Here is a 72,089-nt window from a genome sequence, read left to right on the forward strand (position 1 = left end):
CCTGTCATTTTAATTAAATCACGGGTTTATGACGGATATACCCAAAATCAATCAATCGCATATTTTACGTGTACTAGTAGGGTAACTTTGAACCTCTATATCTAGGAAAGGGATAAAGCTATCAAGAAAATTTTGGTGGTTGACATTAGAATCTTAGGAATACATGGTAAAAATTTCAGTCATTTGTTGTGCACAGCCATCATGGAATGCTCGGCTGGGTTTTGGTCCGCTTCTGACAGCGAAAATAGAGTAAAAAACACTTGTTTTGGGAATCGACCATGAAACGATGGTGCCTCCATACATCCCATCAAGATCACCGCATACTCCATTAAATCCAAAACAACAGATTTTCTACATGTTCCTAAGCAGGAGGAAGTGTGTCACGTTCGTATTTTGACCGTATACTGTAGGATAGCAACACCAAGATATCCTTCTGCCGGGTGTGCAAATGGTCTCTAGCCCAACGGCTATCCAAAACACTTGATCCTACGTTTTTACCACCAATAGAACCATATGTATGAGCACCGCAAAGTCCCGTTTTTATGCGCAGCGTTTTGTCACATGCACACGATTAATTATAGGAAATTCATTCCGGCAGCAGCCACAATAGGCGAACCGCTCCACAAATCGCTCAGAAAGGGTGAAAAATTGAACTATATGATGGCTTGACAAATGGCGTTTCATACGCTGAAAGCTTCATTGTTGAATTAAAAGTGCTTAGACACATACTGTCCTACGAGACATCTAGTTTTTGCAGCAGGTGTTTCAGATGTAGGAACTGGTACAGTGTTATTACATGGCGTGAGCATGCTGATGGAGACACTGCTTCCGTCTCCAAGACTTTGAATTCAGCGCAGTGGGGCTACTCTCAGAGAGAGAGAGAGAGAGAGAGAGAGAGAGAAGCTCTCGCCATCATGTTCGCTATTAATAAATTCCAGGGTCATCTGTAGAGGCGCAAGATTTTGCAATGGACTGACCCTTAGTGACAATATTCTGCAGAATAGATTCTGCTCAAAAGTGTACATTGTTAGTGATGGCACACGGTCAACAAAGAGAATATTGCGCTTACTCAAAACACTGTAATGCTCATATAATCTATAGTTCGACAGCTCGCAGTGATGAGACCTCTGATGCTTCGCCAGAAATAAGTTTTCTGGTCGAGCGCCTATCAAAGAAGGTAGTGTCAGGGCTTCCGACAGACCGAAAAGTCACAGAGGCAGCGGTCGAGAAAGATGCAGTTCTCTGGAAAGTGAAGAATTTTAGGGAAATACAATGGTCTTTGTCTAAGTAGCAAGTAACGCACATTGAATAGGTGTACTTCTGTAGTCTTCAACGTGCATCATCATTCTTTAGAGGTGTCATCGTCCTACACTAAATGGAAAAGAAAGCGCGTGTTATAATTCTGGAAGCGTTACGTCCAGAAGTGTTAAAATTCTTTCACAGATTCCATTGGCGAATTTTTACTACCAAGGAAATGGTAGGACGACCTTACAATGTTTCCACTTCATACAGAAGATCTAGCGTAGGGACACATCCCCACCCGACATCCTTCATGGAAAGAAGATGAGAACTCTGCCTTTCCTCTCAGCACCTCGCAGACAGGCAGTAACTATCTCCAGAGAATTTTGAAGTAAGAAAAGAGATTTTGACGTTGGCAGTAACATAATATATTCAGAGGGGCACAGTGGGAAGAAAGTATGGTACCCAGGGAGTGTCCTATGTAAACTGAGAAATGAGAGCTGCGTCACAATACCTGAAGACGGTGATACGCACCGTAAACATATGGAGCCACTCCGGCCATTACATGATAAATCTGTCCATACCAGTAGCTACGAACATTTTTCAGGTTCAAATGTGGACAATAAGTCAACCCTTGAGAAGAAGGAGGAGTCATGGAATCACAGCCGTCAACCAGTGCTGACGCCCTGCTGCAACCAGAACCTGTGGAGTTGGATACCAGCAGTGGCAGCATAGAGATCAGCGTGGAGGTCCATCTCCTCTGCCCATAGCAGTAGCAGTAGTATCAGGAGATACTTTACATCTCTCCCTTAAGGGGAACCTATGTTGTGACACCGAGTCGCAACCCTAGCACCATAGACCACCCTCAAGGAACGAAGCCTACCCGCACAGACGAAACACGTCCGCCGCAAATTCTAATGGTCAGAAGCAAAGGTCGTTATCAGCGCTGAAGTATGTTCCAGATCACGTATCACGGAGCTTAGACTCACTTCGCTTAGCCACCAGTGCGTTCCTGAGTGACTTCTGCAGGGTGTATTCGAGAGAGAGCCCAAGAGTTACAGTCGCAGCGCCGCTACAGATTCAGTCATCGCAGCTGATCTGTCTGAAAGGGATCCGCCTCATTTTGACAGTACGAGCGTGTGGCATTGATGGCTGAGAGGCCCCAGCCAGGGAAATTCGGCCGCCGAGTTGCAAGTCATATTTCAGGAGACGCCCCATTGGGCGAGTTGCGTGACGGTGATGAGGACAACACAACAACCAGTCCACGAGCGGAGAAATCTCCAACCCGGCTGGGAATCGAAACCAGAGCCGCTGCATGATAGGCAGACACGTTAACACTCAGCTAAGCAGGCGGACGCCCCTTCACAGTGCCTACGACGGATAGAGCAGTGTACTGTGCACCATTTGGCCTTAGTCTAAGAACGGACTGTCACAGGCGAGGATGGATCTGTTGAAACCGAGTATTTGTGTGACTGAATAACTGTGTGTTTTGGAAATCGAATTGCAGTCATTTCACTAGTCGTGCTTGTAAGTATGCGTGCCTAATCTCCGGTTGGGAGTAGCGCCTGTGTTTATACTGACGTCAGAGGCACTTCAGTGTTTGTTGACATCCTACGTTGGCGATGAAGGGTAGCTACAACATCAGCCACTTTCTCTAGCCCTGTTAAAAAAAAAAGAAAAAGAAAAAAACTTTTAACGCTGTGGGCTATTGAAAGTCCGGTAATTTTCGTTGTGGCGGAAAGCACAGCGTGTGAAAAGAAACAAATAGTGGATCACGAATGCTGCCGACTCTGCCCTAGTCTGACACAAATTGCTCGTCGGAAATAAAACAGGGCAGGTGGACAAATATAATATATTCGATACTCCCTGTCACTAATGACTTGTCAACCGGGAATAGGAAACCGAGAATACGAAAACTACCGAGTTGACACAAATGTGCGGGAAAGAAGACAGGCACGTGACGAAATGTATCCGTTACCCCGAATTCACTGACATTACGAAAATTACCTATTCTACCCGTGCGGGGAAGAAAATATGTAAATAAAGAGACGTTTTAGCCAGTAACGACACAATATCTTGCTCGTTACTCACTCACTAATACATACGATTTGTATCACAGGATAAATGAAAATTTGCTAATGCACCGATAGTATTCCATCGCTCGAACGGTTTCTGAAATCCAATATTCGTATTATATAATTCTAGAAACTCAAAAAACATCTTGAGATTCAATCATGAAACCAATCACATTAATCGTATTTGCATGGATAAGGTTTGTTCTGAATTTCATCCCAGCTGATACATGAAGCATGGGCCTTCTGCTTGAATATAACAAGAATTGGAACTATAATTCAGTTTAATACTGTTTATCAGAAAGAATGCAGTTTTTTCTGTCTTCAAAGAATTCCAGGTTATAAGGTTACAAATGACAGCTGATTCTCTAAGCTCGGCTTCCTGCTGATGCGAGACTTCAAAGAACAGGACTTGTCTAGAGAGCCTAAGGCGAGATGAGAGCCTGAGACAGGAAACGGGCGGCGCTTAGTATGCACAATTCAAGGAGGCAGAGTTTTCAGAAGTGGATCCGGAGGAGAGCAAGGGATACGTATCAAACTTCACTGTTCACACCACAAGCTAGAAAAACCCAGTGGAGCGTCTAATCCTAAAAAGCGTCAGAGAGGGACGCTTGAGTAGGCTTGGAAGTAAGCACCTTATGTTTAAACTAATGTTAATTACCGTATTACGTGGTAGAGCTACAGAAAAATCCCAGTTTGTCATTTAATTCGCCGAATCTTTGAGTCAGTCTTCTCGACAATGATTAACAAAAATACAGCGCTACTTAAGATAAAAAATATTTCACAGTCTATAAAATTCTCAGGTTCTCACAAATACAGATAGTGGGAGATATGCAGTTTCTCAAATGGAACGTAGTGGTGACAGCTATAACTGACTACATTTCCATCATTAAAGCTTGTATTGCTAACACTAAAGCAATAATTAAATTATCAAATATGCAACGTGACAAGAATACTTGTTAATCGCTTTTCACACTACATGTAACGTCAGCATCCAATAAACCCAAAGATTCCTTTGTCTGCAGCACGTAGAATAGTTGATGTATATGTAATGATTAAAAGTTATTGACTAAAATGTGAATAATAAAAATAAACAACCAATCAATATTGATGAGTCATACATTGCTGAAGCAGTTCAGACTTGTACGTTTGGACAGTACGGTAATAATATTGAATTTATAATTGTTTTAAATATGTGATCGAGTTGATAGAATAACTACAAGTCTGTTGAGGCTCATTTTTCTAGAGTGAACGTTGTAATGCCGTAATTAACGCACTGTTCCACTGCACTTTCATATACTGAAGGATTAGTTAAATAATTACATTATTTGGGCAAGTTAAGAGCGTTGCGAGACGGAAAGTCCGATCTCGTTGATATAATAGTACAGCCCTCACGAATCTTAAATGTTCTTCATCTTAAGACATCGGCGCGATGTCAGTTCATAGGTGCAGATGTGAAGCACTTTCTAATGACAGTTAGCACGATATGTTGTAATTTCATTATTACGGAGGTGAATTTTATCTCAGTTTGTGCATTATGGCTACATTTTGAACATACCTCCACAACATCACGTAACCAGTACGTGTAAAAATTCTTCTAAGTCAGTGAGTTGTTGTCACATTTATTTTATACCTAACCAAGCTGAGAAACACGGCGTTGCTTGGGTATTTATTTGCCCCTGTCTTCTGTTTGTCCATCTTCTCCTCCCTCTTCTATAAAATCTCCTCTTCCCACTCTATCGATCTCCTCATCCCCCATCTCTCTACTCATCCTCTCTCTCTCTCTTTATCCACCTCTCCTCCCATCTCTATCCATCTCCTCTGCCCCTGTCCATCCCCTCCACTCCTTACTCTCTCCGACCATCTCCTCCTTCCCCATCTCTCTGTCATTCTCCTCCTTCCCCATGTGCTCCCTCCCCCTCTGCCCATCTCTCCGTCCCTCTCTAATTCCATCTCCCCTCCTCCATCTGTATCAATCTTCTCTTCCAACACACTTTCTCTATATCTTCGGGAGGACGACGGTTCAATCCCGCGTCCGGCCATCCTGATTTAGGTTTTCCGTGATTTCCCTAAATCACTCCAGGCAAATGCCGGGATGGTTCCTCTGAAAGGGCACGGCCGACTTCCTTCGCCATCCTTCCCTAATCCGATGAGACCGATGACCACGCTGTCTGGTCTCCTTCCCCAAAACAACCAACCAACCAACCATCTATATCTTCCTCACCCTTTCTCTGTCCCTCCATTCTCCCCTTCTCCCCGTTCACCTGCTTCCCTTTCCTTTCTGTGTCAGCCGACCGCGGTGGTCTCGCGGTTCTAGGCGCGCAGTCCGGAACCGTGCGACTGCTACGGTCGCGGTTCGAATCCTGCCTCGGGCATGGATGTGTGTGATGTCCTTAGGTTAGTTAGGTTTAAGTAGTTCTAAGTTCTAGGGGTCTGATGACCACAGCTGTTAAGTCCCATAGTGCTCAGAGCCAGAGCCTTTCTGTGTCAGTCTTCTCCGCTCCCCTCTCTCTGCCCATCTCTTCCTCTTCACTTCCTCTGTCCATTTCCTCCTCTATCCGTTTATCTCCTCCTACCCATCTCTCTGCCTCTCTCTTCCTCCCCTGTTTCTACTCATCTCTTCCTCTTTCCTTTCTCTGCCTATCTCCTCCTTGTACCTCTATCTGCCCACTTCCTCCTCCCCTCTGCTTGTCCATGTCCTCCTCCGCCATCCCTCTATCACTTCCTCCCCCTGCCTCTGTCCACCTCCTCCTCCTCCTATTTGTGCCTATGTCCTCCTTTCCCCTCATTGTCTGTCCAACTCCTCGTCCTTCCTACTCTCTCCATGTTATCACACTCACACCAGTAGGAGTTTGGTGATTCTTACCCCTACAGTATTTTTTTTCAGATTGTAATATATATATACTGAACAGCAGATAATTCAGGAGATACGATGTCATTAACATGAAGCTGCGAGGAAATGAAACTGGAGAGCGGAATATGTTTCACACGTACTTAACATGTTTCAAACGTATTTGTACACACATTTCACCCATATGTCTAGCAAATTCCGCTCTCCAGTTTCATTTCCTCGCAACTTCATGTTAATGACATCGTATCTCCTGAATTATCTGCTGTTCAGTGTTATAATTTTGCAGATACATGCAGTGGTATGTGTGGCTACTGTTTCCGAAACGTGTTGGGAATAGTTTTTAGTAAAGTAATAACCAACGCGTGCAGTGTTCAGGACGTCGTATCTCCTGAACTAAGTGTTGTACAGTTATATAATTTTTCTGGTGCATTAATTGGTATATGTGAATACTGTGCAAAATGTGTCACGAATACAGTTAGTAGTAAAGAAGTAATAAAGTAAAAAGTAATACTTCATATGGAAGTTTTACTGTATGAACAGTGAAAATGTAGCTAGCGACAAACTTTATTCTTTCGTATTTTGTGGGTGTCGCCAGTGAGAAACAGTTTCGTAAGAACTTGAAATTTTGTTTAAAGTTCGTTGCAAGTCTCTAAATGCTAAAATTCTTAAATACTGGATTTCTAAAGTATGGGTACACTACTTTATCAATCCCAATCCCCTCCGCCTTTGATAGATGGGTGGTTCTTACTCCACAGTGATTCTTTCCAGGCAATAAATAATGTGTGTACCAAGTTAGGTTGAAATCAATCCAGTGGTTTACGAGGCGATGTGGAAGATAAATACAACATTCATTCATATATGCTTACATACATGTATATAATGTTAACCATTTTAGATGTCAATCATTGATCCTTTGGAAGAAGATGTTTTTAAAGATGTGAAAACCTAGATCAAGCGGTTTTAATAAACCCTTTTACTACTGCAACTGATTTGGCTGTTTTTCACCTTTTCCTGGAGGGGATCATACAACAGCGTAAACACAAATCTTGTAAGAATGCAAGCTGGTACTTGAAATGTTAAACGCTAGAATGAATACACCCGAGATGGACAGGTTTGCGTCGTCTATTCCAAGGAACATTACTTTTATATTCGAATGCGTCGATGACGTTGGTCAGGATTTCACTTCATCTGCGCAGGGCTGTGAAATACGCGTGTACTATCCCCACATTGAAGTGCGTGTGCAGATATTATTATTGATTCGTATTTTTGCAGAGGCACCTGAAGATGGGATACTTTTCCTGAAAGCGTATTGTACTTTCCTTTTTACACATAAATAATGTTTACGCTTGTAGCGGATTTTATCTTTGTTGATGAACAACAGTTGCGGGTCCTGTTAAGAGAAAACTGGCCAGATTGTGTTAGCTAATAAAAATGACGTATATGACGTCAAGGACGGTAGAAAATTTTTACCTTGGGTATTAATAACCGCTTCAGCTGTATTTAGTGCTTTATTGCTAGATCACTACCGATTTCGTGGCGCTAAAGGCCACACCTTCATGTGTTTTTAGTATCACGAAACCGGTAGTCATCCAGTAATAAAGGACTAAATACAGCCGAAGCGGTTATTAATACCCAAGATGCAAACTTACAGCTGTGGTTGCCGCACCTACAAGGTTGCATGCGGTAGAAAATTTACTTACAGGGGCAGGACCCCTTGTTCAGAGGAGATCATGAAGGGATCCGACCCACAGTGGATCGTATCTCCGGTGTCAGTCCGATGTGAATGTCGTAGTAAGCTGTGATGAATAGCTGATTGTTCCTTGAAGAGTGAAATCGCGTACGAAATTACTTTTGATGTTGTGAACCAATATTTGGCGTTTTTAATGGTGACATTATTTCCGATATTAGACAACGGTCGATACAGCTTACGCCACACCCCCGCTTATTTTCTCGCTACTGTAGTGGTAAGTTGAGCTATGCTCGCTAGATTGCTCCGCTGTTTCACCAGCGCTATATAGCGCTGGTCACGAATGCCTGTATCGACCGTCTCTCCCAAGTATCGTCAGGCGCATTTTCTCTAGTTTTTCGTACGAGATTTGAAATCTCGTTTTTGCATTATGTAACTGGAGTGAGCCCGAACAGTTACTGCTCGTCACGTCGTTCATGCGATGCTCAGTGTCAACAGAGAGCGTCGGTTTGTTTCCATTACAAACAAAATTATTTTTTAATTGAGATTTTACGTGCCGTTTCGATAGAGCGGTCCAAAATTAATCTAGCGTGATATTCGTTTTATCGATATGTCTTAACAGAGATGGTAAAACACGAAGAATAACTAACAATCCAGCAGCGACTGACTAGCGCTGTGTGCTTGGCGGTAGCAGTGCTGTCGCTGCTGCAGTACTGGTTCTTCGAGTTCTACTGTCACTGTCAATACATATCGATAAAACAAATATTGCCTAGTCTAATCGGGGCCCCCTCTATCGGATAAACACGTAAAATTCCGTCTTAAAAATCATCTTGTTTGTAATGGGAAACAAACCGACGCTTTCTGTCGACCGTGAGCGTCGCGTGAAAGACATGACGAGCAGTATGTGTTTGGGGTGACTTCAGTTACACAACGCAAAAATGAAATTGCAAAGCCTGCCGTTGTGGTCGAGCGGTTCTAGGCGCTTCAGTCCGGAACCGCGCTGCTGCTATGGTCGCAGGTTCGAATCCTGCCTCGGGCATGGGTGTGTGTGGTGTCCTTAGGTTAGTTACGTTTAAGTAGTTCTAAGTCTAGGGGACTGATGACCTCAGATGTTAAGTCCCATAGTGCTCAGAGCCATTTGAACCATTTTGAAATTGCAAATATACGCCGAAACACCAGAGAAACTAACCCGCTCTTTGGAGAGACACAGTGTATAATTCTTGACAAATGTGGATAGTTCTTCGTTAATGGGGTACCGAAACATCCTTAAACTTTTATGAGTAATGTCCGTTGTGATAGAAAATTTTAACAGGCGTCTATAGAAGCGAGTATTTAGCTTTCGCCTGTTTGTGAATTTTCCCCGGCTTCCGTGAGTTCTTAGAGCACACGTTGGGAACATGATTACATTGAATTAGTGTTTCCCATGAGGGTTCTTTGAATTTTGGTGAGGAGCACATGTTTCTTCGATCAAGATGTAAAGCTCGTGAATACTAATTTAACTGGAGGACACAGATCCTCAACAGTATAGCGTAATTTTGCAGGAGTTGTTGGGTACTTATTTAGAGGTAACCAATCTTCGCCTGGCCTATTATCTTAAATAGACGTGCCACCAGATGGAGTGCACCGCCAGTAAAAGGTAAGCAGGTGAGTTTTGTAGGTGTCTGTGTAAATGAGCTTGTAGCCACCACCAGCAACCCAGCTGAGTGGCCAGCCAAAGTGTTCTTTAGCTGTGCCGGTTGCGAGATGTCGGACGAACAGTTTAGCATACCCCGAAGATGCTACAGATCCGGAAGCACCATAAGATCATACAAATATAAGAGAAACAATGTATCGCAGTGGATAACGTCTTATTAAATAAAAATTACTAGGGGTAGCTCAGTGAAGCAGGAAAGTATAGGATATTGGTTGGTTGGTTTATATCGGGGAGGGAACCAAACAGCGAGGTCATCAGTCCCAAAGTATGGGATACATTCACACGGATATATTAATGAACAATTCATCTAACTACAGAAGGGAAATAAGTGATCACAATAACAATTTGGTTTATTGCCATAATACATCAAACAAAATGATTTCCCCACTGAAGCAAGCACATAAACATTTAATAAGTGGACAAGAGATTGGAATACGAAGTATGTCCGTGGTACAGGTGGATGTATGCATGAAAGCATAATACTGAGAGATTATATTTATAGTTTCAGACTTAAAACGCTGTAAAAAAAAAAAGAACCACTATTCAGCATGACGTCAAATTTAAATGGAATATTATCGAGGAAGGGGGAAACATTACGGAAAATAAAAGCAGCTTAACGAAAATTTTACCACTAGATGGCCCTGTAAGCGGTAGAATGCGCAAAATAAAAGGTGCAGGGTACTGGCTGTTCCTCAGTTTGTCTCTGAGACGAGCAGTGGTACGCAAACATGCAGTGCACATGTAATTGTTCGAAAGCTGGACGTACCTGTGAGCACGGTGCATAAAATTCTACGAAACATCTTACATTGCTATCCAAACGTTATTACCCACGTTCAGGAATTGCTTCATGCTAACCTGCCAGTAAGACAAATGTTTGCTGTCGAATTTCTTGCACTTATGGAAGTGGACAATGAATTTCAACTTCATTCCAACCCTTCATCGGTGTGAATGGGGGAGAAAGATAATTTTAATGCAGGATGGAGCTCCTTCGCACACTGCAGTCAGTGAAGCAGTTGCTGCAGAGGCGTTTTGGAAATTCTAGAATTATCAAATGTCATTTCTCTACAGTCTGGCCACCCAGACCATCTGTTCGTAATATTTATGACCTCTAGTTGTGAGGCTATCTGAAAGATGCTGTCCAATGCTTAAATTGCAAATGTAGCTGATCTAAGGCACGCATTACACAACACATTCTGAACGTGACACCTGAACTCCAATCCGTTGTGGAACATGCTCTCTCTCGATTTGAACTTGTGGGAAAAAACAGTGGACACCATACTGAACACGTCTTGCGCCAGTCTCATATCAGTTAAAAACCGATTCATTATTAGTTTTATGCGTTTCTTACAGCGTTTTGAAACTGGAACTGTAATTATAATCACCCTGTATATCACATGCAGCCAATGACTACAAATATGGTAATGTGGTGAGTGATTTAAATAAATATACCTGGAAAAGGAAGAACGAGTATCAATGCATTCACCAAAGTGCATAATGGGTGCAACTAGCTGGCTATGAAAAATCTGTCCAGTGAAACCCTGATGAAAATTAACTAGCTTTGTGTCCCAGTGGCCTCGGTGGCTGCATTGATGGTACATTTATACCACTCTTAAATGGCATTAGTGTGGAGACTTCCATTTCTGTGTTCTTCACCTACGAGAAGACAGTTTTCAGCACAAGTTTACGATACTCCAGTCCTCCTAAGTTAACTTTCCTGCCACTAGCCAGCTGAAAGGAAAGAGGAATAAGAAGTGACTACCAGTGCAATCATGGCAATAGGGAATACTGTACTCAGTTTTCACGCATCGTTAAGGAATTCACTATACTACCTATTGGAATCGGCATATTACGTTATAAAAATAGGGTACGTGAGAGTTTGGGCATAAATTGCCATATAACACAAGCCTCTCCCAGCAGAGTTTCATTTTTATACAGACGTTGAAAATGTAACTTCCCGCAGCTTGTAGAAAATGATAGATAATACTGGAAGCTGTTAGAATATCTAAAAAAATATATAGGATGAGGGTTACAAACTCTGTTTCTCACAGCCAGTGCTTCGTTTAGCACGGATGTCGTCAATGGCGTTTCACCACGTTTGTTTAATGGGTCCTCACGGGTGACGTTTTTTCTGGTGGACTGTTCTTCAGTTAGTTTCATGCGCTACTGGTACTGGAACTTGTGCTACGGACCAGTCTTGCTAGGAAAGCTCATCACCATATTCCTTGTAGTCTACCAATATTGGGTCACAGCAGCACGTGTATGTCTCCGCTCCTTCTGAACTTGTACCGTACCTCTTTAATAAACTATACACAGTACCAACAAGCAAGAGACGACGAGATTCTTGAAGTGACAGTTTAAGACGTATACATCAGTTTCAGTGGGTAACGTCAAAGCTAAGACTGGAGTCCGCAATAATCAAACTGCTGGAACAACAGCAGCAGTTTCAGTTGATCCAACAGCAGCAGGTATGTAGAACAAGAGAGATGTCACGAGTAGAAACAAGAGCGAAATAAAAAACTTTTCGAGCAGCTACTACAGTCCAACAAAAAACAGGGGCAGTCGTTTAACCAGATGCTGGTGCAACGACTGCAACCAATGAAACAAACACTAGAGTTGCTGCTGTGTCCAGCATCCGATACGGAAAATGAGGATGGGACTTCTATCGGCGTCAGGTGAACCTCTATTTCTTCAGGCAGGTGACGTATCTCATGATAACCTGCATCACGCCTATTTCATATCTTCTTAACGCATAAATCAGTGAGTAGATTCAGAGGCTGAATCATCTGGTATTGTGCACAAATATACTTGTACAATTCTATCCAACCATTTTAGTACATAATGTGTGTCATAGAAGCAACGAAAAACTCATGAACCGTCGTAAAAAAAAAGTCTTAGGGTGGGTGGCCATTTTGAGAGGCTTTAGTTGGCGTTATCAGTTTCGTTGTACAAAATGTAGTGTGTCGCATCTGTTCACTCTCATTCGTGACGGAACTGAATTTTCATATCCGGCGATAAAAATGCTAAGCCCATTATTGGAGAAAGTATTCGCCATAGTATTTGCTCATGAATTCTCGGCAGCAGCTTTAGAAAAACATTCAATGAAATAAGAAATGGTTAAAATGTGTTAACATCGACCCTATAACAAGAAACATAGCTCTTGAAATAAACATTCACTGTAGTAATTCTCACCTACCACATCTACTTCCTCTCATGACAGCTCTCAGATGCAAAAAAGACCTTTATTCGAAAAACAAGACGAAGTGATAAAGGTGAAATAGGTTATCACTACTATTTTCCAGTACAGCTAAATCGTGGGTAGATCGTTTCCAAGTTCATATGCGAAACAGCTCTCCGTATCGTGGCACACTTTGGTTTTATCTGCTTCAAACTCGGTTATGCCGCTCCTGGAAGGCACGAGTGACTTTGCCATGTCGGCAGTCTGATGTAAACGCCATAATTCTGATCATAACCAGGAATCAGCGGCCCTTACTAAATTTATATGCTATTAACCAATACAGACGGATGTAAAACAGAGATAAATTCGACTTGTTCTAGTCCCTAGATGTCAGGTCGCATGTATATAACAAAGAACAAATAATAATAATAATAATAATAATAATAATACAAATACGCAGTTTCAAGTACTCACTGGTTCTTCCTAAACTGTTGCCGACAAAGCGTAAGCTTAGCAGATAATCTAGTGATACTATTCAGCTAATGAGACAAAAAGTATCGTCTTAACCACCTATAATATGGAATAAAGTAGTTGAGTGCTGATATTACTTGCCAGAGCCAATGCGAACGCATTCGTTATATTTAATTCAGACCCCTTTTCTATGTCTGGTTTCGAAATTCGTGGTACAATTAACCTGGATTTTGAAATCATTCCATTGGCAGGTGTGGAATATTTTTGCAAAAATTACACTGCTCTTTCCCAAGCTTTAGATTTTAGTAATAATGTCAAAGTTCACACAAGAAAGGAATCTTCTGCAGTCCCACGTTTCAGTAGACAGAGATCTATGTCGTTTGCCTTTCAGGATGACATAAAAACGGAACTAGAGCGATTGCAAGAGCAACAAGTCATCACTCCTATTTTATCAATCCAAAGGGGTGCACTTCTGCTCATAATTCGCAAGTCTGTTGCATTTAAGAACCTACGGCGATTTTAGGTCCACAGTAGATACTTACCCAGTTCTCCGTCCAGGGGAACTAATGTCGAAAATATCTGGAGGACTTTATTCTCAGAAATGGATATGGCGGAAGCCTACTTAGAGTCACTTCTCTATGAAAATTCTAAGGAACTCAAGGTTATAAATACGCTGTTTCGCGTTCCAATGGGATCACGTGTTGATTCTGATTTGAGATGTACAAGACAAAAAAATCGCACCACAGAGGAATTATCGGAATGGGACGGAAATCGGTAGTCCAGGCGGCTTGCCAAGAAGGACAACGATAACAATATCAAAGAAGTTGGATGATTTATTCATGAGAAAGAGCTTTACAAATGGAACACGTCAATAACGCGTTGATCCAGCTGTGGCCCTTATGCAAGCAATTATTCGGCTTGGTATTGATTGATAGAGTTGTTGGATGTTCTCCTGCGGGATATTTTATCCAACCTGCACTTTATATCGTCAAAATGCCGAGCTTGTTCGAAGGTCTTGTCCATAATGCTACGAAAGTTGGAGATCCACCGACATTATTGGCAAAGGTATGATTTGGCAAGCACGAAGACAAGCAGTAAAAACTTCCGCCGTGTGCGGCCGGGCATTATCTAGCTGAAATGTGAGTCCAGGAGGCTTGCCAAGAAGAACAACGAAATATCGCTACGTACCGCCGTGTTTTAAGGGTGCCGCAGATAACAGCCAAAGGAGTCCTGCTATGAAAAGCAGTGGCATCCCAGACCATCACTCCTGATTGTCGGACCTGATTGTCGGACTGTTTGGCGGGCGACAGTCTGGGTGGTGTTCCACCGCTGCTCGGTGCCTCTCCAGACACTTATTAACTGGTAATCGGGTCTCAGCTAGAAGCTGGAGTCATTACTTCTCCAGTCAATGAGATTCCATACCGAGTGTGCCCCACACCACTAAAAACGGTCTTGTTGGAGTACAGAGTCTATGGTAGACGGCGCCAGGAACGCCGTGAGCTCATCTCACTTTCTGTGAGCCGCCTTTTAATGGTCCTTGTGGTCACTGAAGCATCAGTTGCAAGTCGGATCGATGATAATGATAAAGCCGGGGCTCTGACTGCCTCTCTGGCGATCACTCGATCCTCTCTAGATCGGCCGCTACCTTGTTGACGCTGTGTTCGGCCGTGGTTCACCCATTCCTGTCTACACCGTCATAAAGTGGCATCGCTCGTACTCAAATTTCGAGCAGTTCGCAAATTACTGCAACCGGCTTCTTTAGGCCCAACCTCACGTCCTCTCTCAAATACTGACTTCAGCGTAGAGTGTCCCTGCGCCAGTCTGCAAGGCATAATTACTGTCCATCTGAGTACGTGGAAAATTCGCCCTGGTATCGACCTATATCCTGTTAGCTACACGGTGTAACTGCGCTGCAGTGTCAGCCATTCATCTACCGGCCGACAAAGTTTACAATTTTACATTTTCCGTGGATAGCAACGGCCTTGCCACAGTGGATACACCGGTTCCCGTCAGATCACCGAAGTTAAGCCTTGTCGGGCTTGGCCGGTACTTGGATGGGTGACCATCCGTATCACCATGCGCTGTTGCCATTTTTCGGGGTGCACTCAGCCTCTTGATGCCAATTGAGGAGCTACTCGACTGAGTAGTAGCGGCTCCGGTAAAAGAAAACCATCGTAACGACCGGGAGAGCGGTGTGCTGACCACACGCCCCTCCTAACCGCATCCTCAGGTGAGGACGACACGGCGGTCGAATGGTCCCGATGGAGACGGAGTGCTATATTTTCCGTGGAAATGTTTATGAATATCGACTTGCAAGTATTTGCATAACTCCATGGTGCGTCTTTTTTTGTCTTAGAGTATATTAAGATACACAGCACCAAAAAAAAAAAAAGAAAATGGCGGTGGCCACTGTCAAAGGCTAAGTGCTTCGCTAGGTCCTCTCCCGCATCGATGAAGGGAAGGTGGAGTGGGTGGTGAACACTAGTCTAACAACACCCCGTCTTCTCTCCGCGAAATCACCTCAAACCGCTTCTCGGCATCCAGAGCCCTTCCGCCGGAAACTGCTGTAACTACTTCATCGGTTGCGTAAGGACATAATGCAGATGAACATTGTCATGAGTAAGGCATATTGGCCAAACATTTCTGTTGTAAGAGAATGTACATTTCTTTGCCCCCGAGCAGAAATATTCAAAGCAATTTCATCTGTTCGTATTTAATTCATGATTTTCCTTAGAAGCGATGGCGATTGGAGAGGCTCTCAGATTTAGTGCCGTGAGAGGAGCTAAAGAATCTGTGTAGCACCTCAAATATGGAGAGCTTCCCTTAAATAGTAGTGCCATTTAATCAGTAATAATTAAAGGATGGTGGTCATGTATTTCATTGTTAATATTCCATTTACTTTAGGTTCATGCGAAGTTTATGGTCGAAATTTATAGATTTAATTATGTTGGACTCAGCATAGAGAGCTGATAGGAATATTCTCAGGTACAGGAGTCACCGTTCCCAAAGATTCAGCATGATAGAATTAGTCATTAATTCTTTAGTTAGAATCCACAAAATGGCGGCTATTGAGGAGCAATTGCTCTGCAGTTTGAAAGCGGCTACTTCGTTAAAATCGCCTCTACGATGCTCATTGGTACGAACCGAATGCTGTGTTAGCAGTTCCTCCCAGCTTCAAAAAAAAAAAAAAAAAAGGCTCTGAGCACTATGGGACTTAACATCTATGGTCATCAGTCCCCTAGAACTTAAAACTACTTAAACCTAACCAACCTAAGGACATCACACAACACCCAGTCATCACGAGGCAGAAAAAATCCCTGACCCCGCCGGGAATCGAACACGGGAACCAGGGCGCGGGAAGCGAGAACTCTACCGCACGACCACGAGCTGCGGACCCTCCCACCTTCAGACGATGTTTATAGGTAGCGGCACCACCGTCGCAAGAGAATTGGTAAAATGTAGACTAAGGCAAGCTCCTGTTTACCTGAAGCTGTGGTAATGAACTGCGAGCACATCTCGCTTCGCTTTCCCTGTGTACCCGCTCTTCATCCGAATCAGATATTGTTGGAGACGAGTTGTCCAGTAAACAACCGTTAGTAAAAAGTGTTGGCAACCGGAGCAATTCGAGCATTCCTCTGCACATTAAGCCAAGTTTAACGGAATTTTGATTTTATCATCTGTGTCGCGATTTTATTAGTAATTAACCCCGCCGTACCTGCCACAAGGTCAAATTCTGCTGCTTATTTCCAGACCTCATAGTCAAGCTACGCAAATAACACATGCCGGGAGTTCAGTTCTCCACAAGAGTTGTCATCCTTGCTATTCCTCCCTTGCTCTTTCCAACCACTGGGCCTTGGGTGTCTTACAGCGTGTAAAAGTGTGTTCTTCATGGCAGTAGTTGACTATACTCAAAATAAATGATTTTTGTGCTCACTTCCTTGCTTGCAATCTGGACAGGCCATATTTTAAATAGTTGATTAAAATTTCTGTTAACTATTGGCAATAATCATCATGATGAGGTACCTGTTTTGTACAGCAAATACTACTGCATTTTACCGGCGATTCCCTTGCTGTCTAAATCTGAATGTTTATAGAATAACACAACCCGTGTAGCATTCCACATTCTGTCTGCTTATCATGTTAGTTTACAGAATCCTTTATTGTGGGGTTCAGATGGTTCAAATGGCTATGAGCACTATTGGACTTAACTTCTGAGGTCATCAGTCCCCTAGAACTTAGAAGTACTTAAACCTAACGAACCTAAGGATATCACACACATCCATGCCCGAGGCAGGATTCGAACCTCCGACCCCCGCCGGCATTGTGGGGTTCCCTTATGTTCTGGTATGCTGTTACCCCAGCCACGGTCGTATACTGGAACAAAACCTACATACCTGTAAGTAAACTATGGATCCGACTGACAGTTGCCAGTAGTTTTAACAAATAAACGCAACCGACAGTCGACCTAGCACCTAACGTCATTCATTTAAGCAATGCAAATTCAACACCTGCTGATAATATCAGACTCTAACAGCGTACTGCATTCTATTGGAAAGTTAATGTGGAACAGAATAGCGAATATACCGATATTGATATTATAAGAGAATTATTGCAAAAGAAACGGATATGTATGTCAATCTCCTTTCCATGGGCCCCATCTTAATTACAATGACAAGGTCTAAGACTTGGCCAAGATAATCATCAGATTATCATCTTTCGATTTCAAGCGGAAACTGGCCGACGAATAATGAGCAGAGAATCAGTGTCTTTGAATCTGCCGTAAGAGTCAGTACTATGCTGTGATCCAACTAGTAATTAAAAGCTGCTCCTGTTTTCAGGCACACAGGAAACTAACATCTACCGTGGTACAAATAGGTACCAAAATCGTATAACTCCTTCCCACTTACATGAGATAGAAATCAAGTACACTCTTTTCTTCGCCTGTTAGAAGAAAGGAGTAGAACATCTAAATCGCTTGATGTTTGCTGCTGTTTCTTCGAAGTACCGGTACAGCAAAACAGTTTGCTACCAAACCTTCTGAAATTGATGGCGCCCCTTCCACCCAAGTGCAACAGATTAATTGTGCCATGGAGATCGTCAAATATGCAAAACTCTGCTTCACTTTGTACAAGATGGTAAAGTGCCTACACAAAATTTAGTTTAGTATCTTCTGCGGCATAAACGCTCTAATCTCCTCGCGTATGCTTCCAAAGCTCTGTTGTTCTTTTTCATATTAATTTTTGTCTGTAGACGACAAGTCAAGAGATGCAAAGAAATTTGATGTGTACTAAGTATTTACACTGAGGTGACAAGTCATGGTGTAGCGATATGAACATATACAGTTGGAGTTATATTGCATACATAAGGTATGAAAGGACAGTGCATTAACAGAGCAGTCACTTGTACCCAGGTAATTCTTGTGAAAAGGTTTCCGACGTGATCATGACTGCACAACGGGAATTAACAGACATTCAACGCAGAATGGTTGTTAGAGCTAAATGCATGGGACATTCCATTTCCGAAATCATTAGGGAATTCAATATTTCAAGATCCGCAGTGTCTAGGGTGTGCTGACAACACCAAATCTAAGGCATTACCTGGTCGATGGCCTTCACGTAACGACCAAGAGCAGCAGCGTCCGCGTGGAGTTGTCAGTGCTAACAGACAAGTAATACTGCGAAAATAGCCGCAAAAATCAATGCGGAACGTACAACGGACATGTTTTAGTTATGACATTTCAGTGAATTTTGGCGTTCATGGGCTGCTACACCAGACGATCGACCTAAGTGCCTTTGCTAACAGCCTGACATCACCTGCAGCGCGTCTCCTGGGGTTGTGACCATATCGGTTGGATCTTAGACGACTGGAAAACCGTGGCCTGGTAAGTTGTGTCCCAATTATCAGTTGGTATGAGCTAATTTTAGGGTTCGAGTGTGGCACAGATCCCATGAAGCCATGGATCCAAGTTCTCAACAAGGCACTGTACAAGCTGGTGGTGGATCCGTAATTTAGACTGTGTTTATATGAAATGGATTCGATCCTCTGGTTTAACTAAAACGATTATTGACTTTAAATCATGATGTCGGTTACTTGGAGATTATCTGCAGCCACTCAGACACGTCACTTACACGACCAGCTTGACAGGCATGACAGGACAGGTAGTTTAAATTGTGGAAAGGGGCCAAAATAAGGGGTTGTGAGTTACACTCGAACATTCAACTTTATTATTTGATCAAACATTACAAGAGCCCAAAAAAAAATCTTTTTTTAAACACACAGCTTTAATCTACGGGGCTTGACTACTGGCTGAAAACCACTTTAGTTAAAAAACGGCTGAAGGCCAATAACTTAAAACGCAAGCATAATCAGAAATTTTTAAATTTTCTAACCTACCTTCCCGATTAAGAGATCTGACATTCCACGCTCCGGTCCGTAGAACGCCAGTTTTCTTTCTCCTGATAACAACGTCCTCCCGAGTAGTCTCCACCCCCTCCCCCCCCCCCCCCCCCCACACACACCACAGAGTTCCGAATGGGGGACTATTTTACCTACGGAATATTTTACCCAAGAGGACGCCATCAGCTTTTAACCATACAGTAAAGATGCATGCTCTCGGGGAAAATTACCGCTGTAGTTTCCCCTTCCTTTTAGCGGTTCGCAGTACCAGCACAGCAAGGCCGGTCTGGTTAATGTTACAAGGCCAGTTTTGTTGCCCCTGCAACTACTGAAAAGGCTGCTGCCCCTCTTCAGGAACCACAAGTTTGTCTGGCCTCTCAACAGATACCCCTCCGTTGTGGTTGCACCTACGGAACGGCTATCTGCATCGCTGAGACACTCAAGCAAACCTCCCCACAAACGGCAAGGTCCATCGTTCATGGGGAGAAACGGATAGGTTAATGTTAGATATAGTGGGAATTAGTGAAGTTCGGTGGCAAGCGGAACATGACTTCTGGTCAGGTGAATACAGGGTTATTAATACAAAATCAAATAGGGGCAATGATGGAGTAGGTTTAATAATGAAAAGGAAAATAGGAATGCGGGTAAGCTACTTGAAACAGCATAGTGAACGCATTATTGTGGCCAAGATAGACACGAAGCCCATGCCTACTACAGTAGTACAAATTTATATGCCAACTAGCTCCGCAGATGACGAAGAAATTGATGAAATGTATGATGAGAAAAAAGAAATTATTCAGTTAGTGAAGGGAGGCGAAAATTTAATAGTCATGGGTAACTGGAACTCTATAGTAGAAAAAGGGAGAGAAGGAAACGTAGTAGGTGAATATGGAATGGGAGTAAGGAATCAAAGAGGAAGCCATCTTGTAAAATTTTTGAACAGAGCGTAACTTAATCATAGCTAACATTTGGTTGGAATCATAAAACAAGGTTGTATACATGGAAGAATCCTGGAGATACTGGAAGGTCTCAGATAGATTGTATAATGGTAAGGCAGATATTCAGGAACCGAGTTTTCAATTGTAAGGCATTTCCAGGGGCAGATGTGACTCTGACCACAATCTATTGGTTATGAACTGGAGACTAAAACTGAAGAAACTGCTAAAAGGTGGGAATTTGAGGAGATGGGACCTGAATAAACTGAAAGAACCAGAGGTTGTAGAGAACTTCAGGAAGAGTATTACGGAACGATTGACAAGAATGAGGGAAAGAAATACAGTCGAAGAAGAATGGGTAGCTTTGAGAAATGAAATAGTGAAGGTAGCAGAGGATCACGAAGGTAAAAAGACGATGGCTAATAGAAATGCTTGGGTAACAGAAGAGATATTGAATTTAATTGATGAAAGGAGAAAATATAAAAATGCAGTAAATGAAGCAGGCAAAAAGGAATGCAAACGTCTCAAAAAATGAGATCGACAGGAAGTGCAAAATGGCTAAGCAGGGATGGCTAGAGGACAAATGTAAGGATGGAGAGGCGCATATCACTAGGGGTAAGATAGATACTGCCTACAGGAAAATTAAAGAGACCTTTGGAGAAAAAAGAACCACGTGCATGAATATCAAGAGCTCAGATGGAAACCCAGTTCTAAGCAAAGAAGAGAAAGCAGAAAGGTGGAAGGAGTATATAGAGAGTCTATACAAGGGCGATGATCTTGAGGACAATATTATAGAAATGGAAGAGAATGTAGATGAAGATGAAATAGGAGATATGATACTACATGAAGAATTTGACAGAGCACTGAAAGACCTAAGTCGAAACAAGGCCCCGGAAGTAGACAACATTCCATTAAAACAACTGACGGCCATGGGAGAGCCAGGCCTAACGAAACTCTACCATGTGATGTATCAGACAGGCGAAATACCCTGAGACTTCAAGAAGAAGATAATTCCAATTCCAAAGAAAGCAAGTGTTGACAGATGTGAAAATTACCGAACTATCAGTTTAATAAGCCAAGGCTGCAAAATACTGACACGAACTCTTTACAGACGAATGGAAAAACTGGTAGAAGCCTCCTCACGGGAGATCGGTTTGGATTCCGTAGAAATGTTGGAACACGTGAGGCAATACTGACCCTACGACTTATCTTAGAAAATAGATTAAGGAAAGGGAAACCTACGTTTGTAGCATATGAAGACTTAAAGAAAGCTTTTGACAACGTTGACTGGAATACTCTCTTTCAAATTCTGAAGGTGGCAGGGGTAAAATACAGGGAGCGAAAGGCTATTTAGAATTTGTACAGAAACCAGATGGCAGTCATAAGACTCGAGGGGCATGAAAGGGACGCAGTGATTGGGAAGGGGAGGTGGGTGAGAGGGTTGTAGTCTATCCCCGATGTTATTCAATCTGTATATTGAGCAAGCAGTAAAGGAAAAAAAGAAAAATTTGGGGTAAGAATTAAAATCCATGGAAAAAAAATAAAAATTTTGAGGTTCGCCGATGACATTGTAATTCTGTCAGAGACAGCAAAGGACCTGCAAGAGCAGCTGAACGGAATGAACAGTGTCTTGAAAGGAGGATATAAGATGTACATCAACAAAAGCAAAACGAGGATAATGGAATGTAGTCGGTTAAGTCTCGTGATGCTGAGGGAATTAGATTAGGAAATGAGACACTTAAAATAGTAAAGAAGTTTTGCTATTTGGGGAGAAAAATGACTGATGATGGTCGAAGTAGAGCTTTCAGCTTATCTCACAATTCTTTATTTAGGTTGAAGGCCCAAAGAATCTGCTCCACATAGCAAGCACACTTTGGCTGTTCTAGGGCTGCCTGTGGTAACTTTTGAGGCCGTGGTCAACAGAGAGCGCAACTACGCTTTCCAACAAGCCATCAATACCACAGGCAACCGTCACATCGCACACAACATTGCCTTCACTACAGCACTAATACGCTACTGGCCATTAAAATTGCTACACCACGAAGATGACGTGCTACAGACGCGAAATTTAACCGACAGGAAGAAGATGCTGTGATACGCAATGATTAACTTTTCAGAGCATCACACAAGGTTGGCGCCGGTGGCGACACCTACAACGTGCTGACATGAGGAAAGTTTCCACCCAATTTCTCATACACAAACAGCAGTTGACCGGCGTTGCCTGGTGAAACGTTGTTGTGATGGCTCGAGTAAGGAGCAGAAATGCGTACCATCACGTTTCCGACTTCGATAAAGGTCGGATTGTAGCCTATGGCGATTGCGGTTTATCGTATCGGTACATTGCTGCTCGCGTTGGTCGAGTTCCATTGAATGTTGGCAGAATATGGAATCAGTGGGTTCAGGAGGGTAATACGGAACGCCGTGCTGGATCCCAACGGCCTCGTATCAATAGCAGTCGAGATGACAGGCATCTTATCCTCATGGCTGTAACGGATCGTGCAGCCACGTCTCGATCCCTGAGTCAACAGATGGGGACGTTTGCAAGACAAGAACCATCTGCACGAACAGTTCGACGACGTTTGCAGCAGCATGGACTATCAGCTCGGAGACCATGGCTGCGGTTACCCTTGACGCTGCATCACAGACAGGAGTGCCTGCGATGGTGTACCCAACGATGAACCTGGGTGCACGAATGGCAAAACGTCATTTTGAATCCAGGTTCTGTTTACAGCATAATGATGGTCGCATCCGTGTTTGGCGACATCGCAGTGAACGCACATTGGAAACGTGTATTCGTCATCGCCATACTGGCGTATGACCCTGCGTGATGGTATGGGGTGCCATTGGTTACACGTCTCGTTCACCTCTTGTTCGCATTGACGGCACTTTGAACAGTGGACGTTACATTTCAGATGTGTTACGACCAGTGGCTCTACCCTTCATTCGATCCCCGCGAAACCCTCATTTCAGCAGGATAATGCACGACCGCATGTTGCAGGTCCTGTACGGGCCTTTCTGGATACAGAAAATGTTCGACTGCTGCCCTGGCCGTCACATTCTCCAGATCTCTCACCAACTGAAAACGTCTGGTCAATGCTGGCCGAGCGACTGTCTCGTCACAATACGCCTGTCACTACTCTTGATGAACTGTGGTATCGTGTTGAAGCTGCATGGGCAGCTGTACCTGTACACGCCATCCAAGCTCTGACTCAATGCCCAGGCGTATCAAGGCCGTTCTTGCGGCCAGAGGTGGTCCTTCTGGGTACTGATTTCTCAGGATCTATGCACCCAAATTGCGTGGAAATTTAATCACATGTCAGTTTTAGTATAATATATTTGTCCAATGAATACCAGTTTATCATCTGCATTTCTTCTTGGTGTAGCAATTTTAATGGCCAGTAGTGTAAAGCCCAAGTCCTCAAAGCCATGGCCTACTATTACCACATCCGCTGGCGGCGTCTCGGGATCCAGAACACCTACAAGAAAAAGTTTAGATTCCCTTGGATATAGAGCCGTACTCTCCACATCAAGCATTGCCAGCGCCACTTGCGCTGTTTACTTTTCCCACAGAAGACCCTCAACAACTAGCAGTATTACCTGTGACCGCACTTTCTAAACAGGAGAATAAAGTTTATATCGGAGTATTCTCAGATAAATTGTTTATTGCTAGCCGATTCCACCGAGGCTTCGAGATGGCTCAGGCCCCCCACGAAGCTGTCGTGGTGACTCCATAACGATGTGGGCTGTGTTTACATGGAATTGACTGGATTCTCTGGTCCAGTTGAACCGATCGTTGACTGACAATGGTTATGTTCGGCTACTAGGAGAGCATTGCAGTCATTCATGGACTTCATGTTCCCAAAAAACAAGATGGAATTTTTTATGTAAGGCAGTGTGTCACATCACCGGCCATAATTGTCTGCGATTGGTTTGTAGAACATTATGGACAATTCGAGCGAATGATTTGGTCACTCAGATCGCCCGACATAAATCCCATCGAAAATTCATGGGACATGAGCAAAAGCTCATTTTGAGCACACAAACCTGCACCGGCAACACTTTCGCAATCACGGACCGCTATTGGGGTCAGCATGGCTCAGTATTTATGTAGGGGACTGCCAACGACTTCCTGAGTCCATGTCACTTCGAGCTGCTGCATTATGTCGCTCAAAACGCTGTCCGGCGCAATACTAGGAGGTATCCCATGACTTCTGTCACTTCAGTGTAAGGATAGTACATTCTTGAGATTGGTTCAAATATGACATGAATACAACTTATAAATTTATCAATATTCCATTGAACCCACAGCATGTTAGGTAGTATTGGTGGTGAATTAATTGTAGAAATGAAGGAAATCGGTAGACTAAGTAGGAAGACAGTGTGAGACCATGGGCACTATCAGTATGAGCCAACCTTGAGATGACTATTGGGGCCATACTACAGGTGAATTTTCAAGTATCATGCTCTGGCCAATGTGCTTGTCATATTATGCTGATGTCAGCATCAACATCTCCAAGGCCATTCCAGGAATCATGACATCTTCCCATGTGCTAAGGGTAGGAGAGGAGAGGAGAGGAGAGGAGAGGGGAAGGGAGGAGAGGGCAGAAAAGAAGAGAGGAGAGAAATAAGCTATTTACCATATACACTACTGGCCATTAAATTTGCTACACTAAGAAGAAATGCAGATGATAAACTGGTATTCTTTGGACAAGTATATTATACTAGAGCTGACGTGTGATTATATTTTCACGCAATTTGGGTGCATAGATTCTGAGAAATCAGTACCCAGAACAATCACCTCTAGCCGTAATAACGGCCTCGATACGCATGGGCATTGAGTGAAACAGAGCTTGGATGGCGTGTACAGGTACAGCTGCCCATGCTGCTTCAACGCGATACCACAGTTCATCAACAGTAGTGACAGGCGTATTGAGACGATCCAGTTGCTCGGATACCATTGACCAGACGCTTTCAATTGGTGAGAGATCTGGAGAATGTGCTGGCCTGGGCAGCAGGCCTGTACAGAACCTGCAACATGCGGTCGTGCATTATCCTGCTGAATTGTAGGGTTTCGCAGGGATCGAATGAAGAGTAGAGTCACGGGTCGTAACACATCTGAACTGTAACGTCCACTGTTCAAAGTGCCGTCAATGCGAACAAGAGGTTGCCGAGACGTGTAACCCATGGCATCCCATACCATCACGCCGGGTGATACGCCAGTATGACGATGACGAATATACGCTTCCAATGTGCGTTCACCGCGATGTCGCCAAACACGGATGCGACCATCATTATGCTGTAAACAGAACCTGGATTCAAAATGACGTTTTGCCATTCGTGCACCCAGGTTCATCGTTGCGTACACCATCGCAGGCACTCCTGTCTGTGATGCAGCGTCAAGGGTAACCGCAGCCACGGTCTCCGAGCTGATAGTCCACGCTGCTGCAAATGTCGTCGAACTGTTCGTGCAGATGGTTCTTGTCTTGCAAACGTCCCGATATGTTGACTCAGGGATCGAGACGTGGCTCCATCATCCGTTACAGCCATGCGGATAACATGCCTGTCATCTCGACCGCTAGTGATATGAGGCCGTTGGGATCCAGCATGGCGTTCCGTATTACCCTCCTGAACCCACTGATTCCATATTCTGCTAACATTCATTGGAACTCGACCAACGCGAGCAGCAATGTACCGATACGATAAACCGCAATCGCGATAGGCTACAATCCGACCTTTATCGAAGTCGGAAACGTGATGGTACGCATTTCTGCTCCTTACACGAGGCATCAGAACAACGTTTCACCAGGCAACGCCGGTCAACTGCTGTTTGTGTATGAGAAATCGGGTGGAAACTTTCCTCATGTCAGCACGTTGTAGGTGTCGCCACCGGCGCCAACCTTGTGTGATGCTCTGAAAAGTTAATCATTGCGTATCACAGCATCTTCTTCCTGTCGGTTAAATTTCGCGTCTGTAGCACGTGATCTTCGAGGCGTAGCAATTTTAATGGCCAGTAGTGTATTATGGGACATCTTACACTTTTAAGCACAAATTAAATATTGTCTGTATAATAATTATTTATGGTTATTATTAATTATTATTTATTATACAATTAAATATTGTCTGTATAGCTCATTAGAACATATGTTTATCGTAATATGAGGAGGGTAGGGAGAAGAGAGGCGAGGGGAGAAGAGGGGAGAGGGGAGAAGGGAGGGGAGGGGAGGGGGTGGTTAGAAGAGAGGAGAGGAGAGGAGAGGAGAGGAGAGGAGAGGAGAGGAGAGGAGAGGAGAGGAGAGGGGAGAAGTAAACGACTTACCATATAAAATGTTTTCTTTCTTAGGACAATAAAGAAACCTACGCCTTATCTGGTTGAAAACCACTGTGAGACACCTCACACATTACAAGCACAAATTGTTGAAATGGTTCAAATGGCTCTGAACACTATGGGACTCAACTGCTGAGGTTATTAGTCCCGTAGAACTTAGAACTAGTTAAACCTAACTAACCTAAGGACATCACAAACATCCATGCCCGAGGCAGGATTCGAACCTGCGACCGTAGCGGTCTTGCGGCTCCAGACTGCAGCGCCTGTAACCGCACGGCCACTTCGGCCGGCTGCACAAATTGTTATTTATTATTATTACTTATTAATTACTATTTATTATGCAATTAAATATTGTCTGTATAACTCATTTAAATATATGTTTATTGTAATATAAGCACTATGACTAAGAAAATTCGATTTCGTACGTCTTCCAAGCACAATGAACCATCAAAACACGCCTAATACCTAACGCCTAAAGCATGACATTGTATGATCACCCTCCGTTGCTATAAAAAGTAAATAAATGCCAAACATGTATTAAAGCAACGCTGTTCTGTATAACGTACAAATATGTAGTTGTGGAAGTTGTCGTGTTCGAAAATTTTGTCAGTCATAACCGGAAATAACAGATAACGCAGCCTCATCTGAAATATACGGTTAATATCACGTCCTCCATTATATTGTTGATGTTAGGACTTCCAATAACCTTCACTTGTCCGAAATGGTTGTAAATATTACTAGGTATGCTACCTCAACATTGCAGTGTGACAGCATGACAGTGCCGATTTATAGAGACGTAGACTTCAACGTCATAATGCAGACAAAATAGAGACGAAATACTGTGAGTGCAGCAGTAATAGCGGTGGGGGACTACCAATAATTGCCGAAGTGACGTAAGTTTATTCCGTAGTAGAGTAGTTGAAATGAAAGATAAAAGTCATAGTGTACGTACCTAAAACGGTCTAGCATAGGGATTAAACAAACGATTCACTCTGTAGTGTCCTCCAGCCTGGAAATAGCACGTTATTTTGCCAAGGAAGACATAAAAGTCCCTTAGTCGTATCTCTGGAATCTATAAAATCTATTACGTGGTTACTGATAACATTGCCTGCTCCCCGGTTTGTGATTTGACGTATATAATATTGGACATCTGCATAGGGCCCAGTGCACTTAATAACAATGTAAATAGCAATAAGTACAGCGTTTGTCACATCACAGTACGCATCGCAGTGCATCAATCTCATCGCCATTACAGGCACACGATTGCATCTTGGGGATGTGCAATAGTGGCGCATTTCGATTCTTTCAAACCTATAAACTTCGCTTTGAAGTATCTCGGGCTGTAACTGACGTATTGCGATGCAACCAAAGCTATTCTTTCTGGGATTTTTCTTGTTATTGAAAATAAGTTTTGTTGAAAATAATATTTGCTTACGTTTTAGGATGTCTCATAACATTTACTTTCATGAGCCCCTGCCTTATATTCATATCCATGAAAGTCGTTTTTCAGTATCTATTGTTGTTTCAAAGATATCTGCACTGAAACGTTTAAGTGGGCCATCCCATCCACGAGAACTTTATGATGCATTATACGTAGAATGACGTTGTTTGAGAATACTGCGTCAGTATTATTGGCTTGTTAATGATCACTAACACCGCTAGAGCTCCAGTAGCGTGCTACAGTCAAGTCGCCTACAGCAAATGAGTATCCTTACTGATGTTCCTACTATCCCTGCTCATGCTCCAAATAGAAAGTAAAAAGAACCAATGACAGAAGACAAATTATTGTCACTCAATTGTAACAGGTTCCATTCAGTGTATTCGAGGAACCAATACGATAATGGGACAGACGGCCGCTGTGGCCGAGCGGTTCTAGGCGCTTCAGTCTGGAACCGCGCGACCGCTACGGTCGCAGGTTCGAATCCTGCCTCGGGCTTGGATGTGTTTGATGTCCTTAGGTTAGTTAGGTTTAAGTAGTTCTAAGTTCTAGGGGACTGATGACCTCAGATGTTAAGTCCCATAGTGCTGAGAGCCATTTTTTCGATAATGTGTCTCCTACACTTGTATGTTGTGACTCCGTCAGTATTGCTAGCACTAGATTGGCAACCGCTTGTGTCGCCATGGTTACGACTTGATAGCGGCGAGTGTTGAGTAGGAGTATCACTACTCTGTGCCACTTGCTTCCATGTGGTGTCAGTTAACGAATAACAGAACAGTCCTTGTGTGGTGTTTAAACAACTTTTCTGCAGTTTATCTGCCGGCTTACAGGTAGACCATTAACTACACTCCTGGAAATTGAAATAAGAACACCGTGAATTCATTGTCCCAGGAAGGGGAAACTTTATTGACACATTCCTGGGGTCAGATACATCACATGATCACACTGACAGAACCACAGGCACATAGACACAGGCAACAGAGCATGCACAATGTCGGCACTAGTACAGTGTATATCCACCTTTCGCAGCAATGCAGGCTGCTATTCTCCCATGGAGACGATCGTAGAGATGCTGGATGTAGTCCTGTGGAACGGCTTGCCATGCCATTTCCACCTGGCGCCTCAGTTGGACCAGCGTTCGTGCTGGACGTACAGACCGCGTGAGATGACGCTTCATCCAGTCCCAAACATGCTCAATGGGGGACAGATCCGGAGATCTTGCTGGCCAGGGTAGTTGACTTACACCTTCTAGAGCACGTTGGGTGGCACGGGATACATGCGGACGTGCATTGTCCTGTTGGAACAGCAAGTTCCCTTGCCGGTCTAGGAATGGTAGAACGATGGGTTCGATGACGGTTTGGATGTACCGTGCACTATTCAGTGTCCCCTCGACGATCACCAGTGGTGTACGGCCAGTGTAGGAGATCGCTCCCCACACCATGATGCCGGGTGTTGGCCCTGTGTGCCTCGGTCGTATGCAGTCCTGATTGTGGCGCTCACCTGCACGGCGCCAAACACGCATACGACCATCATTGGCACCAAGGCAGAAGCGACTCTCATCGCTGAAGACGACACGTCTCCATTCGTCCCTCCACTCACGCCTGTCGCGACACCACTGGAGGCGGGCTGCACGATGTTGGGGCGTGAGCGGAAGACGGCCTAATGGTGTGCGGGACCGTAGCCCAGCTTCATGGAGACGGTTGCGAATGGTCCTCGCCGATACCCCAGGAGCAACAGTGTCCCTAATTTGCTGGGAAGTGGTGGTGCGGTCCCCTACGGCACTGCGTAGGATCCTACGGTCTTGGCGTGCATCCGTGCGTCGCTGCGGTCCGGTCCCAGGTCGACGGGCACGTGCACCTTCCGCCGACCACTGGCGACAACATCGATGTACTGTGGAGACCTCACGCCCCACGTGTTGAGCAATTCGGCGGTACGTCCACCCGGCCTCCCGCATGCCCACTATACGCCCTCGCTCAAAGTCCGTCAACTGCACATACGGTTCACGTCCACGCTGTCGCGGCATGCTACCAGTGTTAAAGACTGCGATGGAGCTCCGTATGCCACGGCAAACTGTCTGACACTGACGGCGGCGTTGCACAAATGCTGCGCAGCTAGCGCCATTCGACGGCCAACACCGCGGTTCCTGGTGTGTCCGCTGTGCCGTGCGTGTGATCATTGCTTGTACAGCCCTCTCGCAGTGTCCGGAGCAAGTATGGTGGGTCTGACACACCGGTGTCAATGTGTTCTTTTTTCCATTTCCAGGAGTGTATATTACGTGATCTATTCGGAAAGTAAGTTCCGATCGAAAACCACAGTGAAAATCCTATGAAGTTTTGCACAGATTGTATGGGTAGTGTCTCCCGCATGCCCGCCGATCGCAACTCGTTGCTCTTTTCAATTCTGACCTCACAGTGAACACGTAAAATGCCTAAAAAATAGTGTCTCCCGCCAGCCCACATTACATAGCTGTCATGCGTTTCATTCTCCATGACAACTTTCGGTCGCACTCTGCAGGGGCAATGAAGATGCTCCTGCGGCGTTTTCGATGGGAAGTGACTGATGATTCACAACTCAGCCCGTAACAGGTTGTTCCTGACTTTCAACTCTGCTCTCATGAACCTCTGACTACGAAGACACACACACACACACACACACACACACGCACACAGACAAGGAGCTGTAGACGAGTGTACAGAAGTTGTGGAAAGTATAGGTGGCTGTCTTCTGTGACGAGGGTATTGGAAAGTTGGAACAACGCTACGAAACATGTCGAAGTCGGAGCGGTGAATATGTAGAGAAATAGCTGTAAGGTGTAGATTACTATTGCAAATAAAACTTATTTTTCCCCACAGTGGCTTCCACGTCGCGACCGTTCGGAACTTCCTTTCCGAATAGCCTTCGCATATCCGCATACGGCTATAATAAGCTACTCTGACTCTGACAAAAGTGCTATATTAAAGCAGAGGAAGCATTTTTCTCCATGATACCGTCAGCGGTACATTGTGTCCGTCGAGATTTGGTACTCTGTCACAGACAAATCGCGTAATTTACAATTAAATTGTCCCATTATGTTATGTACACGACGACACGATCTCCACCGAGCGAGCTGGCGCAGTGGTTAGCACACTGAACTCGCATTCGGTAGGACGACGGTTCAATCCCGCGTCCGGCCATCCTGATTTAGGTTTTCCGTGATTTCCCTAAATCGCGTTAGGCATATGCCGGGATGGTTCCTTTGAAATGGCACGGCCGACTTCCTAACCCGATGAGACCGATGACCTCGCTGCTTCGTCTCTTCCACCAAGCCGGCAGGTGTGGCCGTGCGGTTCTAGGCGCATCAGTCTGGAACCGCGTGACCGCTACGGCCGCAGGTCCGAATCCTGCCTCGGGCTTGGATGTGTGTGATGTCCTTAGGTTAGTTAGGTTTAAGTAGTTCTAAGTTCTAGGGGACTGATGACCACAGATGTTAAGTCCCGTAGTGTTCAGAGCCATTTGAACCATTTTTTTTCTTCCACCAAATAAATCAACTTGTATCTACTCTATCACGGGATATAATTACATCACTTCGGAAAGTACTGGTAATACCTCATCGCTATTGCCGCTGAAATCACATTATTTCATCTCTTTTTCCATGTATTATGTCGTCTCTGCAAAGCGGCACTGTTATGCTCCCACACTGCAACGTTGAGGTACCATAGCTAGTAATATTTACAGTCATTTTGGTTAAGCTTAACTTATTGGAAGTTCTAACGTGAACAGTATGGTTGAAGTCTTGATATTAAGCATATGTTTCAGCTGAGTCAGCATCATATCTTACAAGAATCTCCGATGTCATTTCTGGTAGTAACCCATAAAATTGTAGAACACGACAACTTTCACATCTGTACTTAATACATACTGTGGCATTCCTTTAGCATTTATAGCAATGGAGGGACATCATGTAATGTCTTGCTTTAGGCGTCCGGCGTATTTTGATGGTTCGTTGGGCTTGGAAGGCGAACGAAATCGAATTTTCGTAGCGACTGGCTAATATTATGGTAAACATCTATTTTAATGAGCTACACAGACAATTTAGATGCAGCAGTATAAAATTTGTGCATGGAAAGTGTGAGACGTCTCACAATACATGGAAAGTCATTTTATTAATTTTCCGAAATAATTCCTCTTGCACTATCTTTGGAAAATCAGCATATCTCACTGTTATTGTCTTTGATCGTGTGTTTGCAAGCAGTAAATGTCTCTCTCCAGTTTAAACGCTTTATTCCTTCATTGTCTAGTATGACAATCGTGGTGTGTGTGTGTGTCTTCTTAGTGTAGTTGATACAGAGTTTTGTAGTAGAATGGAGATTTTTATTTACGTGAGACATAGTTCACGGAAATGCAACTGGACAGGTTAAATGCACACTGTATGTATTTGGATACTTCTTGCATTAGTGACCTATTTTTAGAATACTGTGAGCAATGTATAGGAAAAATACAGTCTTTAATGCTTGTAGGTAGCCTTATGACTGCAAACTGTTGCTGTTGTACATAGCCTTCAGTAGGCTTGTATCATTTGTAATAACAGCAATAAGTGGCAATCAGTAGCATCGCTTATGTTTTTTCCAGTGAATAACATGATGCATTATCTTTGTCATTCCTAAGATAGGGCATGAGAACTATTTAAATGTGGGAATACTCGTATATACTTGGAGGATGTGCTGTGGCTTACATCAAGATTATCTCTAATCAGTTACATTCATTCTGTTTATTAATCTGTTAGCACAGTATTTTTAGTTAGCATGTGTTTTTCTGTAGTTACAGCCTTGGTCAGATTAGTTTTGTGACATCGAATTACTAGGCTAAAGTCGGCCAGAGTGGCCGAGCGGTTCTAGGCCCTTCAGTCTGGAACCGCGCGACCGCTACGATCGCAGGCTCGAATCCTGCCTCGGGCATGGATGTGTATGATGTCCTTAGGTTAGTTAGGTTTAATTAGTTGTAAGTTCTAGGGGACTGATGGCCTCAGCTGTTACGTCCCATAGTGCTCAGAGCCATTTGAACCATCTGAACTAGGCTAAAATGTCAATTGTTGTTAGATGTGGAAATGCAGTACTAGGGTACATTCTTTGGAATTTTGGGCACTAATTTGTGTATATGTGGATATATGGAAATTAACTCGCGCTTTCTTCCATTCTCCAGACATATTTTTTCAATATTGTGACATCACATTAATTGATTTTTTCTTTTTTTTCCGTTATTGAGTTTCGATTTCCCCCCAAAGCAGGCGGGCTGGCAGCAGCTTAGTACGCCACTCTTCAGCCCACAGAATTTATAAAACATAATAAGAAGATAATAAATAATTAAAGCAGGCGATAAAAACGGTGATTTTTAAAGTGCAAAATGGAGGAAAGTTGTGGAAGTTAAAATATAAAACAAAGGGTTGGCGATGCTAATTAAATACACAGGAAGCAGACAGGTACAATAGTAGACAGACAACTAAAAAACACGGCGACAGTCTGGTTTCTGCTCACAAGAGATAAAAGAAAATCACACCCAGCGACAGTATGGTTTCTGCTCGCAGCAGTTCAGAAAAGATGCACAACACTTAACACTCACTGAAACACTGTACTAAAAAGTTGGCACGGAGATGACTCACTGCAGCCTAAGGCAAATGGGGGGCGGGGGGGGGTACGCGGACAGATGAGGGAAAAAAAGGGGGGTGGAGACGAAATAGCAAAAGGGGAGAGAGGAGCCAATAGAGGGAAAGGACCCATAAGGGGGGCCAGGGCAGACACGAAAGGGAGTGGGGAAGGCAGAGGATGGGAATGCAAAAGGACTCGGTAGAGACAAGGGAGTCAAAGAAAGGGTAGGCAGGGAAGAGGGAAAACAGGATGGGAGGGGGGGGGGAGGGAGAGAGAGAGAGCCTGGGAAAAGAACAGAGGTAGGGAGAGGGAGATGAGGATCTCAGTCGATAAGGAGGGATAAATGGAAGGAGAGAGGGCATTATGCAGGAGGGGGAGTTGACAGAAGCCACCTTGGGAAAGGAGATGAAGGGTGTAGAGGGGGAGGGTAGGTGGGACACAACAGTGAAGGCACGGCAGTGGGTGCGGTTTTGAGAGGAGAGAAGCAACCAGGGGATGGGGTGGGTCAAGTCTGTGGGAGGTGTAGAGTGCATGGTGCTCGAGGATCTCAAGGGATTTATAGTAAGTGGGGGGTGGGGTGGAGATCCAGATGGGACTGACATAGCAGAGGATGGGACAGATCAAGGACTTGTAGGTGTGGAGGATGATAGAGGGGCTCAACCCCCATGTCTGGCCAGAGAGGAGTTTAAGGAGATGGAGGCAGTTGTGGGCTTTGGATTGGATAGAGTGGAGATGAGGAGTCCAGCTAAGGTGATAGTCAATGGTAAGTCCAAGGTAGGTGAGAGTGGGGGAGAGGCGGACAGGACAGGAGCAGATGGTAAGCGAAAAGTCAAAGAGCTGGAAGAAGGGGGTGGTACGACCTATGATGATAGATGATTGCCTGGGTCTTGGAAGGATTGATTTTTAGGACCGTGGGGTACACCATGTGGCAAAAAGATCAAGGTGATTTTGGAGAAGGCGCTGGGATCGTTGAAGGGTAGGAACGAGGGCTAGGAAAGCAGTATCATTGGCATACTGCAGGAGATGGACTGGAGGGGGAATTTTAATTGATTTGAGTCCTACAGCGGTTTTTTCACATGTTCCCCTCAACTGGCAATGTAAACATCGCACTTTTCATACTGCCCATGTATTTTGCAGACTTTTAAGAATTTTTTCCACATCTTAGATGTGGAAAACAATTAACTTGCGGTTTTTAATATTGCATAAATCTGTTGATTGCAGTAATAAGTTTCAGTACAAAGATCAAATATTGCTCAATTTTACAGTGCAGCCATCTGCTCGTGGTAGTAAACACTCGTTTTCTACAATGCAGCCATTTTCTGATGACAGGAGCGAAACAGAATTTGCTTTAATTTCAGATTTCAGGATTTTTGCTTTAGTATTTTAGGTAAAACTCATTTTCAAGAAGTACGAATTCCTATTTCGTTATTTATATTTTATAAGCAAATGTTGGGTTTTAGTGATTTATACAGAAATACTACTCATTCCAATATCCCGTGGCAAATAATATAAAGTTTCAAATCAGATTTGCCAATGTAACCGGTGGGCCAGTTTTTAAACGAATTTTTGGAAGTTAGTGATGTGCGCATGGTTGATAAAATTTTCAGCAGTTCACATAGGTTATCATATTTGGCTGCTCTGCAATAGTGCTTGGGGTGGGAGGTGCCACATGCAAATTGCAAGAGTGCATTGGGGATGGGAGAGCTTTTTTGTTCCCTTACCTTCCCTTCCCTCACCTTCCCTACGAAGCAGGTTGCTACAAGGACGATGCACTCGACGTGAAGGTGTTTTTTTTTTTTTTTTTGGCTAAATTGCGCTGTGGGTGACATCTGTCCTGGTCGAGATTTTATGTCACTAATAGGTTACACTATTTTCACATGTCGCTCATCTATTTATTTTTGGCGGTCACTCAGCAGATGTCTCACTGCAGTCTCTGCAATAGCTGAAGTGGCAAGGGATGAAATTGTAAATTTTCGCATAAAGCACTGCTTGCAGCAGCACGCAATTACGCACAGGTGTCATAAAAAAAGAGAAACGATTTGTGACATTTATTTCAGCGAACATATCGCTACAGACATCCACTCACAAGCACGAACCGGATATTCGTTTCCAGCGCCGCCATTTTACTGAAGCCCTAGGGCTTTAGACTCGTCACCCATCCTTGGAAACAGCAAGGAATTGTATAAATTTTTTGTATTGTAGCCACATGCTAAACAACATTAACAACTGTTCAAGAGCGCGTGTATTATAAGAAGACAGTTCAAGGTAATTTGAATACACTGGTTGTGGATTTTCAAGATAGAACGCCACTAGGACGATGCAGAAGATGGGGAGACCTTATCAACAAGGCAACCTGATAAGGAGACGACGAGTCATTATAATTAGCACGATACGTCAGTACACGAGGTAGATATGTACAAATATAGTATCAAGGACAGTTCGCCGGCCGGAGTGGCCGTGCGGTTCTGGGCGCTACAGTCTGGAACCGAACGACCGCTACGGTCGCAGGTTCGAATCCTGCCTCGGGCATGGATGTGTGTGATGTCCTTAGGTTAGTTAGGTTTAAGTAGTTCTAAGTTCTAGGCGACTGATGACCTCAGAAGTTGGGTCGCATAGTGCTTAGAGCCAAGGACAGTTCTGGTCAGATAACGACCTTATCTCAAGGTTACAAATAAGATAAAACATCCGGGAATGTGTCCCACCACACTAGGCATATAGCGAGGTCACGCACTTCGGACGGTAGTGAATGAAGGTCGCCCACCCACTGTGAGATAACGATTTAGGACAACGTCACACATCCCCTGGGCCAATAAGAAACCTGCTCCCCCTCCCTCCTCATTTTATTATTGTATATCCAAACATCAATCATGTTCTGGACACAGTCGTGAATGGATCATGTTAGTGCTGGAGCAGAGTGTAGCTCATTTTTATAAATAATAACAATAACAAATTAATATAAGATTTTTTACTAACAAAATTTGTATTCAACCCCTTCTTCCTCTCTCTATATCTCTCTATATCTCTATCTCGGAACCGTTATTTATATCCCCATAATGAAAGATAACAACACATGGATACAACAACTATTTGGTTCATTAACAAGTAATTTTTTATAATAGATTTATTTTCTTGTATTTTTACATACAACTTATGTACGTGCTAGCTGTGCTCACATGTCAGAAGTTCAGTTATGGTGAAAGGTGGTGAGTAAGCAAACCACTGTACATGAAATAACATCAGCTGCTCTCGTGTGTCTGCTTGTTCGGGTATACACAGATTGTGACGTGTGTCCTCCTCCTCCCACTGTCCCACTGCACGGCGACACAGAGGTCGCGGCACCTATTCGTTATACAAAGTGTCATTATTCAGCAAATTTAATAATTTTTAATATGGTTTATGTTCATTAATGTAAAAAGGAGATGTTCCATACCTTACTTCATCCTCTTAGGATGTAACTGTAATTGACAGAATTACATCCGATTGTGGACAAGTTTTGAACTGTGATTGTCACAGTTAGCGGTTGTTGCAACTGATTTTAAGAATATATGGTACTAAGTTTCAGGTAGGTGTCCAGCGTTTTTATTGCAAATTTCTGAAACGTATTTTTCAAGTTTTAATATTTATTTCTATGCGTACAGGATGACAGGTTAAATAGAACCTGCATAACGATCTTTGCCTCTTCAGCAAATCATTTAATTATGTAATTTCATTTCATAAGTACAACTAATTAATAACCTGTCCACGCAGAGCTCCGAAATGGCACAAATGCAGACTCTCTGCTACTTCTAATCAGGACGCAGAACTGAAGAGTGAACGCATTTGCTAATTTACTGCGATTATCGCATTTTAGCCCTGATGCAGTAGAGCTTTGCTGAACATATGAAATTGCATTCACGTAAGGCAAAGACATTTAGATTGAACTTGAATGGACAGAAGGAGCCTTCAGTGGAAATTTATTGAATTTAAATGATAATATTTCTTTTCAGTGCTATTCATGAGAGAGAAAAGGACAGAGAGACATGGTGGTTTTACTAAACCAAGGTAATTTAACTATATACACATTTAATAATTATGTGCGCCAGATAATAAAAATAATTATTGTAGAACACAATAGGTGACGTCGCAGAGCACCACGCTCTTTCACCATTACAGAGGAAGGTCTTAGGCACCTTTTAGCCAAATTTCAAACTTATGCGTGGCTGTGGCAGATGGTCATTGGGTTTCAAAAACGTAATATGTGTGTATACTCCTTCAATAAGTGTGACAGTTAGTTATATGTTCTATAGACCATTTGGATGATCCTTTTTATCGAAATTATGTGGAACGAGACAGCTTACAGGTATACCAGTTTTTAAATAGAAATTCGTTCATGGAATAGAAAGAGTTGTCCAAGAGAAACGAAGGAGATGGTACTGGTGACTCTGACAAGTTCCATCTCGAAACGGAGGGTCTGCTCCATGTTTCTGTAGTGCATGATGTATCTCTCTTTATCCCCCACTGTCGATAACAACATGGGGATGGAACCATTTTTTGGAGTTTGTCGCTCTGGACATCGCGGAAAATTGCCATGTGCATCATGCAAATTTGTAGGATTTGCCAGGTCTGCCTCCACGTCTATGGTTGACCAAAATCCCCAGACACATCTCTGAACTCGCCCAGTATGACTATTTCCTTTTTGAACAGCCATCAGAGCCCTACAATTGCCAGAGACTGTTACATGGCATGCCCGTATAGATTGTGCACATCCAACTATAGGAAGTAAATCAAATCGTCAGATGCACACACTAGCAAAGTTTCCCGTGAGTCTCCTGCTCATAAAAGAACAGCATGTTAACACCACACAATAGTTTGATTCTGTCGTGTGTCCTTTTTAACACTGCATCCCAAGAAAGTGCTCATGCGGTGAAATAAAATGCAAGATCCAGAGTGTATGTTCCATTCATACACCCCATAATTGGTTACAAATATCGGTGGACAGGTGTACATTGGTCGAGCATATTCCCCTAGAGTACAGATACCAAACTCCTGCCAAACATTCACCAAATGTCCATACTCTGCAACTACTATGGCAGTGCGTCTAAATTTTCTGGTGAATGCAACTATGCTGGGTAGTGTGGTTTCGTTGAGTTTGAAACGTCCCCTTTGAACAATTCTACATTACTGTGCTTAAACTGACACACAATATTTTGTTAGCGCAACGCAATCTGACTTTCAAAATTCCCTACAAAAGAATGGCCCTGACTAACATTAAACTATACCTTTCACAAATCACTTACCTCACAAAAATCTTCGCTGCTCAAGCTACTGCAATACAGCGAGCGCTACTACTGCCAGCTAAATAAAAGATTCAAACTATGGAAGGCACTAACTACTGATAGGGATAGTTAGCAAATGAAAGAAATTAATAGAGAACAAACAATGTATTTACCTTGATATCATCATATATAAATATAGCAGTTCATGACAAATTTCAAAACTCCGCCATCTCTCTCCCCACATCCACCACTGCTGGCGGCTCACCTCCAACTGCGCAACGCTACGCGCTGTTCACATCCAGCTGCCTAACACTACAATGGCGAGTATTACAACAATGCAAAGCAGCCACAGACTGCACACAGCACAGCCAGTGATTTTCATATTGAGCGCTACGTAACGTTGCCAATAAGAAAACATAAACAGCCTACTTACATAGAGAAAACATAAACAGCTTACTTACATAGCCCCCATGCTCCCCACAAAAAATTTTACAAATTTTTTTTGGGCAGTGGCCAATAATGATTTGATAAAATTTTTCATAATTGCAATAACAAAGAAATCAAATGCACACACTTATTGATACAATGTTGGTCAAAAGCTAAAATTTTCTCACAGTCCATAAAGATAGTCCTGATCATTCATCATAACAGTAAATACAGGTTTTTTTTCACAAAGTCTCATTAGTAAAAGAAATTGCACACAGAAGTAGTGGATTTCCATGCAGTCTTGAAGAAGTAGTGTTGTCCTTCCAACGGAAAGACAGTGCTGACTCTTGACATGCTGACAGGTAATGGGCCACAATGGAGCAAACCCACAGCAGAGTCATTCGAAGTTTTGAAAAGTATTGGTAGGTAAGTCATCACAGAGCAGACCCACTGGAGTCCTGGTAGAGATTGTGGTATTGGTGGGCCACCAGAGGTGCAGACCCACTGCAGTCCTTGTAGAAATAATGGCGTTGGTGGGTCATCATAGATGCAGACCCACTGTAGTCCTTGTAGAGATAGCCAGCAGCCATCTGTTGCGATTGTGCAGGTGCACATTCACCATCGAGAATATAGCAAGTCCATAAACCACCACTTGTGCACTCACAAAGTTTTTGGAATTGTCCTTAGAACCAGCAATGCTGTTATCCAGTCCCTTGCTGAATTATTAACACACGTGCAAACACTAACAGTCCCTACTTCTCACATATTGTCCATATACTATGACCAACAGAAACGTGTGCACTGAAATGTAACTTACAAGTTACTTAATTTGATGAAGTGGTCTCAATTACAATATTATAACATGAGAATACAATAACAAAGGTACAAAACACATCATTAAAAACATAACAATACAGTTAACATTTGTAGTAAAACAGGCGTTACAAAAGAATAGAAATAGACATATATGTCAGTGTTACAGGAATTATGACATGAGTACATACATAAAAGATCAGAATAACTTTCGGAACATCAACTTCACACATGAGCATTAAACAGAACGGAATTAATAATGTCTAACATCTTTACAAAGTAAATAACATATTATTAATGCCAATTATATTCGAGGATAACAGTATTCCTCATCATAGTGAATGTAGTTTAATATTAAAAGAAGAAAAAATTCTATGAAACTACACAGAGACAGGAAGAAAACAAATACACAAGGGTACACAAACACGTAATGGGATAACACCAATAGGAAAGGACAGGGTTCGTTTTCAGTGTAACATTTGGTACTGCAGTCCAACCCAAAACTTCATATATCTTTCCTCTTATTTCATCCTTTGTTTCCACCAAAAAAATTCTATCTAAGCATGCTTTCTGTATTTATATGTTCACACATTTCTTGCCTCAACATTTATTTCCAAGAAAATCCTACCTAAACCTGTTTTCTCAATGCATTTCTTCCAATTCATCGCAACTCATTCTCTTAGAGGCTACCCCCTCTTAAGCTAATTTAAATCTACTGAGCTCAGATGCTAAACTAAGGAACGAGGCAATGCAGCAGCACATAAAACAATTAATATAAACAGCAATAAAAAAAATGGAAAATCGCAAAGCAAGCTACAGTAAATCTAAATTACCAAGCAATTCAACATTACAACTAATATGAGACAATGCGCAGCACCAAAAAAATAAATCTGGCTTAGCAGAGTAACACAAATTAAAATTCAGTAGCACTATGCCTGGCAAACAGCAGCTTATATCTAAACATGACATAGCTCAAGCAGAAAAAATATTACAGTAAAACAACAATGCAGATAAGGGAAATGTATATTCACATCTTAATGTCTATGTAATTAAAGTGGTGCACCACAACAATTTATTATAAAAAAATATTACCATGAACTTGAAAAGAAAATTATGTGTCCAGTTACTGTTACTAGTGCCTTCTTATTGTTCTTTCCTTTCCAAGTGCTCCTTTTTTTAAAGAATGTGGATTACAAAATTATCATTTAATAGATCTGTTGACAGAAAGTGTTCACATTAGCAAATGCATTTCATTTTATAAAAGCAATGCTGCAACACAGCTGGAAACCAGATATCAAATGAAATAAGCAATTACGCAAACCAAAGCATAAAAATATCATTCAATAGTCATGTGACATTTCATAAGTTAGTAGAAATTCTCTCAACTCTCGTAGAAAGACGCTTGTCGTAATCAGGTGTGCAGATGTAAAGATATTTCTCGTCATTTCATTAGGCATTTCAGTAAATATCGTAAATTAAGAGCTAGTGTAATCATATGTTTTCAAGTTCGACCGTGTCGTTTTTGCGATGCTTTCTACAAAGGAATGTCAGAAGCGAGGTTAATGGCGTCTTTTTTTCTTTTTTTTTCTACCTGTGCCGCTGAAAAGGGCTCGCAATAATGGCTTTTCCTCCAGGCAACTGGCACACCTGGCCGCTCGCAACGCATTACGTCACGGTCACTTACCTTTCTTACCGACATATTTACGACAGCAGTTTCCGCTACAGTGACCGTCTCATATAAACATTTCACAGGTCGAAAATTTGCGTAACAAATGTGTAGAAAAAAAATCCTGTAAATATAACAGTGTTCAAAAAATTTTCGCCAGCATTGTGATACATTCACGCATATACACACATTTCACAACTCTTAAAGTACGATTCTTGGTTTCCAACATCCTTTTTCACAAGTCAAAGTCCCACTACTCATTATTCCTTACCTCATTATACATATACATATTCGTCGACACTTCTTCAATATTTCATCATGAGAAATACGTAGCATAATAAACATTCCTCAACAACATGATACACATTGTCGTCGTAATAATAACATCATAACACTTCAGTCAAATCTCAAAATCGTCGTAACTTCCTCCAATAATTTCTAAGCCTAAAAAAATTCTCTGCTCATGTCAAAAGTGTCAGCTGCCTCAAACGTACTTTAAAAATCATGATCTCATACCAAATACATCATTCAAAGCTCTCATAGTATCACAATGATTCCGAAAAAATATGAACAGTTTACAAAGTACAGACAAAATACAGTTTCATAAGTGTGAAGTTATCCAACTGTGTAATTACCTAAACATCTGTCACTGATATAGTAAAATAATGTTTGTTTCTCTGTTAAATAATCAGATAGCTGTGTAATTTATGTGTTAGAAAAATATGGTACCGATGTGTAAAGTTGTATAAGCAAATACCATATTAGCTAGGGCTCCTTGTGCTTGCCAAACACATGGTACACAAAGTGAGCGTGTACCCCCCTGAGGATTAATGTAATTATACCCTCAGGTGTTACAGATTACAGCAATGGAATGAAATGTATCACAGAAAACTTTCTTTGTAATTCAAAAATCTTTAAAAATAAATGTTTTAAGTACAAAATTAATCACTGAAATGCGTGTCCTGTAGAGCTAAATGTGCATCTTGTTGTAAGATAATCTCTGTGGAAGTGTCGTAGTTATTTTCCTCCGAAAGCTAAGTTCTGCAGAAGCCAATGTACTTACCTCATGATAAACAAAAGTGAAATGCTTTGCGTAGAGATATCTTAGTTATTACGCTTATTGTTGTGATGATGAAAGTACTGTGCTGTAACGTATTGTTGTGCTATGGAAAAGGCTGTCTCCTTGTAGCTTTACCACAAAAGTTACTAATAAAACATGTTTTGATTTTCAGAAGAATTCAGAAAAACTATGCAGATATAAAACAGATACACCGCAAAAGCAACATTGTAAATTGTCACTCATTAGTAGCGTCGTGATAAAACCGTGTAGTTGTCACTTAAACTAACCACTGTGTCGTCTGGTATCTCCCAGAAAGTACATTAAACCCAGAATGTATTTTCAAGTAAACAAAAATGTTGCATTAAAATCTCATTAGCAGTACCAGTATAGGTTCTTAGTATGTAAGCCTGATAGTCGTTACGTAATCGTGCAACTAACAAGCAAGAATGTACAAATACAACACTGTGTCGTCTGTTCACTATAACAATGCATTCATCATTTCTGTTTAAATAAGTTCTCTTGATTCTTGACTGGATATTTAACTTCAAACATTGTTGTATGTTAACAGATTCTAAGTCTGACAACGCTTACTCGCAATGTAAAGTGAAAAGTTATATGGCAAAGACAAAGTTAAAAAGCAGATTATCTTTCAATAAACGGTTTTACATGTGAAATGTGGTGTAAACCTTTACTCTTCATAGTACTCAGAGTTTGAACTTGAATGCAATTGTCAGGCGGTATACGTCGGTAAAGAATACTGGAGTTTTTCTCAAGGTTAGCGTCTATGTTATTTTTCTCTGAGCCACCTGGCGCACGCGGCTGCCTGCTGTGCGGGTCATTGTCTGTCTCTTTGTTGGCGCGCGTCGTTATTGGGATTAGGAGACCTAACTTCTACAAATTCGCCTTGCCGAGAGGGCCCTGCTCTGTTTGAATCCCGCCAGTTCTGATGCAATTGACGTCTGTCGTTATGATCATATCGTCTGTCGTCATTTCGGTAGAATCCGTAGTTTCTTCCTTGTCGGTCACATGGTGGAGAATTTCTCCCTGAATCGTAACTGCGCGCTGGTCCGTTGCGTCTAAAGTTATTCTGTCTCCCTTGATAGTATTTATTTTGGTTCCCGTATTGTCTGTTTATCTTATTGTCTCTGTGATAGTCAATACCACGGAGAGGTGATCTTTCCCTGTAGTTATTACTACTCTGCCAACGGTTGTCATACGGGTGGTGTCTGTTTTGGTCACGATTTGTGTTGTGAGAATAGCCTTGTCGTGTAAAGTTATTCCTTCTTTCATCGCGGAATTGCGACGGATGTGACCTGTAATTGCTGTGTTCCTGGTTTCGCGTTCCGCGATTGTCAGTGTCAATTTCTAATTCTTGTAAGAGTCCCTGAAATGCTTCAATGTCGTCTTTGCAACGTCCTGCCAAAATAATATGTCGTAAATGTTCAGGCAGTTTGATTAAGCAAATGCGGATGAGTTCTGAGGGGCTCTATGGGTTTGAAAGATACTGATTCTTATGCAACATGTCTTCAAAATATTTCATAAGACTGGAAAATTCAGATTGTTCGAAATGTTTCATCATTATGATGCTATGTTTTACACGGGCCTTGTGTGGCTTGAGACCAATATGCTGAGAGGAAGGCATGGTAAAACTCTCCTTCACTGTGGCAATCGTGAATTACCGATCGCATTCTTACAGCTGGTTCATTCTCCAAGTAGCCACACATAAATTCTAATCTGTGTTCTAACGACCAGTTGGGAGGAAAACAATGAGAGAATTGATGGAGCCATGCTTGTGGATGAATGTCGTTGCCAGAATTCTTAAATGTTTTGAATTTACGTGTAGTAATGAACAGCTTATAGTCAAAATCGTCATGTCGGCGAGTCGCATGTCGGTCATTGTTACTTCGTTTCGGCGGTTCCATCTCAAAATCCAATGCGCCTTGCCAATTTCTTTCATAATTTCCGAAGTGTCCTGTGTTATTATTTTGTGGTTGTTCCGTATTTCTATGTCCCTCTTCCCGTATTGGAGCGCGAATGTCCTCCGAAATACGTAATTCTTGTATTACCTGTGTCAGCTGATCTTGTACTTCCCGGATTTCTCTTTTGTACTGTGTATTGATTTGATTTTGATTCTGTTTGAATTTTCTTATTTGTTCATACTCTTCTGTGTCAGTGAAGGCTACGGGTCTTGTGTCATTCAGATCATCATCTACCTTTGTAGATAAGTTAGTGACCTGATCCGAAAGTTCGGCTACTTTCTCCGATAGTGTACTTATTTCCTCCATGTGTCTTTCTGAACCAATTTTCATGGTATCTACTGTGTTCTTTAAGTTTTCCTGAGTTCTTGCAAGTTGCGTAACCGAATCGGTAGATGCAACTGAGTCAATTTTAGCCTTCAAGGTCTCATGATTTTCATGAACAATAGTTTGCAGTTCTTTTATGGCTGCTTCGTGCTTCTGTAATACATTTTCATGACGCGAAAAAATAGGTTGGAAATGCTCACAAATTTGTGTTTTTACGTCATTACAGACTTTTTGACATTTCGATTCAATGTGATGTAACTCAGTAGTTAAATCTTCACGCGTTTGTTCAAGAGTTTGTTCCAATGAGTCTAACTTTTGAAGCTGTTGCTGTGTTTGTCTCTGATTTTGTTCCATTGTGTCTAACTTTTTGAGATTTTGTTCCACTGTGTCTAACTGTTGCTGTGTTTGTCTCTGGTGTTGTTCCAGTGTGTCTAACTTTTCAAGCTTTTGCTGTGTTTGTCTCTGATTTTGTTCCATTTGTTGCATTAATTGCAATAATAATGTATTAGTGTCTGGAATCTGTTTCTCTACGCTTTTCGGCAGTGCATTTGCACCGGCAACATTCACATTTTGACAAGCAGAAAATGTGTCTTGACTTATTTGAGAAAACGGTGATGACCCAAAACCTGAATCTACAGTATTTGCGAAATTGTGTCCTGTCATTTCGGATTCCTGAGGCGAGCTGTTGCCGACCGATCGATCGATAATGCTTCCCTGTTCACTACCTGTTTCACTGTCTACACCATTGTTTGCAGCCCGCTCCATTTCCCTATTCACAATTACCAAATTACTACTTTGAACATCAGTTAATTCACTACTCGGTGGCGCTAACACACTGCTTTCGTCTTCACTGTCATTTCTCAGTTTACTTTGGAGCCTAGTATTAAGTTTTTCACACGCCATAATTGTCACAATATTTCACACGATAACACAGAAAAACACAATTTGAAGAGCAAAAATAAGAGAACACATTAACATAGCACTGAAAATAATATCTAGTTAATTGCAGCTGCGAAATACTTGGTGCAAATCTACATGCATGCCACAACTGTTTTACTGTACAACAATGAAAGACTGCAACTACAAAGGAGATTTTCTCTACAATTACGCGCTAGCAATAAACAAAATCTACACTTATTACACAAACTACAAGAAAAAATCAGAAGATTCCAGTGAGGTATCCTCGGCTAAGGGTCGACATATGAAACGTCCCCTTTGAACAATTCTACATGACTGTGCTTAAACTGACACACAATATTTTGTTAGCGCAACGCAATCTGACTTTCAAAATTCCCTACAAAAGAATGGCCCTGACTAACATTAAACTATACCTTTCACAAATCACTTACCTCACAAAAATCTTCGCTGCTCAAGCTACTGCAATACAGCGAGCGCTACTACTGCCAGCTAAATAAAAGATTCAAACTATGGAAGGCACTAACTACTGATAGGGATAGTTAACAAATGAAAGAAATTAATAGAGAACAAACAATGTATTTACCTTGATATCATCATATATAAATATAGCAGTTCATGACAAATTTCAAAACTCCGCCATCTCTCTCCCCACATCCACCACTGCTGGCGGCTCACCTCCAACTGCGCAACGCTACGCGCTGTTCACATCCAGCTGCCTAACACTACAATGGCGAGTATTACAACAATGCAAAGCAGCCACAGACTGCACACAGCACAGCCAGTGATTTTCATATTGAGCGCTACGTAACGTTGCCAATAAGAAAACATAAACAGCCTACTTACATAGAGAAAACATAAACAGCTTACTTACAAGTTCTTCTTCAAATTCAGGCATTTATAAGGAATTACCTCCATCTTGGTCACTAGCCTATACTTTGCATCATTGGGATGTACAGCTTTAATGATGTGTTTGTTCTCCTGACATATTTTCTCAGAAAGTTTCTGAAGAGGTGTGTGCATGTGATGTAGTGAATTCAGGAAGTGGGTAGCTAGGAGAAAAGGTTATGGCCGAGCGGTTCTGAGCGCTACAGTCTTGAACCGCGCGACCGCTACGGTCGCAGGTACCAATCCTGCCTCGGGCATGGATGTTTGTGATGTCCTTAGGTTAGTTAGGTATAAGTAGTTCTGAGTTCTAGGGGACCGTACCATAGTCCCATAGTGCTCAGAGCCATTTTTTTTCGACGTTATCACGATTATCCCCAACATACGATTCGAATTCGTTAAGATTCGATCCGCAGCCGCATATGATACATGTCGGTCTCTGAAGATATTTTGGGAGGCTGTAGGGTTGCTATCACAATGAGCCACTGAAGCTGGGAGGTACTCGAATTCCACATATATGACAAAGGGACGTAGCTCCTGGTAGTGGGCATTCTTAAGCTTCAGGAACTTGTTTGCCTCGGTAGCCAGTATCACACTTACTGGTTTATGGGTAGAGGAATCTATTAGATGGTTTGCTAAATGATCACTTGTAGTATCAAGTCACGGCATGTTCGGCAGAAAAGTCTGGCACCGTTATTGTTTGACATCCTGGGATTATACATGAAACGAATAGTCCAAACTCTGCCTCTAAAATTTTGTTAGATCCCTTCGCTGGTCATCAGGGCTCAGTTCGAAGCGGGACTCATCACTGAAGACAATTCTAATCCAGTCAATGTGATTCAAGGCCGAAGACGTGTCTGGATACACCCTCGACAGCGGTGGGACACCAACCTAACTGTTTCCCGCCATACAGCCCGACAACCGGGAGTGATAGTCTAGGACGGCATTTCTTTCCGTAGCAGGACCCCTGTGTTTGTCATCCACGGCATCCTTACATCACAGTAATTCATCGACGATATTCTTGTCCCGTTTTGTTGCCTTTCATGGCGTACCATCCCGGGCTTACATTTCAGCAAGATAATCCCCGCCCGCAAACGGCGAGAGTTTGTACTGCTTGTCTTTGTGCTTGCCAAACCCTACCTTGGCCAGCATGGTCGCCGGATCTCTCCCCATCTGAGACCTTTTGCTGCATTATGATGAGGACCCTACAATCAAAAATGGTTCAAATGGCTCTGAACACTATGGGACTTAACTTCTGAGGTCATCGGTCCCCTAGAACTTAGAACTACTTAAACCTAACTAACCTAAGGACATCACACACATCCATGCCCGAGGCAGGATTCGAACCTGCGACCGTAGCGGTCCCGCGGTTCCAGACTGAAGCACACCTCCAACCACTTAGGGATTTTGACGAGCCAACGCACCAGTTGGACAGAAGTTTTCACGATATTCTTCAGGAGGACATCCAGCAACTCCATCAATCAATGCCGAGCCGAATAACTGCTTGCACAAGGGCCAGAGGTGAACGGAGGTATTGCTGACATTCTCAATTTGTAAGCCCTTTCTCTTATATAAACCATCCAGTTTTCCTGAATTATAATCATTTGCTTATCCATACTTGTACATCACACCTACCAATTTCCGTCACATTCGGATAATTCCTTCATGGTACATCTATACTTTTATCTTACATTAACATTACATGTTTTGTATATAGTCGTCAGCACTCCATGATTCAGACAATTTGTGTCGCAAACCAGAAGCAACAACACATAGCAAAATTTATCCCCCTCTTCAAGATGCTGACAGCAAGACATGCTTTTTAGCGATACTTGGCAAGAGGCGTAAAGCTGAACCCTCCCCCCCCCCCTTTTACTGGATCGCAGAGATGTGAGCAGACGTCGAGGTAAATTAAATTGCTGAGAGCATTACCGGACCCTCTTTCCTGCATTTCAGAAAAAAGATCCAACATGACGATTATGTTTCGAACGAGTCTGAAACTGAATCACCCCATGACATCACACCATTTTTTCCTCAGCACCATTCCTACCTTCTTTTGGAGGGTGCACGAATTTGCAGCATAGAACTGTGTTGCACTTAAGTGAGATATCGTGGTTCATTGACAACTGCGGATAACCCACTTTTCAAGATGGGAGCCGCACATTAAGGAAAGTAACAGGATATTCATAGGCCAAATTACAGTTGCCTATGCTATCTTGTCCGATCTGATACCCAGCATCCACGAAGTAGTCCAGTGCAGGTGTACGATCTACGTAGTGATCATTGACAGGGCGGACTGAGGAATTGCTGCTAGGTCCTGGCCGATGTCAAGATGATCCCAAGAGATGTCGAGATGTCCAGGGCAGTGGCAAGATTTTGTATTTTATATCCGGTCTGAGGCATAAATGTAGTTGCAGGTAACGTAGCGAACACGTGGGAAGGATTTCTGAGATCATTTCAAGAGTCACCACTTTTCCACCAGTAAAACTTCATGACGCGCTGTCTTTGTATAACGGACACTTGACGCCTATACAGGCTGTCTTGACCTGGACATTATTCGATCGTACCACCTGGCGTCATAAGCATCTTACAAAAAATTGTTTTGGGTTACGAAATTGTTTGTACTTGGAAACCAAACACCTAGTTCTTTGGTGTATTGTAGGCGTAGCTTAAAAATGTGCACTTTTATGTGAAGTATTGTGAAGTGAATTTGTGTTTGATGAGAGACAATTTTGTGTTAACCTTATATTATGAGTAGTTATTTGTTGTTGATCCTTATATGTAAATACGTCGAAGTATGTGACTAAAGCGTCAAAACTTTACCGGCCTACAGAACTAGTTTCGTATGTTGTTGTTGTTGTGGTCTTCAGTCCTGAGACTGGTTTGATGTAGCTCTCCATGCTACTCTATCCTGTGCAAGCTCGTTCATCTCCCAGTACCTACTGCAGCTTACATCCTTCTGAATCTGCTTAGTGTATCCATCTCTTGGTCTCCCTCTACGATTTTTACCCTCCACGCTGCCCTCCAATGCTAAATTTGTGATCCCTTGATGCCTCAGAACATATCCTACCAACCGATCCCTTCTTCTAGTCAAGTTGTGCCACAAACTTCTCTTCTCCCCAATCCTATTCAATACCTCCTCATTAGTTACGCGATCTACCCACCTAAACTTCAACATTCTTCTGTAGCACTACATTTCGAAAGCTTCAATTCTCTTCTTGTTCAAACTACTTATCGTCCATGTTTCACTTCCATACATGGATACACTCCATACAAATACTTTCAGAAACGACTTCCTGACACTTAAATCTATATTCGATGTTAACAAATTTCTCTTCTTCAGAAACGCTTTCCTTGCCATTGCCAGTCTACATTTAATATCCTCTCTACTTCGACCATCATCAGTTATTTTGCTCCCCAAATAGCAAAACTCCTTTACTACTTTAAGTGTCTCATTTCCTAATCTAATTCCCTCAGCATCACCCGACTTAATTCGACTACATTCCATTATCCTCGTTTTGCTTTTGTTGATGTTCATCTTATACCCTCCTTTCAAGACACTGTCCATTCCGTTCAACTGCTCTCCCAAGCCCTTTGCTGTCTCTGACAGAATTATAATGTCATCGGCGAACCTTAAAGTTTTTATTTCTTCTCCCTGGATTTTAATACCTACTCCAAACGTTTCTTTTGTTTCCTTTACTGCTTGCTCAATATACAGATTGAATAACATCGGGGAGAGGCTACAACCCTGTCTCAGTCCCTTCCCACCCACTGCTTCCCTTTCATGCCCCTCGACTCTTATAACTGCCATCTGGTTTCTGTACAAATTGTAAATAGCCTCTCGATCCCTGTACTTTACCCCTGCCACCTTTAAAATTTGGAAGAGAGATTTCCAGTCAACATTGTCAAAAGCTTTCTCTAAGTCTACAAATGCTAGAAACGTAGGTTTACCTTTCCTTAATCTTTCTTCTAAGGCAAGTCGTAGGGTCAGTATTGCCTCACGTGTTCCAACATTTCTACGAAATCCAAACTGATCTTCCCCGAGGTCGGCTTCTACAAGTTTTTCCATTCGCCTGTACAGAATTCGCGTTAGTATTTTGCAGCTGTGACTTATTAAACTGATAGTTCGGTAATTTTCACATCTGTCAACACCTGCTTTCTTTGGGATTGAAATTATTATATACTTCTTGAAGTCTGAGGGTATTTTGCCTGTCTCATACATCTTGCTCACCAGATGGTTGAGTTTAGTCAGGACTGGCTCTCCCACGGCCGTCAATAGTTCTAATGGAATGTTATCTACTGCCGGGGCCTTGTTTCGACTCAGGTCTTTCAGTGCTCTGTCAAACTCTTCACGCAGTATCGTATCTCCCATTTCATCTACATCCTCTTCCATTTCCATAATATTGTCCTCAAGTGCATCGCCCTTATATAGACCCTCTATATACTCCTTCCACCTTTCTGCTTTCCCTTCTTTGCTTAGAACTGAGTTTCCATCTCAGCTCTTGATATTCATACAAGTGGGTCTCTTTTCTCCAAAGGTCTCTTTAATTTTATTCCAGGCAGTGTCTACTTTGCCCCTAGTGAGATAAGCCTCTACATCCTTACATTTGTCCTCTAGCCATGCCTGCTTAGCCATTTTGCACTTCCTGTCGATCTCATTTTTGAGACGTTTGTATTCCTTTTTGCCTCCTTCATTTACTGCATTTTTATATTTTCTCCTTTCATCAATTAAATTCAATATTTCTTCTGTCACTCAAGAATTTCTACTAGCCCTCGTCTTTTAACTACTTGATCCTCTGCTGCCTTCACTACTTCATACCTAAAAGCTACCCATTCGTCTTCTACTATATTTCTTTCCCCCATTCCTGTCAATTGTTCCATTATGCTCTCCCTGAAACTATGTACAACCTGTGGTTTAGTCAGGTTATCCAGGTCCCATCTCCTTAAAATCCCACCTTTTTGCAGTTTCTTCAATTTTAATCTACAGTTCATAACCAATAGATTGTGGTCAGAGTCCACATCTGCTCCTGGAAATATCTTACAATTTAAAACCTGGTTCCTAAATCTCTGTCTCACCATTATATAATCTATCTGAAACCTTCTAGTATCTCCAGGGTTCTTCCATGTATAAACCTTCTCTCATGATTCTTGGACCAAGTGTTAGCTATGATTAAGTTATGCTCTGTGAAAAATTCTACCAGGCTGCTTCCTCTTTCATTTCTTACCCCCAATCCATATTCACCTACTATGTTTCCTTCTCTCCCTTTTCCTACGCTCGAATTCCAGTCACCCATGACTATTAAATTTTCATCTCCCTTCACTACTTGAATAATTTCTTTTATCTCATCATACATTTCTTCAATTTCTTCGTCATCCGCAGAGCTAGTTGGCATATAAACTTGTACTTCTGTAGTAGGCATGGGCTTCGTGTCTATCTTGGCCACAATAATACGTTCACTATACTGTTTGTAGTAGCTTACCCTCACTCATATTTTTTATTCATTATTAAACCTACTCCTGCATTACCCCTATTTGATTTTGCATTTATAACCCTGTATTCACCTGACCAGAAGTCTTGTTCCTCCTGCCACCGAACTTCACTAATTCCCACTATATCTAACTTTAACCTATCCATTTCCCTTTTTAAATTTTCTAACCTACCTGGCCGATTAAGGGATCTGACATTCCACGCTCCGATCCGTAGAACGCCAGTTTTCTTTCTCCTGATAACGACGTCCTCTTGAGTAGTCCCCGCCCGGAGATCCGAATGGGGGACTATTTTACCTCCGGAATATTTTACCCAAGAGGACGCCATCATCATTTAACCATACAGTGAAGCTGCGTGCCCTCGGGAAAAACTTCGTATAAGCAGCAGTAACTATCGTAACACGAAAAAAAGGGAACCAGCTGACAAATGCTCTTGTCGGAGCCGAAAATGCTTCTCTTTAAAAGATACTCGGAGAAAAGTAGTGAATCAAGTGCCTCAATACTCATTCCACCTTCCTGACCAAAAATTTTGGCCTGCGAACATGTTCGCATGTCCCCCTCCAATAAGACGCTGCACATGTCAATATTCATTGATATACGTTTGCGGGGATTTCATGGAGAAACTGTTGCCAGGAACTGTGCGTCATCTCTACATTGACGAGAGTTCTCTGCATATCTTCTGTTGTTGCGAGTCTTAGTGGAACATAAACCAAGTAAACCAAGATTAGGGTTTACATCCCCGAACAACGAAGTCATTAGAGGAGGATAACCAAATCGAAATCGATAAGAATGAGGAATAAAATCGACACTTCCCTCTTCGATGAAACCACCCCGCTGCTTCGATTTAGGAAAACCACTAAAAATCCAAATCCTTCTGTCCCGACGGGGAGTAGGAATTCGTTGCTCCCGATTGATTGTCCATCTCCTCAATCACTTTGCCACTTTGCTCGGTTAAACCCAAAGTGTAAGCAGTATATTCCTACAACTTCTAGAACATGAAAGAAATCATAGTGGATTACTCGACCAGGATCCATACACCGGACATAGAAGTTTTACGTTAGGTATTTCTTATGAATACCATATCATTATATTGTAGTGTTACCGAAAGTGTGCCGTTCAATACAGTCCACAGAGATCTTTGCTCTGTTGAAAGTAATAAATATTTTTGTTAGATATCGTTTTCCACCCTTCTCCCATTGCTATCATATTACGTACTTATTCCCTCCTTTTCTTTAAGTGTACAATGTTCAAATCAGATACCTGACGTTAAGAAAGGTTTATTATTTTGCTAGTAATATTTTGGTAACTTCACCATATGCGTACGACTGGTGTTTGATTTGATATGCCACATCAGTTGTGCGTTGTGAATTATCTAAAACTGTCCTAGATTCTATAAATATAAGAAGCCGAATCAGCTAGAGAAATACCAAAAACTTATTTGTGTTGACCGTATGTACTTGTAATCTTTTTGCCCCTTTAAGCTCTTAAGTGATTTCTGTTTTATATGTGTTTAGTATACACTGTGTTGTGAATACGAGTAACTCAAGTGCGTAGAATATGTAGTAAATCCCTACCTACCTCTTTATTACGTATTTGTGATCTCAACAGATTTTAATGACTGAAGTAGAGCACTCAGGGGCAAAGTTAATAAACGAAATTTTTCCATGCATTAATAAAGTCTCTGAAAGATTTAAGGCAGCAGTGGATATTTTATTCTGCAGTCAGATTACGTGTAATTAAGAACTTTAATTAATACGAAATTGTCAAAGAGAGGATTAAAGGTAAAGGAGGACGAATATTTAGAAGGAAACAGGAAAGTAGAGCATTTCTACTTAACGATTTGTTGAGGCTTCCTGACCTGAACGTTATTAATACATTTATGCACGTACAGACAGATGGCTGACAGCAATGAAAACTAATAAGAGCATCTTACTGTATTCGTTATATTTCTAGCAACAGATGCTATCCGTTTATTTCTGAAAAAGAAAGTCACCCATACGCAACACCAGAAGAGAATAAAAGTGAATTCCCTTTCTCGCAGCGTAATTAGACGAAACTAATCAGACCAACAAGCGACTTCTAACAACACAGCCTATTAGTAGGTATTGCAGCAAGTGATGATAAGACCGCTAACGAGCTTTTAAGTACTTGCGAAATTCTCACTCTTCTAGGCATGTGACAAATGAAAATATGATGGGAAATGGCAGAATACTTGTGTTCTTTTTTGTGTTCAGCTCGTCGTACCACCCTGCTACTTTAATTTAGATACTAACAGCGGAAGGTCGCTGTAGTTGTCGCTGAGAATGGAACAAAACTATTTTTGTATTGTTACTGACTAGAAAAAAAAATTTTTTTGTGAAGTTTTAGCTGCTATGCTGTAATAGTGTTGGCAGGAGAGGGAGGAATAAATGGGTCGGTAATGTTTCCTCTCTATACTAACGCGCTCCATTTACGCATCGCTCTGCAAGCAGCGTGGCGGTCACAATACGTCAGATCGGTTTGTGTTTGCTGTTAGAGTAGATCATATTATCTTTGTGGTGTGGAACTATGTTTCCAGAGTTACTAAGTGTTTGACCCTGGACAATAGGACAGACAGTAATAACTGTGTAACTATTGGTGGAGTACTTTGCTATTGCAGATGATGTACCTAGTGGAAATACCATGTTATTTATGAATAAATAAAGCAATAGTTGACAGAAGGGGATAGTGTAATAGCAGAGACTACTACACTTTTAATACAGGGTGGCACACGAAATGTTTTACCATTTTGTTTTTGAATATAAACTTTATTGTCAATACAATCTGAAAGTAACATATACTACAATGAAGAGCCGTCCATGGAGATTAATACAACCTGAAAGTAACATATACTACAATGAAGAGCCGTCCATGGAGATTTGTTCTAACTCAGCACATGCTCAATATGTCCACCATTTCGTTTCCTAACTTCCTTCAAACGAACACTGAAGTTAGTGATTACCCTACGGCACATGTCTTCCGTAATTTCACTGCAAGCTTCAAGAATAAATCTTCTGAGCTCCATTAAATCACATGGACGTTTCGGGAAAAATTTTTCTTTAGGTACCCCGAAAGAAAAAAGTCACATGGATTGAGATCTGGACTATTGGGGGGCCAATTTTGTCCGTCATTGAAGCGACCTGGGAACCTGAGTGAAATGATTCGCATGTCGAAATGCTCGTGTAAAAACTCCAACACAATGTTTGCAGTATGTGGCCTTGCTCCATATTACATGAACCACTACGTGTTGAAGGGCAAGGCAGTAGCAAGAAGCTGTGGAATGAAGCTATTGCGAAGCATGCTCAAATAACGCTCGCTGTTCACAGTTTCTTCAAAGAAAAAGGGTCCAATAAGTCCGTGACTGGAAATTGCTGACCACGCTGTAATCCTCGGAGCATAATGTTGTCGTTCATGAAGCACTTGTGGGTTTTCAGTGACCCAAAAGCAAACATTTTGTTTGTTAACCACACCGTCTAAATGAAAATGCGCCTCGTCTGAAAACCAAACGTTGTTGAGAGTTTCTTCCCTATCCTTCGCCCACTGAGCAAACAGTAGTCTCCGCTGTCTGTGTTCTTCAGTGAGCTTCTGTGCACAGTTCGTCTTATATGGGCACATATGGAGGTCACTTTTTAGAAGGCGTTGAACGGAGCGCCTGGATATTCCTAGTTGCACTGCTGCCTTTCTGCACGATTTCCCGGGACTTCTCTGTACAGCAACTCGTACCGCTTCAATATTCTCCGGCGAACAAACAGGCTTAGGCCGAGGTCGCTTCGCTTCCAATACTGTTCCTTCCTGTACAAATTTATCGTACAATCTGTGGATGGTCTTCTTGCAAGGGACCCATCGTGTGTTACATTGTTGTCGAAAACGTCTATGAGTCACAACAAGGCTTTTCGTTTCGTGAAAAAGTAACACCACCGCCGATCGTTCCTGTGTCGTCAGTCTTCCATTGTCAGCCACTGCTACTTACTAGTCTCCTAGCGGCAGTATCGTGAATTACACGTCATTTCGTAACTCATTTGTTTTTCCAAGCTCTGCTGGTATTGCTGCAGAGTTCCCAGCGGGATATCCAATGTGCGTCGGAAATTGTGAAAGAAACAATTTGTAACACATTTCGTGCGCCACCCTGTAGATGAAGAGGCATCAGACGAAGAGGCATGAGATGAAGTACATCAGATGAAGAGAATGATAGTGCCATGGTGTGACGGATGCAGCAGTGTCACCAGTAGCGGATTTCCAGGAAAGCAGCGGTTCATCTTACCAGCCGCCACCTTGGACAAAACTAACAATGTTTCCAGAAGGACATCTTGCTGATGCCTAGAAGATGTGCACGAAGCAACTAAAGAACAAAAATGGAAATGTTGATCCTCCCCTTCCGCGCCCTCCGGGATTAGCAGCTGATATGACACCGTACCTTATATTGCAATAGCGTTAGTACCGAAAAGGAAAATAGAGAGCAATAAAACAGTCTAAAACAACATCGTTCGTTAAACCCAAAAACTGTGCAGGATACGATAAGTCGTGATTTACGTGATCATTTTGTAGCAAAGAGACAGAAAACCGCAATCATATATGACCGCACATTAAGACTTTGGCCATTGGAAATAAAGAAGAGAATTGACCCTCACAGTACTTTGCCCTTCAGAGTTTCCAACTCGTGGTTAAGAAATTTAAATGTAGGAATAAGATTGTCTGTCGCAAAATAATCCACAATGTTAGCAAGCGATTGGTTGAAGGGAATACTGATCTTCAACAAAAAGATGATCACTTCGTGAGAGTAACCAGCTCTTTCATTGAGTCATTGACGAAAAGCATCTGCCACCAGATCAGGTAGTTAATACCGATATGTCAAGATATGATAAAGAGGTACGATCTGGACGGATTCTCGTAGTGAAGGGAAGCAAGCATGTCTTTGGTACGGTTGGATCCATAGCGGCGAGTACACACTATAATATGATAATTCCTGGAATTGTAATTGATAGCATACAATTATCCCAGTTGTATGTCCTTGTATCGGAGCCCACCGGCCATTTTCCTGCAACTATGAATATAAACTTACCGAACATCAAGACGTTTGCTAGGGATTTAAAAGTCATCCTAGAACAAGTAATGTGGTCAGATATTCAAGAAAAAATTAAAGCCTTTCTTTTGGTTGCCTCCTGGACAGCCAGCAGAAATGACGAACTATATAACTTTACATTTCCTGAAGGGGTTGAAGTGATCAAGTAGCTGATTCCAGATAAGTTCATAGGCACTGTGCAAGGTGCCGACGTTTTCTTCTTCCGTCCATACAAATAATTTATGAAAAACTATTACAGGTACAATTATGGCATCTTCTGACAATGACATTAACATATGGCTCAGAGACCACTTCTTATGTCCCCAGCCGTTGTGAATCTCCTGTTCTCGGCGTCACGATTCTCCAACTTAATCTATTTGCATTTTTTTCAATTCGGCTACACTAAAGACATTCCCGGTGTATTTCAAACATCTTTGGAGTACTGCTTCGAAGAAATATTAACGGAGGAGTGTTACCATGAGAATTGTGAAGAATCTGCTTTCATCAAATGTGCACACTGCGAGAACAGCCTATGCATTGACCATACCGATATTGCTGACGTACATTTTTTTTTTCTTTTTTGTTTGCCTACGATAATGTAGTCAAGTAAGTAAACGCTATTATAGAATGTTTCATATCATATTATTCGCTATTTGTCTTAAACAACCATTTGTGTAAGAAATCATTCGTACTTACAATATTCTCATCCTAACTTTGACGACTGATATCTCCTGTTCTAATAATCCATAGAAATTGTAATTTTTATGGTGTCTGCATATTTTGTTTCTCTATTAACTGTGCTAACTACGAATATAATTTACGTGACAGCATATCGCGAGCTTTCCTTGTAATAATACGTTTAATGCGTGGACTATTTGCAGTCGATCAAATACAAATTAGGCAGTTCAAATTCAATAAGTGAAATAATCCTAGGTTCATGGTTTCTGTTTGGATTTGGGAAGTCCTTAGTGAGGACGCATACCCCCAAAGTTTAATGCGCGAGTTCGAGTCCGGGTCCAATATGATCGTATGGCTTTCAATTCTTTCGGACCACTTTCTGTGCTCAGGAGACGGGAGGCAAGAGAAAGACGTGCACGTCAACATCTGAGTTTTGTTGAAATGAAATCAGAGAATTGCACCGGTACCAGCGTACAATAGAAGACTGCGTTATCTTATATTCATTTAGCGTACACAACAGTTAGGAAAGTAGTGAAGAGGATGAAAATGTTAAATCGCGAAAGGTATACCACCCGTCGACTGTCCAACAGATTAATCTTCGAAGTTGTGCTCCAGGACTTTGCTATTTAACGTAGAAAAAAGGTGTTTTGAAACATGTGTATTTTATGTTCGCTTTATAAACAAATTTCGGCAATGTATACTACTGCAATAAGTATGTGACTGTAGGAGCACCAGGAAACAGCCTCATTATGTGTACATATAAGGGAGCAAACAAGTGCTGTCACTTCAAAACCAGTTGAGTGCAACTTCGAACATCACGACGAAACTGCACGTTTTCTTTGAATTAAATGAGGGAAACGACGGATTGCATGAAGGGGAAAATTTTTCATATTACGTATTTGTATTTTTGAAAAGTTCGGTTAACTCGAATGGTATGTAAAATAAAAGGTAACTGCACTAGAAATTTACAGATACTTTAAGGCAACAGTACGATAAAAATCAAAATGCGTTCCGACTGCTATACTTGTATCAGCAAGAATTAGATTTTAGGTTTTTCTAACTGGGTGCCTCTAAGTTACCTTATACATGTCAGATCACATGCTAATGAAGAGCGTTGTGGTGTACGGTATTAGAGAAACTCCTTTCTTTTGATATGAAGAGGCTTGTTTGCTCTTATATGAACACACGTCGTGGCCCGTGCCAGCTGACTCTTCAGCCACACACTTATATATACTTGTATAAGTCATATTTCTAGTTAAAATACAGGATGTATCAAAAAGAATCATCCGATTAGGCACGTCTGTATTTCTGACACTAATAAACATATACAACTAAAAATTTTAAACATTTTTATTGGCTGAGATCCACCAACTGTACGTTATTTTAATTACAGGATGTATATATAGCCACATCGGTTGCACAAAATGTCTTCTGGATTCGACTGCACTAGGGCAATCTTCATCAGAATAAAAAATTACATGGATTACATGTAATCACAACATGGGTGAGAAATGTTTAAGCAAAAGTGCTCTCGTCAAACAGAGAACGTCACAAGAATAAAAACTAAAATGTAAAAATGTAACATTTTTGTCAACTGAATAAAATGTTCCATGGCAATACAATGGCAGCCGCAAGGTCGCTTAGGGCTTAGCAATGCAGCTCTTGGCTCCTTGACTGGGGGTAAGGAATGAAAGAGGAACCCGCCTGGTAGAATTTTGCGCAGAGCATAACTTAATCATAGCTAACAGTTGGTTTAAGAATCATGAAAGAACGTTGTATACGTTGAAGAGGCCTGGAGACACTGGAAGATTTCAGATAGATTATATAATGGTAAGAGAGAGATTTAGGAACCACGTTTTAAATTGTAAGACATTCCCAGGGGCCGATGTGGACTCTGACCACAATTTATTGGTTATGAACTGTAGATTAAAACTGAAGAAACTGCAAAATGGTAGGATTTTAAGGAGATGGGACCTGGATACACTAAAAGAACCAGAGGCTGTAGAGAGCTTCAGGGAGAGCATTAGGGAAAGATTGACGAATACAGGGGAAAGAAATATAGTAGAAGAAGAATGTGTAGCTCTGAGAGATGAAATAGTGAAGGCAGCAGAGGGTCAAGTAGGTAAAAAGACGAGGGCTAGTAGAAATCCTTGGGCAACAGAAGAGATATTGAATTTAATTGACGAAAGGAGAAGATATAAAAACACAATAAATGAAGCAGCCGAAAGGAATACAAACGTCTCAAAAATGAGATTAACAGGAAGTGCAAAATGGCTGTACAAGGATGGCTAGAAGACAAATGTAAGGATGCAGACGTATATATCACTAGGGGTAAGATAGATTCTGTCGACAGGAAAATTAAAGGGATCTTTGGCGAAAAGAGAACCACCTGTATGAAAATCAAGAGCTCAGAGACATAAGCAAAGAAGGGAAAGCAGAAAGGCGGAAGGAGTATGTACAGCGGCGTCTATACAGGGGCGATGTACTTGAGGGTAATATTACGGAAATGGAATAGGACGTAGATGAAGATGAAATGGGTGATATGATACTGAGTGAAGAATTTAACAGAGCACTGAAAGACCTTAGCCCAAAAAGGTCCCGGAAGTAGACAACATTCCATTGGAACTACTGATAACCCTGCAAGAGCCAGCCACGACGAAACTGCACCATCTGGCGAGCAGGATGCGTGAGACAGGCGAAATACCCTCAGACTACAACAAGAATATAATAATTACAACCCCAAAGAAAGCAAGTGTCGACAAGTTTCAAAATTATCGAAACACCAGTTTAATAAATCATGGCTGCAGAATACTAAAACGAATTCTTTACAGAAGAATGGAAAACTGGTAGAAGCTGACCTCGTTGAAGATCAGTTTGGATTCCGTAGAAATGTTGGAACACGTGAGGCAATACTAACCCTACGCCTTATCGTAGAAGATAGATTAAGGAAAGCCAAACCTACGTTTCTAGCATTTGTATACTTAGAGAAAGCTATTGACTAAGTTGATTGGAATACTCTCTTTCAAATTCTGAAGGTGGCAGGGGTTAAATACAGGGAGCGAAAGGCTATTTACAATTTGCACAGAAATCAGACTGCATTCATAAGAATCGAGGGGCACAAAAGGGAAGCAGTGGTTGAGAAGGGAGTATGACAGGGTTTTAGCCTATTCCTGATGTTATTCAATCTGTATATTTAGCAAGCAGCAAAGGAAACAAAAGAAACGTTTGGAGTAGGAATTAAAATCCATTGAGAAGAAATAAATACTTCGAAGTTTGTCGATGACATTGTAATTCTGTCAGAGACAGCAAAGGACCTGGAAAAAGGGTTGAACGGAATGGACAGTGTCTTGAAAGGAGGATATAAGCAGATCATCAACAAAACCAAAACGAGGATAATGGAATGTAGTCGAATTAAATCAGGTGATGCTGAGGGAATTAGATTAGGAAATGTGACACTTAAAGCAGTAGATGAGTTTTGCAATTTGGGGAGCAAAATAACTGATGACGGTTGAAGCACAGAGGATATAAAATGTAGACTGGCTAAGCAAGGAAATCGTTTTTGAAGAAGAGAAATTTGTTAACATAGAGTATAGATTTAAGTGTCATGAAGTCTTTTCGGAACGTATTTGTATGGAGAGAAGCCATGTATGGAAGTGAAACATGGACAATAAATAGTTAAGACAAGAAGAGAATAGAAGCTTTCGAAATGTTGAAGATTAGATGGGTAGATCACGTAATTAATAAGGAGGTACTGAATAGGAGAATTCGGGAGAAGAGAAATTTGTGACACAATCTGACTAAAAGGAGGGATCGGTTGGTAGGACACGTTCTGAGGCATGAAGGGATCACCAATTTAGTACTGGAGGGAAGCGTGGAGGGTAAAAATCGTAGAGGGAGACCAAGACATGAGTACGCAAAAACAGATTCAGAAGGATGTAGGTTTCACGGGATATAGTAACATGGAGGGTTGCATCAAACCAGTCTCTGGACTGAAGACCACAACAACAACAAAGGGAAAGGGACAATTATCTAATAAAGGTATTAAAGGTTTCAGGAAAACATACGACAGATACGAAGAGGGCAAAAGAAAAGAAAATCTCATATTGAACGAGGTGGCTGTTAAATGAAGAATACAAAAAAGTTATACTAGTTTGTCTGGAAGATGGCACAAAACGTGAAAATTGAAAGTTTTACAAGTGTTCGAAGTTTACATTAAATTTTTGAGATAAATTAGAAATATGGACAGTTAACAACGAAAATGTCATTTCAGAAAAAGTGCCCGATTAGGGGTATAAATCATAAGCTAGCATGAAGAAAGGCGAAGCCCAGTGAGTTAACTGTTGTTTGAATATAAATTATTAGATTTGAAGGTAAAGTAATGAAAAATAACTTGAAAATTATTTACAGAATGGTTCTAGAGGAATATCGCTCACCACCACTGTAACTATGGTGTAAGGGATTTATTTCACAGGAAAAGACACTAATCTGGCCTACAGACTTATCATCCTCCTCTCCATCATACACAAGATATTCACTAAAACTGTCACCAAACGTAGAGACAAACTATGGATTTTAATGAAGCTCTGGAACGATCTGGCTACAGAATACCACAGTGCCCCACTTACAGGTCATCAACGAAACTATAGAACAAAGCAAGGAGTATGAATTGCGACTTTATCTGCGACTCATAGATTTTATGAAACATTTTACTCCATTTCGACTCGGTCTCTACTACAGACCTTGAACGGGAGACAGTGTTTCCACCTACGTAAGTACAGTGAAGAATATATACATCAGTTCTGTAGCTTCCATTAGAATGTATCAGGATAGTGAGAAGTTCAGAGTCAAAAAGGGGTTTCAGGCAATAAATTCTTTATTAGCAGAATTATTCGGAGCAGCCCTAGGGAAAGTCTCTATATCGCTAAACTGAAAAGTAAAAAAAAAAATTGCGTTTTTATGGAGCATACCTGAATCAACGTCGTTTTGGTGATATTGTTCTGTTTGCCTCCAGTGCAGGTAAATCTCGACAAGGGAAGAACTTAATAAAATAAGTTTGCAGTAGACCTGAAAATGATTAACGATTTGATTGAAATAATGTGCAAACAACACATCAGTAGTAAAATTGTACAAACGAGGAATCAGGCAATAGCACGAAGCAGTTGAAAGTAGCTAATAAATCCACAGCACAAAAAAGGAAGGGCAGAACAAGAAATTAGCATAATAGTGAAAAAAAACTGAAGTACATTAATAAAATAAATATTATTTTCAAACCTAACCTCCCGGCAAATCCGAAGTTGATGGCCTTTGCCTGCTTCGACTTGTGTCGGGAGACTTGGGCTTTTAATCCATTAAAAATTAGGGCTGTTCAGTTTCTCGTTAAGTTTCTATCCACACTGACAATTTTTTTTCCACACTCAATGACGCCTCTTGCGAAATTTCTCTCTGTGCATTCGTTTGCCTTTCCGCGCACTGCATTAAATTCATGTTTGCAAATTTTTGTAACGAGGAAAGTTCCTCCTTCGACAGCCAGTCAGAAACTATAAACAGTAGTAAACTCCACAGTGGACATATTATTACTCGACCACGATATTATTGTGCTTGGGCTGCCTTCGTTCCTTCTGGACTGCGTCACATTATAAATCCAACAATAGGGTGATGACCGATGAGGAGCCCACCTATCATCTTTTTTTAGGTATTGACACTTCCGATGCTTCATTGATAAGCTGTACCAAGACTCTCACCGCTTACCAATGATGCATCGGATGTGTCGGTGCAGTGCAAAGCCTTGCGAAATGTTACTGGTGCGTTCATGTCAACCTCAACCAACGATTTACTGGTTGAAGCGATGCGCGCGTGTTGTATGCAGATGGTTCCAAGTCTAGTGAAGGTGCTGGCAGTGCTTACGGATACCCTGAAACAAACTACAAGGCCTATACAAGGTGAATCCACAATCGACTATTATGATACTCGAGCTGATTGTCGTTTTGGAGACCCTACTGGCAAACCTGGAAATGAACAAGTAGTAACTCAGGCATCTCTGCATGGAGCTATTAAATATGGCAAACTCCCTTTCACAGATGTGATACCCTTGCTTAGAAAGCGTTTGTCCTCGGAATTGGCAAGAGGAGTTGTCGCGCATGTCTAAAGTAGAAGGCAGTCACAACGCATTAGTTCATCCCGCTATTCCAAGAATACCATGGTATAATAAGGCACAGACATCAAGGAGCTTCACGACTGTTGTAGCACGGCTAAAATTTAATCGTGGGAAGTTCAACAAACACCTCTACCAGCTGTAACCGCTCTTTAGAGAGTGGTTATACAGAAACGAGTATTAGATTAAATTCTGTAATACGAAATGACCTAAGAGGCAAAAAACGGTAGTAGTATTTCGAAGTAATAGTTAGTTATAATTTTACAAAGAGCAGATATTCGAAATAGAGTAACGCAAAATAGTACAAAGGGAATCCAAGGAAGACATAACAGAGCTGCGTTTTGTTTTGAATGTAATACATAAACCAATGCGCAGCGTTGTTAGGTCCCTTGAGTTTTTGTTTTCAGCGGTGGCGTATGTGTTCGCAGTTCTTCGGTGGTAGTCGGAATTCTGGGATTAGAAGCCTAATTAAATTGCATTCTTAGAATTGGATTACACATTGGAGTGGTGGAGAATAGATTATTTTGCGATAAATTCAGAGACGGAGTCAATTACAGGTGATTGGGTGTATGAACATTGATATTCAAGTGAATGGTGCTTGTACGTGTTAAATCGGAACACTACGATCGTATACTTACGATTGTGAAGAGATTTATTGACAATACGGAAACTTTTATGTTGAATTACGACTTAATTGGTTGTATGCGAATTATTAAAGATTATTGGGACCGAAAATTGTTTGGACCTTATCACACCAGTATCTTTGCCGCTCGTTGTCAAGGTGATTCCGCTAATAAACGAGAAGTGAAAATAGTGCCCGTTAAAAGATTAAACTTGTGCTGATCAGACATTGAAAGGATTCGAACCCATAATTAATATCGTGTCGTGAGAACTGAGAAGCTTAGACATTGTAAGGCCCAGAGACACATTTATAATTTATCGGACATTAATGACAAAGGACAGTTTCGTGGGAAAGCACATCTTTGGTGATAGGTACACGAAGGAATGTAGTACTGACTGACTTATCATACCGAAACAATACACACTAGGATCAACTCTCCTTTCATTGATCCTCCGGTGCCATCTCTCATTAATTTAAAGACTTAATTCTGTCAATAAAACAGAAATATACGAGGTATTCCCAGTGTTTACTAAATTCCATAATCAGCTAGTACATAGACAATAATATCTGAACATACAAAGGTTACTGAAGGAAGCTGATAAACCTTTTTACAAACAGATTTAATAGGACTCAACGAATGCATACAGACTGCTAAAGTTACTAAATTAAATTACTCAGGAAAACAAATTAGTAAAAAGTAGACTGGAAATCAATTGATATCCTCGAGAGTAATAAAAAAAACTGTCTTTGGATCCGTCGTGGTTGAAAGTGTGTGAAATATCTCTGGAAAAACGCGATCAGTTTTCAACTGCTAGTTCACACGACTAGATTCACAACGTGATTCAGAGATGTTTTATGCCCGACCCACACGGCAGGGAATGGTTCTTAACTAGAAGGGACAATATATACACAAAATTTTGAGATCAGCTCCGCTGCGGGAGGGGGGAGGGGGGGGGGGGGGTGGAAGCGATATCTGTGCAGTCGCGACGACGGTGGGTGTGCGGGCATACAGCTCAGCCTAAATGCCACCCCTTTGTGCGTTTGCAGAGAAGAAGATCCAAACCATATATTTCTACAGTCTCCTAAGAAAACGTATCACGTAAACGTCTTTGCAAGTAATCTTCGGGTTCTTGTTCATCTCTTCCCAAGCAGCCTCCAAACTTAGTTAGCATCTAACGATGTAGCAGCTTATAACCTATTGTACCAGTTCGTCAACAGTGCCAACATCAAGATATAGCTAATCTAATGCTTCTGGTACTTAGAATCCCAGGGCAAGACCAATAGCTCAATTAACTGACTATTTCCCCATGTGCTACTCTGCAGAATACAGAAATGTATGTCACCATGTGACTCCTATATGTGTGTGTCTGAATATTGGTGCATCTATACTGGTTGCTGTAATACACAACGCTCGTTCTTGTAAACTCATCTCCTGTTCTGTCTAGATGGTACTCATAGACCAGCACAAGTATTCAATTTTCTGTCCGCAGCATTTGACACAATTCTCGCAGGATATACAAACAACATTTCACTGTTAATTGTGATATATGATCATTAATATGGACTGAATTGGAAATACCGCAAATCTGTTCCAACGGCGATTTATCATTTCTTATTGTATTAGCAGTAGGATTTATATCTTGCACAACCATTGTGTATCCTGCGCTTCATTGTCGACTTGTTTCCTGCTTCCCGCATCTCCGGTAGTAAATTTTGTCTTAATGTGGAATCAGGGTTTTTTAATCCTATGTAACTTCGTACCAGGGTATGACTTAAAATAATGTCTTCCACGAATTGTCAAACAATTGTAACATAACATTTCCCGTATTGGCACGTTCTGTAAGCCAATATAAAAAATAATCGATGCAGCAGACAGTTGTTTGTTACGAAACACGTGCCTTACATATAGTATTGATTCGAATCCTCGACTGCATGGTAGGTTCACGGTTCACTTCCTACAATTGCTTCTGAAAACACTTAGTTTAGGATCCTGTATTGATTTTCACCTGTATGGCTACTTTCACAATGGCGACTTGGTCGCGGCGGCTCAGCCGCACTGTTCGTTTGCTGCAGTGCGCGACGACCTTTATGCGACTGACAAGGAGAGGCCACGACGTTTGGAACGTGGATTTACTGCAAACTTCGCACACTCGTAGTACTCCATGAGGACAACAAAATGTGTAAGCAGTACTCTATACTTCTCAAGCGTTATTGAGAAAATCGCCGGTACGGTAGCTCAGCGTGTTCGGTCAGAGGGTTTAGCTACCCTCTGTAATAAAAAAACTGAGTAACCGGGTCAACGAACAAACTGAACGAGTGTCATCGGGCGTCCGCCACGAACAAATTCAACGAGCAATATAGAACAAAATGAGATTTTAAAAAAAAGCGTGTTCGGTCGGAGAGCTCGTTGGCCCCTGTAATAAAAAACTGAGTGGAAGGATCAACAAACGAGCTTCAACGGATGTCTTCTGACGTCCGCAACGACCAAACACATCGATCAACAACGAAAAAAAAAGAAAAAAAAGAAAAGTGGTCAGCGTTGAAGCCCCGTAATGACTTGATCGATGTATCGAGTCCCGTTCGTCAGTTTTTTTTTTTTTTTAATTTCTAACACAGTAATTTTCTTTACTATTTATATTACAATTGATATAATGGGGAAAATACGTGTAATCGGATGAACTTTTATTAAACTTACAATTTAATTTGGCAGTCTACAAATTTTTACTATCACAAATAATATAATATTCATAACTATCGACTAGTAAACGACCAAACGCATAAAGTGATACTGGAAATGTATGCTTGTCTGTGATTTGAGAAATCCCTTATACGTGGAAGGAGCCCTAATCGACATGTTACCTCCAAGTTTTGACCAGCACAGACTGTTTCCGGAAGAAGTACAATTAATCGTCGCCTTCGACATTACAATTTTCAGGATGATATTTTTCGTAAAAACATGGAAAACATAAAGTTAAACAGCACCAGCTGGATAAATGCTATGTTTCCGCATACGCAAGGTCTTTTGAGGTTTTCCTTGGAAAAACAAACATTTTCAAAAACCTCTCTTTCAGACGATAATTTGGAAGCAAACCATTTATAACGTAGCATTTCCTTAAATACCGGCGCTGATGATTGGTCATGCAGTATCGACCGTATTTTAATAGCGTCTTCACGAGAAGCAATTTCTCGTTCTCTTTTGATTAAATACGAACAATTTTGAAGACACGGACAAGCATACATTTTCAGTATCACTTTATGCGTTTGGTCGTTTACTAGTCGATAGTTATGAATATTATATTATATGTGATAGTAAAAATTTGTAGCCTGCCAAATAACACTGTAAATTTAATAAAAGTTCATCCGATTACACGTATTTTTCCCATTATATCAATTGTAATATAAATAGTAAAGAAAATTACTGTGTTAGAAATTAAAAAAAACTGATGAACTGGACTCGATTCATCGATCCAGCGATTACGTGGCTTGAACGCTAACCACTTTTTTTTATTATCATTAAATCTCATTTTGTTCGCTTTTGTTCGTTGCATCTGCTCGGGGCGGACGTCGTAAGACATCCATTGAAGTTCGTTGTTGATCGATTAACTCAGTTTTTTTATTACAGAGGGCACATAACCCTCTGACCGAACACGCTGAGCTACCGTGCCGGCAAGATGGATGTTGTAAATTTGGTTGGTTGGTTGTTTTGGGGAAGGAGACCAGACAGCGAGGTCATCGGTCTCATCGGATTAGGGAAGGACGCGGAAGGAAGTCGGCCGTGCTCTTTGAAAGGAACCATCCCGGCATTTGCCTGGAGCGATTTAGGGAAATAACGGAAAACCTAAATCAGGATGGCCGGACGCGGGATTGAACCGTTATCTTCCCGAATGCGAGTCCAGTGCCTAACCACTGCGCCACCTCGCTCGGTACCACTCGGCTGCCGCCGCTTCATGGCAAAAATGGCCACGCACAGGTATATGTTTGACGACTGAAATTATCTTGCGATTTTCTCAATAACGCTTGAGAAGTACGCGCTACTGCTTACACATTGTGTTGTCCTCGTGGAGTACTACGAGTGTGCGAAGTTTGCAGTAAATCGACGTTCCAAACGTCGTGATCTCCCCTTGTGAGTCGCTCGATTGACTCACCAGGCATGCGAATAGACCGCGCAAGTGCAGATCTGCGGCAAGAGCTGTTGTCTTGTGGCGCCCAGTTACGAAACTGATTCTAATGGAGAACTACTTTATAAATTCTGTACGGTCTTTGGACGAGTTATGTGCTGTGCTGATGGCGGATCATTCGAAGCCAGATATAACTGTTTAACAGATCTCCTCGCAAGCACCACGTTTTTTTGATCATGTTGTTATAATCCTTAGTTGCCGTATCTCAAATTATAGGATGACGTTCTACTTCAGAGTCCGCAGTTCGTGGTCTCGCGGTAACGTTCTCGCTTCACGAGCATGGGGTCCCAGGTTCGATTCCCGGCGGGGCCAGGGATTTTCACCTGCCTCAAGATGACAGGGTGGTGTTGTGTCGTCTTCATTATCATCATTCACCCCCATTACAGTCGGAGGAAGGCAATGGCAAACCACCTCCGCTAGGACCTTGCCTAGTACAGCGGTGCGGGTCTCCCCTACGCTCTGTCAAGGAGTACGGGACTTCATCATCATCTTCTTCAGACCTCTGTCCTTTGTTGCCACGCTGCTAGATCGCGCCAGGCGTTAAAGGGTGAAAGGCGACTGAGTCGCCGCAACTAGTCAAGGTGATCGACGGCTGCACAACAGTTAGCACGGTCAAACGACCAGTGTTTGAGGCATTGAGGGAACTGCGTGTTAAATATGTAACAGACCTGAAAGTTTTCATGCCCTTTTGTGTACGCTATTCTTGTACAGTATTAATTGCTTATTACTTATAATTTATCAGACACGTCTTTTTATTGTGGATTCATTCATAGCGCGCACTCTCCATGCTGCCATTTTCACAGTTGTTAGTGTTGCTCACGAATGTGAATCGACAGTTCTGCACACATTGTACGTCAGTTACCTGCCATATTCTGGTTCTGGGCAGGTTTAAGTGTAACAGAGTGAGCGGAAAACGTCCCTCTGTATGCTTCCGTACGAACACTGGTCTCTCTTATCTCGTCTTACCAATCCTTACGCGAGAGGTATGTTAGTAGCAATAGGATTCGCTGCTGGTAAAACTTTCGGTATGTGCGGTCGTGGTCCAAGAAACTCTTCCGTTTCCGATGTTTCGTGCAGGACTGCGCTGGACATCCTCAAAGGCCACTGAAATTTATAAGCATCAAGATGATTTTAATAGGAAAGAGGAGGCATTGAAAGTTAGTGACATATGGACAGTAGCTCTGCAGAATGGCTAGACAGTTTTATCACTGACAAGACGACAATCGACAGTCAAGTTTTATCTCTGACAAGGATTATCTTTGCCCATCATGTGTTACCTTGACCACGCCCCCTTTCCTACAATATTTATTTCGCTCTCGGACGTCCGACCGGTCAGTCGGCAAGACTCAGCGGAGGAGCGCCTCTGAGCAGTCCTGGACGAAACGTCAGAAACCGAAGAGTTTCTTGGACCACGACCGCACATCCCGAAAGATTTACCAGCATCTGTGCCATCGGGTCGTGAAACATTCATTCTATGAGCAATAGGATTGTTTTGCCGTCTATAGCATCTGAGGGTCTCTAAACAATGTCAATAGAACATCATCTTCCCTTCAGGGACTTCCATTTGAGTTCACAGACCATTTCCAGAGTACTCGCATTTTGATCGGACATGTTGAAAGAAGCTTCTAAGAGAACTTCTGCGACATAACATGTGTGGAACTTCATGAAATAGTATAAAGATAAGAGCGCCGCAAACTACTGTCCCGACGTCAGGAGAAAAGGTTCCACAAACGACTGCTCTATTATAACAAATGTAAGCAAATAGTAACTGATGTATGGCTCTTGTGTTTACCTATGTGCCTGAAGCCCATCAGTCTGTGCTGTTGGAGCAGTCAAATAACTTACTCTTATAGCTGTTGAGACATGCACAGTGTATACGACATGGCAAAAGTGAGTGTCGTTTACGGCGAATGTCGCCAAACTATTGGAGCACTGATGTGGGCTGTACACTGAGGAGTACGCAGATCGTACCAAACACTCACGATCTGTCTTTGCAAATATTGTAATAAAAACATGTTCTAGAAACTGGAAGAGTGGAAAATAAAATACACCAAAGAAAAAAAGGTAAACTGATGACAGAAATGAAACTAACATTTTAGTAGCGATAACACACGATGCAAATTTCACTAAGAGACATCTTGTACAAGAGAGATCAACCAAACGAGTGTTCTGCGAACACTGCATTCCATCGCATTTCTTCCTCTTAAAATATCGCCGCACATACAGGATCATGGCAATGACTTCTAAGTTTGGCTACAGTTCTCTGAATGTCATCTACCAAAAATGTGTTGCGGCATATCTACGCTAATTTTTGTTGAAGGAAGAAGCATCGTTTAAAAATCATGGAAAAGTCAATCTTCACAATCAGCAATCACTGTCAGTTCAAAATCCATGATAACTCAAGGAAGTGGATAGAAACATCGGCCCCCTTGGTCTACCAGTGTTTGATGTGTGTCTTTCAAGACCCGCATCATTGGTCACTGTTTTATTGGTGTGACCCTAGATACACTAATGTATCTCTAGTACCTAAGGTATGCAGTTATTGGAGGACACGCGCACAGGACATAACGCAGTCATTCTGCTACGAACATGACGGATGCCCCTCCCATTCCACATATGTAATGACAGACCCTGTTAAGAGACTATTTGGAGAGCCTTGAAACGGTCGTT

At 42.0% G+C, this 72,089-nt stretch overlaps 1 pseudogene; it reads left to right on the forward strand.

Moving 5' to 3' along the window:
- Nucleotides 1-15,160: 15,160 nt before the first annotated feature.
- Nucleotides 15,161-15,278, forward strand: LOC126413608 (5S ribosomal RNA; annotated as a pseudogene).
- The last annotated feature ends 56,811 nt before the right edge of the window (nt 15,279-72,089 follow it).

Source organism: Schistocerca serialis, chromosome 7 (genome assembly GCF_023864345.2).
Source record: "Schistocerca serialis cubense isolate TAMUIC-IGC-003099 chromosome 7, iqSchSeri2.2, whole genome shotgun sequence".
Lineage (NCBI taxonomy): Eukaryota > Metazoa > Arthropoda > Insecta > Orthoptera > Acrididae > Schistocerca > Schistocerca serialis.